This window comes from Camellia sinensis, chromosome 1 (genome assembly GCF_055761805.1).
Source record: "Camellia sinensis isolate YWXY chromosome 1, ASM5576180v1, whole genome shotgun sequence".
NCBI lineage: Eukaryota > Viridiplantae > Streptophyta > Magnoliopsida > Ericales > Theaceae > Camellia > Camellia sinensis.
In genome coordinates, this window is record NC_138961.1 from 244,573,720 (window position 1) to 244,645,808 (window position 72,089).

General features: G+C 36.5%; 2 protein-coding genes and 1 pseudogene across 4 annotated transcripts; 1 reads left to right on the forward strand and 2 right to left on the reverse strand.

Annotated features, from left to right (window-relative positions):
* Positions 1-21,619: 21,619 nt before the first annotated feature.
* Positions 21,620-23,018, reverse strand: LOC114287997 (fasciclin-like arabinogalactan protein 8 pseudogene; annotated as a pseudogene). Its single transcript, XR_014347820.1, has one exon. The product of XR_014347820.1 is annotated as a fasciclin-like arabinogalactan protein 8 pseudogene (transcript).
* A 6,133-nt stretch (positions 23,019-29,151) lies between these two features.
* On the forward strand, positions 29,152-34,459 carry LOC114264186 (protein KINESIN LIGHT CHAIN-RELATED 2). 2 transcript variants are annotated; one of them, XM_028204779.2, is made up of 3 exons: positions 29,152-30,354; positions 31,089-33,091; positions 33,651-34,459. In XM_028204779.2, the coding sequence occupies exons 2-3, from the start codon at positions 31,089-31,091 to the stop codon at positions 33,868-33,870; spliced, it is 2,223 nt and encodes a 740-aa protein (XP_028060580.2). In that variant the 5' UTR covers positions 29,152-30,354; the 3' UTR covers positions 33,871-34,459. The 2 variants fall into 2 exon arrangements, with proteins under 2 accessions (XP_028060580.2, XP_028060581.2); XM_028204780.2 differs by having other exon boundaries at positions 30,181-30,354; positions 31,059-33,091.
* Positions 34,460-46,215: 11,756 nt separating this feature from the next.
* On the reverse strand, positions 46,216-52,239 carry LOC114299115 (L-aspartate oxidase 2-a, chloroplastic). The gene is given in 8 exon segments (XM_082900279.1): positions 46,216-47,604; positions 48,024-48,085; positions 49,253-49,333; positions 49,481-49,537; positions 49,802-50,044; positions 50,274-50,628; positions 51,260-51,403; positions 52,082-52,239. Coding segments are annotated over 7 exon segments (1,950 nt in total). The 5' UTR covers positions 51,394-51,403; positions 52,082-52,239; the 3' UTR covers positions 46,216-46,586.
* Positions 52,240-72,089: the final 19,850 nt, after the last annotated feature.

A 72,089-nucleotide genomic window follows, 5' to 3' on the forward strand; every position in this document is an offset into this window, starting at 1 on the left:
AGGACCCCAAATATCTGTATGGACAAGACCAAAAGACTCAGACACACGACTAACACTACGACGAGGAAAAGAACTACGATGATGCTTCCCAAATTGGCAGGCTTCACACTCAATTTGAGAAACATGACTCAAACCCGGAACAACTAACTTGAGCTTGGCCAATGAGGGATGACCCAAGTGAAAATGCCACTGAAGAGGAGATACACTAGCACTCAACACAGCAGATGGAGGAGGAGGAGGGAGTTCACTAATAAAGTGGGACTTCTTCTTACCTCGCAAGAAAATTTTGACAGCGTGGGCCCAAGCCAAATAATTAGCACCATTCAATTTCTTTGTAGCAATAGGTTTAGGCATGTCATCATCCTTACCCATAGTTATAGCCTTAGCCTCAATCTCAACCATAATGATCAACCACACAAAATTCTCAACACGAGCACGAAAGGGCAAAATACTTGCAAACAACCAATACCCACACCAACAATCACCAATATAGACACAGAACTAGCTCAAAAACCAAAAATCCATAAAAAAAACAGGCAAAAGAGAGGAGAATACAGGTCTGCCAACCAATTTTGGACCCAAATTAGACCAACACATCAACTCAACAGCAGCAATCAATAAAGAGAGGACAAATATCCCTTGCTAGAAGGATTTTAGCCCTTATATAGGAACCTTCAATAGATAGAACTGAAGAAAACAGGGTTACTGGTCCAGAAATAGGCAATAATTGAACAAAATATCAATCCAACAGTAGTAAAACTACAAATTAAGATCAAGGACCCTTAGAGTGATGATTTTCGGCTCATAGGGAAGTGAGCCTAGTAAGAAAAACAAAAAAAAAATAGTCCCAAAGGCAGATTCAAAAAAATAGTCCCAAAAACATGAAATACTTTTAAAAATCGAAAACTCACATCAGGGATGATCAAAAAATTCCACAAAAATCACCATAAATCTCAGGAGGCAATTTCGAGTCTAGGGGTGAAGGACCCATCCATACAGTGCTTACGTCATGCTGATGTCATCGTACGGCTGATGACATCAGCACGTCTCGGTCACCTCAGATCGATCTCTAGAATCTGTAGAAACCTTTCTGATGAAGAAGAGATTGCTCTGATACCAAGTTAGAATGTAAAAGAAAGAAATTAGGGTTGAAAGTTAGGAGGAAGAAGAAGAAGAGAGAGAACTTTTCGTATATATTGAAAAAATTATTCTGCCTCAACTTTACATCAGTCAAATATATATAAAAATCCTAAAGTAGCAATATGACCATCGTACCCTCAACTTAAGTAAATATTAACAAGAGAACAAAAGAACAAAAATAACTAAAACAACTATTCTAACACACCCGATAATGGTTTTGAGCAACCAAACATACGATGTGAATCACAACGCGGTATGGAACGCGTTACCACTTAGACCCGCCGACTTTGGCGCATGGGCCAAACCTAAAAAATAGACCAAAGTTGAAGAAAAATCTGTTTTTTCCAAAATTTCTAAAACCCATTTCTAACAATTGTTTGACTATGCCATGGGTTCTTCCTGTGTGTCTCACAGGTTGCTAATCTTGAGGATAATTCATTTTAGTTACAGACTTAGGGCTTTAGGGTTTTGCATCTTAAAATTATTTCTCGTTATGATAACTGAGGTGTTAAGGTTCAAGTTGTGTGTATGTTCCAATCTGCATTGCCATGTACTTTTTAGGGATATGATATTTGTTAGGACTTTGTTTTGACAATCTTGTTTAATAATGCTTTCAATTTTAAATGATCTTTGTGATGTCACAAATCCAACCCAATTTGACTTAAAGAAGGATCTGTGTGTAAGAACTTTGAAAGAGTGGCCCGCAGTTGATTGATTAGATCTTGTGTAATTGCTTGTGAATTAACTTAGATCTAACCATGAATGTGGAAATTGGTTGATTGTGTGGGAGTTTGATAGAATTAGTTCATAAGTACCAATCAACAGTGTATTGAAAAAAAAATGTAACCAAACCAAATCAAGCCTTAAGTCCCATCAAATGTGGTCAGCTACATGAATCATTTTTCTCCACGCGGCCCTATCAAAGGCCATTTCATTAGTCAAATTAAGTAGATTCATATCTCTATTTATAACGCTAGTCAATGTTAATCTAGGCCTACCCCGTCCCCTAACATTTCCATCTACCGTTATAGCATCGCATCTCTTCACTACTGCCTCTGTTGAAAAAAAAATGTACCGCCAAAAAATAAAAAAAAAAGCGCAATGTGCAGACTTAGAGCATAAAAGGTGTATAGAAATTGTATTATGTAGTTGAGATTTATTTTTAAGTGTGGCCCACACCAAAGTCAAGATGAATCTAAGTCACAAAGTGTATTTGTGGACTTTTTCTTTATTCTAATTATGTTTACCTAGCAGTTTTGATCTTCTCATCACATTTATTTCAATGTGTTGTTTCATGTTTTATATGTATCCATATAACAAATTTTCTGTGTATATATAGAGCCCATCAAATTTTCTAATAAAATCTATTGGTGATGTACAATAGTCTTCGGGTTGTTATTTAGCTAATGCATGCTCCATTGATCATTTATTTTTGGTTTTCTGTACATTTCAATATTCGAAAGATGGTAATGGTCTAAAGAATAAATGGAAAGTATTGCAAGATGAAATTGCATGACCGATCAATTTGTTGGAAATGGTAGAAAAATTCTGGGTAAAATCGGAATTTTTTCTCAAGTTTGATCCATTTTGTAAGTGGGCCCCGAGTGTCGATTTACTCGGGTCAAAGTGGTAACGCGTTCTATGCCGTGTTGTGATTCACGTGGTATATTTGGTTGCTCAAAACCATTACCGAGTGAATGGAAAATTGAAGCCAAAGTGTGCTCCATGGAAATGGAGTTTTGGTGAAAATTCCTTAAGGTTGTAAATTGGCTTGTCCCACATTGATTTGGTGGGAAGTTTTGAAAGGGTTTATAAGGCTTGGGTTAGATACTTGGGGTGTGCCCCAAGGGGTACCCAAGTGTTTTAGAGGGAGAGGTTATGGGAAAAATGGGCTAGACCCATTGGACCCAAAATCACCACACGTGTGCGCCGCCGCCACCCGTCCGGCCAGGCGGGCGGGCTGGGCTTGGGCGCAGGTGTGTGGTTGGGCTTGTTCGGCCCAATACTAATCTTTTTGGGCCAAAAACATTTGAAATTTTATTTTATTTTTGTTAAAATAAAATCCAGAATTCAAATTAAACTGGTTTGGATTTACTGTTCATCCAAACAGGGCCCTTCCCGTTTTCAAACAGAATTAAACTGGTTTGGATTTACTGTTCATCCAAACAGAGCCCTTCCCGTTTTTTATCTGTTTGAATTATTAACCCAACAGATTCAAATCTGTTTAAATTTGAAACTAACAGGTTTCATACCTGTTCAATTCAAAACCAAGAGCCACCTTTACATCTATAAATAGACTAGCCTCCCATTTGGATTTAATTCAGAAATTTCGTATTTCACATCTGTTTATTCTATTCTTCATTTTGTTGCATTTTATTTCTGAAAGAAAGAGTGTAAACACTTAGTGTGTTCGTAAGGCAAACAATTTGTAGTGCTGCTATTGTTTGTGGTAGATCATTTTACCTTGGGAGATAGACGTCCAAATTCTGATAGCACCGTAGAGAGGACGAATCTGTCTTAAGGACACAGTGTCAAACACTGGACTTGATCAGAAAATAATTCGGAAAAATTAAATCAAGTAAGTTATTTAATTCATTTTCAGTATTGTTTTTATTTATTAAAATCAGATTTAAATTTTGTTTTTGTAACAAAATAAAATTTGTTATTTATTTATTTATTTATTTATTATTTCGAGTTTGATTTTTGTAATCAAACAAATTCTCTCATTTTCTTTATATTCTTGTTGTTGTTTTGTACACAACAGAATTTAATCTATTTAAATATAGTGAAGATTGTCCAACAATCTTAAGACAGAATCCTTTTTGGGTATCTTCATTGTATTTAATTTTCTGTGTTTTCAAATTAATATTCTAGTTGGAAAAACAAATAGTGATTTATGCTATTTGACAGATAGTAGTAATATACTGTCTCTTTTCTTTGACAACTAGTAGTAATATACTGGTGTCATTAACAATTACAGAATATTATTTGGTGTTACTGAAAATTATTTTGGTATTTTATTTTTCTAGTTTTAGTAACAAGGAAAATAAAATTATATTATTTTCTAGTTTTAGTAACAAAGAAAATAAAATTATTTTGTGTTTTAATTTATTTTCTGATTTTGGTAACTAGAAAATTATTTTGTGTTTGTTCTGATTTTTATAATCAGATAGTTTTGTGGTATTTTATTTTCTAGTTTCAGTAACAAGGAAAATAAAATTACAGTATTTTCTAGTTTTAGTAACAAGAAAAATAAAATGATTTTGTGTTATAATTTATTTTCTAGTTTAAGTAACTAGAAAATTAATTTGTGGTTTGGTTTTCTGATTTTTGTAATCAGATATTATTTCGGTATTTTATTTTACTAGTTTTAGTAATAAGGAAAATAAAATTATTTTGTATTGTAATTTATTTTCTGGTTTTAGTAACTAGAAAATTAATTTTGTTAATCAATCATGTAACTTTGTGACTCGGTCACAATCTGTTAATTTTGTAAGTAACTTAGTTTTACAAACTAATTTTATTTTTATTACAATGTGGATTCATAGTCTTGAATTGTTTCTGCACATGAGTCGGAATATATATATATATATATATCACAAGAACATTCTAATGCATATTTAATTTATTTATTTATGTACAAATCAAACTTATTAAATGTAGGTATGTTTTGTCATTTTAAAATTTAAAGTTTAAATGCGTTGGATTTTATTTATGAGTTGAGAATCCTTTTATTTCATAATTTCAAGTGATTTGGAATGATAAATTGTTATGTCGACTTTGGACATAAGCAGGTTAATTTGAATATTTCTAATCAATTTTGAATGGGTGTTTAAACACTAGAGAAATTTAAACATGAAGATGTATGTAATTATATCGGTCCGTTTAATTGGGAAGTAATTTAAGAAATCTTTTATGTTGATTATTGAATTATGTGACATGAGATGTCATTAATAATTATTTTACTTGCGTAGTAGAATTTGTTAAACCATGAACCATTTTGTTAATATGGGGGTGTATCTTTTGCATTAGTTGAGATAATTTAATTTTCTTCTGTCACAAATATTTTTATGACAGTGACATTTATTTGTTATTGAGTTGCAAGAATGTATACAATCAAATGGGTTTTTGAATTGTTTGATTCTTAGGCAAATTTTTTATGAGGATATGATTTTGTCAAAACATTAATTCTGACTTGAGTAGTCATAATTATTTTGGTTTTTTCTTAAATTTATTTTAAAATTCATTGATTTATATTAGAAGTGATAGGGGTGGTGAATATGATGCACTATTAAATGAATTTTGTGCACAACATGGCATTATTCACCAAACTACAGCCCCTTATTCTCCACAACAAAATGGAATTGCTGAAAGGAAGAATAGAACCCTCAAAGAAAGGATGAATGTCATGTTACTAAGTTCAGGCTTACCACAGAACTTGTGGGGAGAAGCAATATTGTCTGCAAATTATGTTCTTAATAGAATACCCCACAAGAAAACCAAAAACATTCCTTATGAATTGTGGAAAGGTCGACCACCTTCCTACAAATACTTAAAAGTGTGGGGGTGTTTTGGCAAAAGTTGAAGTTCCTGTTCCTAAAAGATTAAGATTGGACCAAAAACAGTAGATTGCGTGTTTATTGGTTATGCTCAGAATAGTAGTGCATATCGGTTTCTGACTTATAAATCAGAAATACCTGATATAAATGTGAACACTATTATAGAGTCAAGGAATGCTGTGATTTTTGAACATGTCTTTCCTTACAAGAAAGGACAGGAATTAAATTCACAGAAAAGAACTTATGATTGTAAACAAAGTCAAGAGACTAATGACAATCAAACACAAGAGGCTAGTAATAGTCTCGACCAACAGGATTTAACTGATGATGAACCAAGACGAAGTAAGAGAGCGAGAACATCAAAATCCTTTGGTCTAGATTTTCTGACATACTTGTTAGAAAATGAACCTCAAAACTTTAAGGCAGCAATGACAGGTCCTGAAGCACCTTTGTGGAAAGAGGCTGTTAATAATGAAATTGAATCCATTATGCAAAATCATACTTGGGAATTGGTGGATCTTCCACCAGGTTTTAAACCTCTTGGATATAAATGGATATTCAAGAGAAAAATGAAAGTAGATGGTTCAATTGACAAGTATAAAGCAAGAATTGTTGTTAAAGGTTACAGACAAAAGGAAGGTCTAGACTATTTTGACACATATTCCCCTGTGACAAGAATAACATCCATTCGCATGCTTATTTCTATAGCAGTGCTGTTTAATTTAGAAATACATCAAATGGATGTTAAGACAGCTTTCTTAAACGGTGATCTAAATGAAGAGATCTATATGGAGCAACCCGAAGAGTTTGTAATATCAGGACAAGAAAAGAAAGTTTGTCGACTTGTAAAATCCCTTTATGGATTAAAACAAGCATCTAAGCAATGACATGAAAAATTTGATCATGCAATGCTTACTAATGGGTTTAAGATAAACGAATGTGACAAATGGGCCTATGTTAAAAACATTGACCAAGGATATGTCATAGTTTGTCTTTATGTGGATGACATGCTTATCATTGGAAGCAGTCAAAACATGATCAAATCAACTAAGCAGATGCTTAACAAAAGATTTGATATGAAAGATATGGAGGTCGCAGATGTTATATTAGGAATGAAAATTACTAAAACATCTGACGGATATGCATTATCTCAATCTCATTATATTGAGAAAATTCTTGATAAATTTATCAAGGATGATTTGAATTTAGCTAGAACACCTGTAGACATCAGTCTTTATTTATCGAAAAATAAAGGTGATGCAGTGTTTCAGTTAAAATACTCCCAAAGCATTGGAAGGCTAATGTACCTAATGAATTGTACTCGTCCTAATATAGCTTATGCTATCAGTAAATTGAGTAGGTACACTAGTAACCCTAGAGAAGACCATTGGAAAGCAATCATTCGGGTTCTTAGATATCTAAGATTTACTCGTGATCAAGGTTTGAACTTTACTCGATATCCAGCAGTACTCGAAGGTTATTGTGATGCCAATTGGATATCGGATACTAAAGATTCAAAATCCACTAGTGGATATGTCTTTACTCCAGGAGGCGCTGCTGTTTCTTGGAAGTCAACGAAACAAACTTGCATCGCACGATCCACAATGGAATCTGAGTTCATTGCTTTAGACAAAGCAGGTGAAGAAGCAGAATGGCTTCGTCACTTCTTAGAAGACATTCCAATGTGGCCAAAACCTATGCCAGCTATTTGCATTCATTGTGATAGTCAATCTGCAATAGGCAGGGCACAGAATTATATGTATAATGGTAAGTCACGACATATTCGTCGTCGACATAATACCGTGAGGCAATTGTTGTCAAACGGAATAATCTCAATAGATTATATAAAATCTAAAGAGAATATTGCGGATCCGTTAACAAAAGGTTTGACAAAAGAGCTAGTGTATAGTTCATCAAAGGGAATGGGATTAAAGCCTATTACATAAGAGTCGTCATAATGGTAACCCTACTTATATGACTGGAGATCCCAAGAACTAAGTTCAAAGGGACAACTAAGTTATGTATGGCTCGCCAGAAATCACCAAGGGATTAAAATTCCTACCCATTCCTATGGTGAGAGTGATATCTGCAACATATGTTGTCTGTAGAGGTATAAGGATAAGCTTTGCTTTTAATGATTACTTATATCTTGGTTAAGGCATAAAATCAAGATGAGTATAAGGAGATACTCATAATAAGAATCACCTATATGAGTGTTGAACTGGGGTCGGTTCTATGAGAATGAAGAGGCTAAATTCTCTAGAAACACTTATGAAAACCAGGCGCGTTCAAGGCCAAAATGAACACAACAGTGAGAACCACGATGTGTCAAAAGATATTTTGTGTGAAATCTATTGTCTTGGCTTACACAAACGGCTGAACAATTCAAGGCATCGCGTCCATTGGTTAGCCAGTAAGTCCGATAGGTTATCACTAGGGAAGGTTCAATGCCGAAAACTACCTATCATGATGCAAGATATTTTCGACTTATACTCTTTCGATAAATCTGCATATTGTTGTCATCAAATTCCATTCATGTGGGGGATTGTTGGAAATGGTAGAAAAATTCTGGGTAAAACCAGAATTTTTTCTCAAGTTTGGTCTATTTTGTAGGTGGGCCCCAAGTGTCGATTTACTCGGGTCAAAGTGGTAACGCGTTCTATGCTGCGTTGTGATTCACGTGGTATATTTGGTTGCTCAAAACCATTACCGAGTGAATAGGAAATTGAAGCCAAAGTGTGCTCCATGGAAATGGAGTTTTGGTGAAAATTCCTTAAGGTTGTAAATTGGCTTGTCCCACATTGATTTGGTGGGAAGTTTTGAAAGGGTTTATAAGGCTTGGGTTAGATACTTGGGGTGTGCCCCAAGTGGTACCCAAGTGTTTTAGAGGGAGAGGTTATGGGCAAAATGGGCTAGACCTATTGGACCCAAAATCACCACACGCGCGCGCGTGCCGCCACCGCCGTCCGTCCGGTCGGGCGGGCTGGGCTGGGCCTGGGCTTGGGCGCAGGTGCGTGGTGTGTGGTTGGGTTGGGCTTGTTCGGCCCAATACTAATCTTTTTGGGCCAAAAACATTTGAATTTAATTTTATTTTTGTTAAAATAAAATTCAGAATTCAAATTAAACTGGTTTGGATTTACTGTTCATCCAAACATGGCCCTTCCCGTTTTCAAACAGAATTAAACTGGTTTGGATTTACTGTTCATCCAAACAGAGCCCTTCCCATTTTTTATCTGTTTGAATTATTAACCCAACAGATTCAAATCTGTTTAAATTTGAAACTAACAGGTTTCATACCTGTTCAATTCAAAACCAAGAGCCACCTTTACATCTATAAATAGACTAGCCTCCCATTTGGATTTAATTCAGAAATTTCATATTTCACATCTGCTTATTCTATTCTTTATTTTGTTGCATTTTATTTCTGAAAGAAAGAGTGTAAACACTTAGTGTGTTCGTAAGGTAAACAATTTGTAGTGCTGCTATTGTTTGTGGTAGATCATTTTATCCTGGGAGATAGACGTCCAAATTCTGATAGCACCGTGGAGAGGACGAATCTGTCTTAAGGACACAGTGTCAAACACTGGATTTGATCAGAAAATAATTCGGAAAAATTAAATCAAGTAAGTTATTTAATTCATTTTCAGTGTTGTTTTTATTTATTAAAATCAGATTTAAATTTTATTTTTGTAACAAAATAAAATCTGTTATTTATTTATTTATTTATTATTTCGAGTTTGATTTTTATAATCAAACAAATTCTCTCATTTTCTTTAGTTCTTTATATTCTTGTTGTTATTTTGTACATAATAGAATTTAATCTATTTAAATACAGTGAAGATTGCCCAACACAATTATGGTGCATAGTATACAAGCATCCATGTATGAAATGTGGCTCTTGAGATCTATTTTGTTTTTTCCGGTTGTCCAATTTTTATTTTTTGTAATATGACATCATAGTGTACTTTTCCTTTCTTTAACATACATGTGGAAATTACAGTAGGTGAAGATGTATGTTGTTAGGGTAGGCGCAATTTTATTCGCAAGGGCAGCGCAGAGTCTCACACTAAGCGGCAGCAAGACATGAGATGGTTCGTAATGCTGCCTATACAACACCGATGGGTGAAAAGTGGTTAGTCCTCCTAATGTCCTGCCCATAGAGGTGACATCTCGAGTATAAGGAGATTGTTGAACCCATAAACGTTACATGACGAAGAAATGAATAAATTATCATAATATATCTGTTACACAAAACACTATATGCTGCTGCCAATTACAGATGGACAACTCTGGTGACATAACTATTGAAACGGGGGGGTCCATATTCTAATTGCCTTTGTCAAACGATTGCTTCTCCTTTCCAGCTATAACATTTTTACAAAGTTTACAGAAAGTGCGAAAAAGAAATAACCTATGCTTTGACTCCTTTCAAAAAAATTGGTTATGCTGCATGGCCAGACCTATCATGAGGCTATGATGATCACACTTTCAAATTTGAAAAATGTTTGGGACCCTTTTGGGAGACTCCCACCACCCTACAGTGATGTGGACCAATGATGTGTTTGTATTTTTTTTTTCTTTCTCTTTTTTACTTGGACCAATCACAAGTGAGTGGAGGTTATGGGGGTGATATTTTGTAGGAGTTTGAATAATTACTGTTCAAACTTTGACTATGTTCCCCCTTATGAAAAAATTATTAGATGTTTGAGGGGCACTACGTGCTCCTATCATCAATCAATCACAAATTGTCATGCCTTTATGTTTTTTTTCCATGCAGCAATAAAAAATAGTGAGTCCCACTCACTTCGCCAATTACAATTTTTTTGAGATGTCATCTAACCATGTTCTAGGATCACGGAATCATCTCTCCCACATGATTTTTCAAACTAAAGGTGGGGGACCTTTTCCAACATAAAAGATGCTCAAGCATCACGCTCCTGACCAGTTCATAAAAAATCAGTGAACTAGTTTTTGTTGGCCAAGGATTTCTACCCTTTATTTAGAAGGGATTTTTTTTTTAATAAAAAAAATTAATTGGTAAGAGATTTTTGTAAATATAAAGAAAATTACATCAAATTGGACCATCATAGTACAACACATCGAAGCCCTACAATAAATATGAATAATTAATGCAGCAAAGAATTCATAATAAAAGAAAATAAATTCAATAAAACAGAGTTCTTATGACAGAAAAGAATATAATGGCAAAGATTAACTGTGGACGTCCTAAGAGTTAGCCTAGGTGGTTAGGTTCTCAATTATCATAGGATAAATTATAAATACACCTCCTGAGATTTATTTAAAATATAGATTGTCCTTTATGGTTTGAAAAATTATAAATATCCCTTTATTAGAATTTTTTATTTAACAAAATTAACTAAAAAAATGAAATTCATAATTGTTCTCTTATAGAACAATAATATTACTTAAATTATTAATTGAAACATATTTTTAACATCATTAAAAACTGTTAATTGACTTAGTGATTTATTAATAAAATGGGTGATTTGTCATGAAATTAGATACCTCAAGGGGTAAAATGTAATTTTCAAAACTATAGGAGCGATTCATATTTTAATTAAATCTCAGGATTATCATAAATTCATAATATTTATAATTTATTTTCTGTTAAGGAAAAAAAAAATCAATTGATGAAATTTTTGGGTACAGTAGCTCTTTGCTAGTACATGATTGATGTATTAGATCAAAAAAATAATTATCGGATATGGAGCCGTTACAACTTACTAATTCAAGTCTAACATCAGTTTGATTAACAGTTTTTTTGTCTCCAATAATCTACCCCAATCAGGACTCTAATTTAAGTCTAACATTAATCTCCCTAATTAAAGGTGCCAGTTACAATGTGTAGCCACGTATATGCCCATCACTGTTGTACATCACAAAAAAAACACTCAAATAGATCACCAATGAAGGGATTTATTATATATATATAAATATATTACAAGGTGGAGTCAGAAAAAATCATTCTAAAAGATCCATGCTTCGTAATTTATGAGGTTGTAAGTAGCCAATCTCCGTCTTTAGCCTTTCCTTATTCTTTCTGTCATCTTCTTAAGAATCTAACCACAGGGTGTTTGGTAGGGTTTTTTTTAGCCAATTTATGGCTTCTGATTTTTGAAAAGTTATTTTGGACGGTTTGGTTAAACTTATTTCAAACCGTTTTTGATTCTAACAACTTATTTTAAGTGAAAAAAGCTGATTCTGAGAAGCTGCTCACCCCTTACTTCTGATTATCAGCTTCTGCTGTGGACATATTAATTCACAATTATACTCTTAGATTTTTTTATTTTTTACTTTTTTAAAAATAGAAAAAGACACAAATGGACTATAAAATATTATTATTATTTTTTATGAGAAATGTAGACAAATAGTGAATAATAAAAAATAAAAGTTAATTAAAAAAGCTACTTCATAGCTTATTTAATAAACACTACCAGCAACTTAAATCTATAATCCAACAGCTATACCAAACAGATTAACAGTTTCTGATTAAAGTCATAATCTATAATCTGTTAGGTTATAATCTATAATCTATTTTAACAGTTACACCAAAGAGCATGATAGTTGATGGTATCATAAAAAAGATTATGGATAAATTACAGCAAAGCCCTTCAATTATGACATGTTTATGAGTTATACCCTTACCATTTAAAACTCAATACTTAAACCCCTTCAAGTACATGAATTATAAAAGTCATAACCTAACAGATTCCAGGCATAGCCATGGTTTGTAGGCTGCATACTTAAAAATTGTTTGGGTTTGGAATGTAATATATTATTTATAGGCATATTTTTATTCTTCTATCTATACATTGTAGATTTTTCATTATAAAAATTGGGTGGGCAGTGTCATTGTTGTTGCTGTTGAGGATGAGACAAATCTGCTAACAGGGTTGTGAAATTTATAATATATATATTTGAAAATAGAAGTTGTTAGTAGTACTTATAGTTGGTGTTGTATATATATCACTCAGTGATTATATTTTCATAGGATTGGGGTTGGCCACCTACTTCAATTATGATAGAGGACCATTTCATATCATTACCATAGAGCTGACTTATTAATATTGGCTTCAAAATTATTTTGTTCACCCATTTAATATATGTGTGTGTGTGTGAGAATTATATTCTTTGTTTCAGGTTTCCATCAAGAACTACATCATGATAAATAATTCTTGTGGTTTCAACATTGAAGGAAAGAAGTTTTCTTCCAGTTCACTAATTGGATTAGAGGGTCTAGTTCATGGGCTGTAGATTGACTTTGGTGATCCAAACGCTTATGTTTTAGTGTCCACCAAGTAGATACTCGTATAAAAAAATCAAATTAATTGAATATTAATAGTCACATAATTAGATTTATTATGAAATCATACATAGTGCCTTTTATTTTATTTTATTTTATTTTTTATTTTAAAAAAAGAAAGATAAGTGTGATTTGCTTATATGATTATTGATGTTCCATCAACATAATTTATAGCATGAATACTGAACATTAAAGACGAATAATTGAAATTATCGAGGTGAATCTGGAATAGACTTGTAAGAGGGGCTAATTTGAGCCCACTAAATTATTTAAGCCCAATAGCCCAAGATTAGTGGGCCCGAATTTATCGCAAGTCCAAGAATCGGTGGGCCCAGATTTATCGCCATCAAACGGATTGAATCGCTCTAAGCCTCGAAAGGGTTCGGATCCACGAACCTAGAGACTTACTCGGGCCCGGACTCGAAAGGGTATTAAGCAAGCCTAGAGATCCGAGGCACTCGGACTCGAAAGGATTCGGATCCACGAATCTAGAGATCCGAAGTACTTGGCTTCGAACGGATTCAGACGCAATCTAGAAGTCGCTCCGTTAATGAGTCCCAGAACACTTGCGGGCTCGGAGCTTTCCGGGGTCTACGTACCAGAACCATGGGCGTAATGGAGTCCGAACAAAGGACCCGATCCCGAAGACGGTGAGTGGAGATAAATTCACTCTTCGGTTAAACTAGCCTATACCCGGGTCGAGGTGGCACGACCCCGGGGGGTCCATGAGACTCGGCAATATTTTGCGGCAGGACGTCCTCTGGGACTACCCCTGACCCTTTGGGATGATTGGGGATCATTGGTTAGGTGTGGCTAAGAAGAAGGGTTCGCCGAGGGAGTGATCTCCTCTTCGGGGTTTTCTCATCCTCGGAGAAGTCACCTCCTCGGAGAGGTCACCTCCTCGGAGAAGTCACCTCCTCGGAGAGGTCACCCCCTCGGACAAGGTGGTTAGAGAGAATATCCCCCATGTGCCTTGCACATGGGCTCCATCCTACATCATGAGGTGCCTATAAATAGCACCCACCCATAGCTTTACAAGGGATGGATTTTGGAGATTTTTAACTCTTGGGAAAGAACTAATTTCCCTTTTCCATTATCAACCTTGAAAGTGAAAGTGGGAGATCAATGGGAGAGCCTTGCCATTATTCTATTCTTTAGCCATTTTGCCTTCTTCTTCACCCAATCTCTTGTCTCCATCATCTCCTTTGTTGTTGTGTTTCTAAGTTGAGATTATTGAAGAATCTAAGCCTCTCATCATATTCTAGAGAATTTGAAGTTGTTCTTCAAGGATCTTCGAAGATCTTCGAATTTTTCAACTCCTTTCTTGAACCCTCTCCTACATTTTTGGCGACTCCGCTGGGGAGGCGGATTGGTTAATGGTCTCAACGAGATCTGGAATTCACACAACTCCAACAAGGATGGCGGGAGAAGATGAAGTTCACCAACAAGGATCCTCTAATGGTGGTGATGACAGAACCATGACTCCAGATCAACCACTTTTGCTTGAAGCCATTCAAGGACTTCAGAATACTCAGCAAGAGATTTTTACCACTCTTCAGAATCTCACTCACACCATGTTGGTGATGAGTTCTAACTTTGCACCGGCGCCAAACGGGAATCAAACTGGTGGTGGAGTTATTCTCGCCGGAGCGCAAAATCAAATCCAAGGAGAAGTAGGCCCCAATCAGCCTATGGCTCATGGCAACACGGCCACAGTAACACATGCTCAAACCACAGTAGGCGGCGGCAGTTTGCCCATACCCGGGCTCCATGGCGTGCCAAGCCAAGATCCAATGGTGACTAGGGGAGTTTCTAGTGTAATGAATGGTGCTCCGGCGACTGTTGGTGTCCAAGAAAACATAAGGAGCATGATGGCGCAAAAGGGAGCTCTGCCCGTACCTAATATTGTCACGCCACCAGTAAATGTTACCCAAGCACCAAGCGGGCCTCCTTTGGTGCCGACAATAAATTTGCAAGCACAACCCGGTATAGCGGCGCCGTACGGTGGACTTTACGGGCCTCAATTCAATACCCCATCACCAACTGGCTTGTCTATAGGCGCTGATGGCCAGTATCGTCAAATGTCCTCACCAATGATGAATTCGCAGCATCAGAATGGCCAAGACGCCCCTAGCTCAGTCTTCGGGTACATAAGCCAAGTCCCGGGAATACCGCCATCAAACTCTCTCCCTCAACAGTTTCTCACTCTCGCCGATGTGCAGGCCATGTTCGATCTCGAACGGGGCAAGAGGACCTTACCCTCTTTGCCTGATCCAGACGTCAAGCCGCCTTACCCCATTGAGATGCTGAGCTATCCATACCCTGAGGGGTATACAGTGCCGAAGTTCATCAAGTTCGACGGCAAACAAGGAAATGCCCGAGAACATGTTGTGCGATTCATCGAGACTCTAAGTATTCATGGTTCAAACCACGTCCTCCGACTGAGAGAATTCTCGAAGTCCCTCACCGACCGAGCATATAGTTGGTATGTTAATTTGGCCCCAAACTCTGTTCGAAGTTGGGAGGAAATGGTTAACAAATTCCACTCCAAGTTCTTTCAAGTGGCGGAGAAGGTGACCACACTTACATTGTGTAAAGAGAAGCAACAAGAAAGTGAAGACATCCTTGACTACGTCAAAAGGTTTCAGGACAAGGCCGTGGATTGTCATGAAGCAGTTGAGGAAAGTTATCTGGTCCAAATTTGTCTAGAAGGGGCATTGAGCAGGTACAAAATGTTTCTAGTTAACCACAAACTACCCACCTTCTCGGCATTAATAGAAGCAGCTCGGAACATTAGCATTCCTCAGGCTCAGGAGTCCGGATTTAAAGCCAGTTACAAGACTAGTTTCAAGTCATCTCGTGGACCTATCGTTGCTGCTGCCTCTGCCCCGGATACCCGAAATTCACAAGGGGGAGGTCATAGGGGCCAGAAAAGAAAGCAATATAATGGTGAAAAGGGGAATGTTTCTTATCCATGTGGAATCGAGGAAGTGAAAGCTCTAGTTAAGGAATGGGTGGCTGACGGAGAGCTAAAATTGCCCTATGTTGAAGAAATGCCATCAAAAAAGGACCGTGAGAGCCCTGAATTTTGTGTCTACCATCGTACATTGAAACATCCGACAGAGAAGTGTTGGACTCTCAGGAAAATCTTCAGAGATAAAGTCGAGGCAGACGAATTGAGGTTCAAAAAGCGAGGGACTCAAGACATCCGAGAACAACCGTATCCTCAACACCGAGACAAGGGCAAGAATGTTGCTATGATAGCTTATGAAGGCCCAATGATCGAGGCTATCGCTAATCTCGATGACGATGACTGTTATCTGGACGACATCCTCGAGCCAGAGGGTGAGCAAGTTTACTATGGAAGTGCTCTCGATCCAGAGGGCAGAACATTTATGACTCATGGCGAAGATCCCTTTGATCCAAAAGGAGGAGAAAAATACTATGGAAGAGGAGGACACCATGTTTATGTGGCATCTTATTTTGAGGAGACCGAGGAGATGGTTAACTACGAGCCTCCAAGAGTGGAAAAAGATCCGGATCACTATGCCAAAACCCTGTAAGACTGTGTAAAGTTCAAGCAGTTCTTTGACCAGCTTGGACTTTCCAGGGAGGCAAGAACGGAAATCACCAAGTCTATCATTAATATAGCCGAGGCACACCATGAGGAATGCATGTCGACTGAGGGGTCTATCCCGAGGAAGGCAAAAGAGCAATCTAGTGCCATTACTTTCTCCGAGGCTGATCGGAAGTATCCTTTTTCTCACAATCGCCCGCTTTATGTGACTGCTTTTATTAACGGGGTTGAGTTCAAAAGGGCCTTTCTAGATAGTGGAGCCTCTATCAACATTATGACTCGCGCTACTCTAGAAAAGGCCGAAATCTCTGAAGAACGCATTGTGAAGCAGCCGATAGTCATCACTGGCTTCGATGGAGAAAGGAGAGTTACTATCGGATGCGTAATAGTTGATTTAGCCGTTGGAGAGATTCGCTCGGCCACCAAGTTCCATATTATCGATTCTGAGGCAAATTATCACATCATTCTAGGGAGGACCTGGATGCATAGATATGGGGCTGTACCATCGAGTTATCATCAGTGTGTTAAGGCTAAATGGGGAAAGAAGACGGTGACAATTCAGGCTACAGAAAGGCCTTTCGAGATCCATGAAGCTCATTATTCTGATGCCATCTACTTCACCGAACTGGCTGTCGAAGAAGTTCCCACCACCTCTAAGCCTCGAGGGGTCAAAATTCCTCGTTGGGAGGATATCAAAGATGACAAGGAGCTGATGGCAGAGTCGAGTAAGCGGGCAATGTCTAGACCAGAAAGTCCGCCTATTCCTCGGAAGGTGATGAAAGTTCGAGAAGGAGGCAAGATGGTGTACTATTTATGAAGGTGCGGGGAGTCGGTTTCTTCAGTCACCGACTCCGAGCCAAAAGAAGAGCCTCCTGACAATGATATAGTAATAAAGCCTGAAGTGGCTCCAGAATGTATGCAAGATGGGCCGAAGCCTCAGCCCGAACAACTTATTGAAATAGATCTGAGTGATGGACAAGATGCACCGAGGCCGGTATTCGTAAGTTCGAGCCTTAGCCCAGAGAAGCGGGAACAGTTGTTAAAGTTGATAAACCGATACTCAGATGTGTTTGCTTGGTCATATAAGGAAATGCCCGGACTAGATCCTGACCTAGTCTCCCACTATCTTGATGTGTTCCCAAACTCCAAGCCAATTAAGCAAGCTGCTCGAAAATATCATCCAGATCTCGAAGAGAAGATTAAGGAGGAGATTGAAAAACTTCAACAGGCTGGTTTCATTCGGCCAATACAGTACCCCACGTGGTTAGCAAACATCGTGCCAGTAAAGAAGAAGAATGGTCAAATCAGAGTATGTATAGACTTTCGAGATTTGAACAAATCTTGCCCGAAGGATGAATTCCCTCTTCCTCACATCGACACCCTCGTGGATACTACCTCGGGACACCAGATGTTCTCATTCATGGATGGATTCAGTGGATACAATCAGATTAAGATGGCTGAAGAGGACGCAGAAAAGACTGCTTTTAGAACACCTCTCGGAAACTTCTTCCATACAGTCATGCCTTTCGGACTCAAGAATGCCGGTGCAACTTACCAAAGGGCTATGACTGCAATCTTTCATGACATGATCCATCATGAGGTGGAAGATTATGTCGATGATCTAGTGGTGAAACCCAAGAAAGAAGATGACCATCTCCGAGACCTTGAGAAGGTATTCAAGAGGTGCCAGAAATTCAAAATGAGGATGAATCTTCTCAAATGTGCTTTCGGGGTGACGGCCGGAAAGTTCCTCGGGTTTCTTGTATATAGGCATGGTATCGAGGCAGATGAAGACAATGTCAAGTCTATCAAAGCAATGCCTCCCCCAAATTCTCAGAAGGAGTTAAAGAAGTTCCTCGGGAAGGTGTCTTATATTCGGAGGTTTATCCCAGCACTGGCAGAGATCTCTGCGCCTTTCGGCTCTTTATTAAAAGGAGATGCCAAGTTCGAGTGGAACCAAGAGCACCAAAAGGCCTTCGAGAGAATCAAGGCGGCCTTGACCTCGCCTCAGACCATGATAGCCCCGCAGCCCGGGGTACCTTTAATGTTATACCTAACCTCAACCCCCAAGTCCATAGGGGCATTATTGGTCCAAGATGTAGACGGAGCAGAACGCCCGGTGTATTACATCATCCAGAAGATTCGAGGAACAGAAGTCCGAAATACTCCGATAGAGAGACATTGCCTAGCTTTGGTATTCACCGCCCAAAAGCTCAGACATTACTTCTTAGCACATCAAATTCATATTGTTACTAGGAGTGATCCAATCCGATACCTCATCAGCAGGCCTGCTATAACCGGGAAGGTGGCAAGATGGTTACTAGCACTGGGTGAATTCGAGATCACATGTGTAGCCCCCAAGGCGATTAAAAAACAAGCCTTAGCTGACCTCCTTGCTCAAATTCCAAGTGGTGACTATGAACCAGTGAATGATGAAGTAAGAGGAGAGGTGTATGCAGCTATGGCTTCCGAGGAAAGCTTTTGGACATTGAGCTTTGACGGAGCAGCAGCCGGAGGTAAAGGAGAAACCGGGATAGTCCTTACAAGCAAAAGTGGGAAAAAGTTATATTTGTCTTATAAACTGGATTTCCATTGTTTGAATAACGAAGCCGAGTATGAGGCTCTTATGTTAGGCTTGATAGCAGCTGAGAAGCACAGTATCAAGAAGATTCGAATTCGGGGGGACTCGAAGTTGATAGTGAAGCAAGTTTCAGGACAGTTCGTCTTAAAGGAGCCTGCCTTGGCCACATACCGAACAACAGTCCGAAGGCTTCTTGACAAATTTCAGAAGGTCGAAATAGAGCATATGCCTCGTTCCGACAACAAGTTTTCAGATGCCCTCGCTACATTAGAGGCAGGAGTTGATATCCCTGAGGAGGAGGCGACAATTATTATCAAGAAGAGAATAGAGCCTTCGATAATACCTGAAGACAAAGGCCTTCCGGAGAACTGGATAGGAGAAGTCCTCGAACAACTCAGAAGCAAAGTTGGAAAATTGACTATGGCTAAGCTTGCCCAATTCATAATTATTCAAGGTGAACTTTACTTCCGAGGAGGTACTGGATTCCTAGCCCGGTGTGTTGGCAAACAAGAAGTAAGTTTCCGACTACAACAGACCCATGAAAAGTCTTGCGGGGATGATGATATCAGTCTGTACAAAAAGATCCAAAGACATGGCTATGAGGGTGTATGATGGCCACAACCCGAGCAGCTGGTGAAAGCTTGCCAAATGATCTTGCAACTCTAGGGGCAAATTTCAACATTCCGTGGAAGAAGTCTATCTATGACATTTACAGTTTGCATTTACTACATTGTCCAAGAAGTTCTATCTTTCTTATGTTATGAAGAAATTTACTTCCTCCATATTATGTATCTCCATTAAAAGTTATTTTTCTCTACATTGTATATCTTCATTGTGTTATGTTGCTTGAAACAGTTTTCAATTTTTGTTGCCCCTCAAAGAAGAAAAAGGAACGGTAGACTCAGTTACCAACCTGAAGGGAGTTTTCTTGACACAGTAGAAGTATACTTCCACTCGGACCTCCGAAGAGCAGCCATGGCTTCCATCAATGCAGGCTTTGAGGGTCTTTCTTGCTGAAGTAGAGTGTGTGCTCCCACTCGGACTTCCGAAGAATAGCCCTTACTTCCATCAATACGAGCTCCGAGGATCTTTCTTTTCAAAGTAGAGTGGACTCTTACTCGAACTCCCGAGGGATAGCTTTTGCTTCCATTAGCTGCCGAAGTAGAAGTGCGCATCCACTCGGACTTCCGAGAGACAGCCTTGTTTCTGCTCGGACTTCTGAGGGAGAGCCTTCCAAGGGACAACTCTTGCTCTCATTAGTGCGGGTCCGAAGAACAGCCCTTGATTTCATCAATACGAGCTCCGAGGGTCTTTCTTTTCAAAGTAGAGTGGACTCTTACTCGAACTCCCGAGGGATGGCCTTTGCTTCCATTAGCTGCCGAAGTAGAAGTGCACATCCACTTGGACTTCCGAGGGACAGCCTCGTTTCTGCTCGAACTTCTGAGGGACAGCCTTGCTTCTGCTCGGACTTCTGAGAGACAGTCTTTACTTCTGTTGGTGCAAGCTTGGTAGACTCGGTTATCTTCCAGAGGAATCTTTCTTGCCAAAGTAGGGTGTGTCCTACCGTCGGACTCCTGAGGGATAGTCTTGCTTTTGTTCGGACTTCCGAGGAACAGCCCTTACTCTCATTAGTGTGGGTTCCAAGGGCCCCGAGGACGTGGATTTCAATCAAGAATTTATTTGTCTGAAATAGTAAAACCAACAAATGAGACAAACAATATCAATTTCAGATCATGATTCAGGCATTATCAGAATGGGGCAACATCAACAAATAATAATTATCTATTTAAGCTACAACAATTTTATTACTCTGAGCAAGTTCATGAAAATGCAACTATCAAGTTTTTGTCTCTCCGGGCTGGTTCCTCTCAAGCCGACGTAAAACTACAACGGTCACACAAAAATTTTGGCATCAGCTATGTATTTCCCAAGCATCCACAAGTTAAACAAACAACAATATATCATCTTTATTATTCAACGAGAGGAAGAGGGAGCCGAATTTCATACTCACAAATTTGGGACTGTTAGAGAGGTGAAGTCCGAAGCCGATGTTGGAAATATAAGCTGAAATCAGAGAGGCTTTACAGATTGTAATCAACAAGACTGGGCTAGGCTTGGCAGGACCACACACGTTGCGTTGAGTGGGCGAACGTGCGTGGTCGGCGTCGGACAAGTTGAAGCCGGAAGCAACGCTGGTACCACAGAAGAGTCAGCAACCACACACGTTGCGTTGAGAGGGCGAACGTGTGTGGTGTGCGTTGGAACCGTCGAAGTCAACAATGATTGGGGCTGGAACCAGTGAGTGTAAAGCAAGGCCAAGATCTATGTATTCAGAGCTTTGAAAAATGTTGCTAAGCCAGGAGGGCACACCAACGATGAGCTAAACAGCGTCAGGCAAGGCCACACACGACGCGTTGAATGGGCGACGTGTGTGGTTTGCATTGGACCGTCAAAGCCGAAGGAAGAGTTTCAGCAAAGAGAGGCCGATGGTAGGCTGGTTCGGTCTTGGCGCAAGGTATCAAGCGTGACATCATTCCTATCACATCTCCACCATTGACATCAATATTTCAATGCAAGCATCAAGTATTCTATTAATATTAGAATGGCCAACACAAGTGCCTGAAAAAAAAAAAAAAAATGAAGCTCAATATTCAACATAATCCCATCGTGCCTTCTCTCAAATGATAAAAGCCAACAAGCCATATTCAAGTCAAGTTCATCAATAGAATTTCGTAGCTCAGACATGGATTTGAAATCTGTTTTCTTCAAGTTATATAAATCGGGGCAGGTTCAATAGTGTATTACCCATCTCAGGCCAAAATTGCAAAATTCAATATCTGGGCATTTTACTTCTCTCAGTGACCAAGCAATTAATATGGGTTTAACAGAGTCTTATTCTCTTTCTCAAAGAAAAAAAAAAAAAACAATGAGCAGCAATCAACAAATCAAAATCAGCACCAAGGATAGTCGGAATAGTTCGGCGATGGCACAGACAGTGAATAAGAATGGACATGGACAGACCGACGATCACCTCAGCATTCGTGAGCTTGCTCAGATCTGGCAAATTCGAAGCCTTAAACGCTTCATTAGACGGTGCAAAAATCGTCAATCCAGTATTCACAACCTTCCGATACACATTCAACACACCAGTCTCCACAATCAACGACGCAAAAGTTATACACCCAGCCTTCACAATCACATCAGTGATATTCACATCGGAAGCCGACCCAGCCGACGAATTCAAAATCCCCGGCGCAATGATCAGCTCGCTGATCTCCAAAACCGCAATACTATACGGTACTTTCTTCACCTCTTTAATGTAAGTAGAGTCGAGAGCTGATCCCGGAGCCGCCGATCGGAATCCGACCTTGCCGCCTTGTAAGTCGGTGATGTTGACGAAGCCGACTCCGTTTTCAGCTTCGCCGGTGGTCTGGTAGAGAGTGGTGACGGTGGCGGTGGCGAGGTCGTGGAGCTTGGCAGCGTCGAAGTAGTCGAGGAGGATGTGGATGCTGAGTTCGGCTTTGACGATTGAGAGGGGGTGTTTGGATGCGAGGATAGACATGGACGTTTCGTTGAGAACCAGGACTGTGATGGTCTCGCGACTGTTGATTTCGTCACAGAGCCTTGTTTGGGTGAGGTAGCTGTTGAAGAGAGTGTAGTCTGGGAAGGAAGAAAGGATCTCTGTGATGTTGTGAGCTTTCATGGTGGGAATGGTGATGATGAGAGAGAGTGTGAGGATGAGGATGGCAGAGACGGAGACTGGAGATGCAATGGAGGTCAGTGAGCAGATTGTTCCTGAAGAAAAAGCTGGGTTGGTCTTGTTCAAGAAGAAGAAAAGCTGGGTTAAAGAAAAAAAGAAAAAGAAAGGGAGCATTATCTTTGAATATTCTATTAGTATATTCTAATAATGTATATATAGGTAATTGATCTGCTGTATGCCAAACGAAAAAAAAAAAATGCTTCTTTATTCTTTGGTTAAAAAATATATACATCTAAAAAAAAAAAAAAAAAAAAAAAAAAAAAAAAAAAAAAAACTACATCATGATAGTTGGTGTTGTATATATATCACTCAGTGATTATATTTTCATAGGATTGGGGTTGGCCACCTACTTCAATTATGATAGAGGACCATTTCATATCATTACCATAGAGCTGACTTATTAATATTGGCTTCAAAATTATTTTGTTCACCCATTTAATATATGTGTGTGTGTGTGAGAATTATATTCTTTGTTTCAGGTTTCCATCAAGAACTACATCATGATAAATAATTCTTGTGGTTTCAACATTGAAGGAAAGAAGTTTTCTTCCAGTTCACTAATTGGATTAGAGGGTCTAGTTCATGGGCTGTAGATTGACTTTGGTGATCCAAACGCTTATGTTTTAGTGTCCACCAAGTAGATACTCGTATAAAAAAATCAAATTAATTGAATATTAATAGTCACATAATTAGATTTATTATGAAATCATACATAGTGCCTTTTATTTTATTTTATTTTATTTTTTATTTTAAAAAAAGAAAGATAAGTGTGATTTGCTTATATGATTATTGATGTTCCATCAACATAATTTATAGCATGAATACTGAACATTAAAGACGAATAATTGAAATTATCGAGGTGAATCTGGAATAGACTTGTAAGAGGGGCTAATTTGAGCCCACTAAATTATTTAAGCCCAATAGCCCAAGATTAGTGGGCCCGAATTTATCGCAAGTCCAAGAATCGGTGGGCCCAGATTTATCGCCATCAAACGGATTGAATCGCTCTAAGCCTCGAAAGGGTTCGGATCCACGAACCTAGAGACTTACTCGGGCCCGGACTCGAAAGGGTATTAAGCAAGCCTAGAGATCCGAGGCACTCGGACTCGAAAGGATTCGGATCCACGAATCTAGAGATCCGAAGTACTTGGCTTCGAACGGATTCAGACGCAATCTAGAAGTCGCTCCGTTAATGAGTCCCAGAACACTTGCGGGCTCGGAGCTTTCCGGGGTCTACGTACCAGAACCATGGGCGTAATGGAGTCCGAACAAAGGACCCGATCCCGAAGACGGTGAGTGGAGATAAATTCACTCTTCGGTTAAACTAGCCTATACCCGGGTCGAGGTGGCACGACCCCGGGGGGTCCATGAGACTCGGCAATATTTTGCGGCAGGACGTCCTCTGGGACTACCCCTGACCCTTTGGGATGATTGGGGATCATTGGTTAGGTGTGGCTAAGAAGAAGGGTTCGCCGAGGGAGTGATCTCCTCTTCGGGGTTTTCTCATCCTCGGAGAAGTCACCTCCTCGGAGAGGTCACCTCCTCGGAGAAGTCACCTCCTCGGAGAGGTCACCCCCTCGGACAAGGTGGTTAGAGAGAATATCCCCCATGTGCCTTGCACATGGGCTCCATCCTACATCATGAGGTGCCTATAAATAGCACCCACCCATAGCTTTACAAGGGATGGATTTTGGAGATTTTTAACTCTTGGGAAAGAACTAATTTCCCTTTTCCATTATCAACCTTGAAAGTGAAAGTGGGAGATCAATGGGAGAGCCTTGCCATTATTCTATTCTTTAGCCATTTTGCCTTCTTCTTCACCCAATCTCTTGTCTCCATCATCTCCTTTGTTGTTGTGTTTCTAAGTTGAGATTATTGAAGAATCTAAGCCTCTCATCATATTCTAGAGAATTTGAAGTTGTTCTTCAAGGATCTTCGAAGATCTTCGAATTTTTCAACTCCTTTCTTGAACCCTCTCCTACAAGACTCACAGCCTGTGAATTGGTGATGATGAACATTAATAAATTTCTCATTAGACGATGTCTTTTTCGACACTTATTAGACCTAATTGTGCGACTAGTAATTGCTTGGATTGCAGGCCTTAAATCTTTCATTACTAAATTTTTAAATGAATAAAAATGGGAAAAAGAAGATGTAACCAAACAGGACCTTGATTCAATCAAACCCAGTTCAGGTGCCTCTTGTTAGGAAGGTCTGGGTCCAATGGCTAACCAACCAAATTTAAACATAAATGCTAGAGGCAGACCTGTGCCTCTTGAGTTGTAAATTTTTTAAGTTTTATAAAGGGTCTGGCTTTCTTCACGGAGTGAAGGATACTGTTGGATCCGTAAGGGTTTATTATGGGTTCCGTTTCGATAATTTAAGCAGCTTAATGTGTAAAACTTGTTGAGTACTATATTTATCAAAAAAAAAACTTGTCGAGTACTATATATCTGTAAAAAATCACGTTGATTGGATATCAATAATTAAGTGATCAAATCAATTTTGTATAAAAAAATGGACGGTGAAAAAATAAACGGTTGACAGAAATCTGATCCGATGATATAGTTATCGATATTTGATCAACGTGATTTTTTACAGGCATATAGTACTCGACGAGTTCTATACATTGAACGGTTTGAATTATTGAAACATGACTCGTGGTGGGCCTTCACGGGCTCAACTGTATCCTCCAGTCTGATCATGGACTAGAGGGAAGCTCAACCCTTTTATAAATGTGTTTAATATTGATTTGTTTATCTTTTGCCGATTTTAAATGTTTAATCAAGTTGATCAAGAGCCAAGTTCAAAAATTTAACAATCATCAGGATGTGTTTAAGATTGACTTAATTACATCGCGGACTGATAACATAAGTTAAATTTGAGTCATGGGAACCTAACCACTGGGTAGGGGGTTGCACCAAAAGAATCTACTGCGGTTATGATAAGATTATTATATATACAACAGTTAATTAGGGATATGAATTATTGTTTCTAAGTTCATGTTGTAAGGTTGATGTCCCTACTAACCAATTTAATTATTTGATTTTGTTTAAATTTATTATACTGCCTTATACACATACAGAATCTTCTGTACTGTTATGCTTTAATTTGTTAGATTATGATTACACAATTAATATGCATCTAGAACTTGCCAGGTTTCTTCTATTTTTGGAACTTTACGATCATTATTATTATTATTATTATTAATGATGATTTGATTTCAAATAATTCATACATCACTTATCCATCTAATTGAAGTTAGGCACCCATGGTTTAATTATTATTATTATATAAAAAGAAAATAAAGATATATGGGTAGATGAGAATGGTTAATATCTTCAAACATTTTTTATATATAGAATACTAATACTATGAAAATTAATTAAAAATAAGAACTGGTTTGGTTGGAAATGGGGTCACTTTTAGCACAACAGTGACTGTTGTGCTTCAATTTAAGGTGTATTATGGACTTATTTTTATGATCCGAACCGTCATTTTGTAGGGTTTGCTAAATATTTCGTGCCTACCAAAAATCATATTAATCGGATATCAATAACTATATGATCAATAACCAAAAAAATAAGCAATAAGTTTTCTTTTGAAAAATAGCAAAAAAAAATATGAAATTCGATCATATAGTTATTGATATCCGATTTATATGATTTTTGGTAGGAATAAATTATTCAACAAATCTTACAAAATGAACAGTTCGAATCATAAAAATAAACTCATAATACACCTCAAATTGAAATACAATAGTCACTACTGTGCCTTCAGCACAGCAGGAACCCATCTCTGGGTTTTTTGTGGTTAGGTTCTATTTGGTACTTTTGCGCTTCAATTCGTGGTCAACAATTATTGATTTCTTAAAAGCCAAACCAAACCGTTTCCTAAAATAATTAGATCAAACTATGCGGTTTGGATCGGCTCAAATCAATTTATCGATCTTTTTGTACACTCTTATTTAATGAGTATTTTCACATAATTGAATTAGAAATTAAAAAATATATATATATATATATATATGGGAATGAATTTTACATGTGAACCCAAGTTTTTATCGAGGAGATGTTTTGAATCTCCAACGTTTCTCAACACATTCAACATTTATCACGATTTTGTTGTTCATGTTGACTATGGGAGAGAGAGAGAGAGGTTGTTTCCAAAGTTTATGTTCTCTTTTTTCAAATTTTGTTTCCCAAACGTGGAAGAAAGGGTGAGAAAATTTTGCTAACAACTCAAAATACTCAATGGTTGTCCGTAAAATCTGATGCTTTATGGATAAGCCGCATAAAATTTAGTATAGAGCTGGTTTGATAATTATTTTTTTAGTAAATTTCTTTTTAAAAAAAATTTAAGGTAAAATTGTTAAAAAAACTATGCATTTGTAATTAGTTAAAAATTTGTCTATTTGTGTTCAATTTTATTTTATTTTGCAATTGTTAGTGTGTGCGTCAATTTTCGACCACACTGTCAACTTAGTACTTAACTGGAGAACATCGACAGAATAGATTAAGGCCGAACGACCTACAACAGAAAGAAGAGTTTCCAGCGGTGGCTCGTCCACCCGGGGGCACTCCGACGATTAAGTCAGTACTCAATATCTCTCAAAGATAGCCAATAGTGCTTAACTCACTAGACAGAATATCAAAAGCATAAAAGACATATCTTAGACCCATGGGGGTGCCTCTCTTTTATAGCCAACATAATCCTAGTCCCAATAGAAGCCTAGCACTAATGGACTTAGGATTACTGCTAATCTTGGACTCCCAGTAAGATTAGGATAAACTCTCTAAGAGTCTCATCTTTACCCAAATTGAGTCTTCTCTCATTCTAGGACTCTTGTCCCTTATCTGCTTATCTCGGATTCCAGTATTCTCGCAGATAACCTCGGTCTAGCTGAGATTACCTCGGCGTCATGACCAGGATACGTGGCACCTCGGCTGGCACTTTGGTGACACTTCGGCCACGTGTTGTCATTCAAAAATTATGTCCCTACAACTGCCCCTAGGTTCTATTACCTCGGCATCTTGAGGTGATGGAACCTATATCATTCATTCCTTTAATCATGACCCCGGTTTAACTTCAACTTGTAAACTTTTCTCAAGTTTCAACAAGCGTTAAACATAATCTCGGTTTAATTTCAACTTGTAAACTTTTCTCAAATTTCAACAAGTGTTAAACATCATCTTGGTTTATTCTTCTCTTCTCGGACTTAATCATCTCAGGCCGAGATCTTGTCTTCTGGGATCTGGGATCCGAGATCTGGAATCCGGGATCGGCTTACTTGGGCTGAGCTCTTGTCTTCTCATATCCAGTGTTATCTCCGCTTGATAGGTAAGGTCACCTCGGCATCTTGTCGCTTTCTCTGGAGGTAATCCCTCAGATCCTTCTTGGTTCGTCCAGGAGCTCGGCTATCTCCGGCTTTCAGCCTCTTTGGTGCACTACTTCTTGTGTCATTGCGAGTCTTTTTGGACCTCTCTCCATTGGTCGCGTTGAAACAGAGGTCCTTTCCCTAAACATGCCGATGTTCTTTGGAGTCAACTTCCTTGGTACGATGTGTCCTCTGTGAATCTCCCCTTCTTGATTCTCCTTGTCCGACCTCCCTTGAAGGTCGGTGAGAATGTTCCTTGGTCCTATTGTGCTGAGGAGTCGTAGGAGTTGTCTTCTGCCCCCCTGCCTGGGCATCTTTCTTGGCTGCTGGAATCGGCGTATCTTGTGACGGGAACGGTGGCTGGAGGTTGTCCTTGTTATAATACTTGCTTCGGTTTGATTTCTTCGGCACGTCGCCCTCATGGCCGACGTCCTCTTCTCCGTGATTCTTATCACGAGTTTCTTCGTTGTAGTTGTCTTCTTTGACGCCAAGGTCAATATGTTTCCCACTCTCAGTAGGGTTGTCGTCCCCAACCTTCGCTTTTGGTCTGTTGTTGGTCATCTATTCTCCTTTTGTTCCCACAGATGGCGCCAAATTGTGTGTGTCAATTTTCGACCACACTACCAACTTAGTACTCAACTGGAGAACACCGGCAGAATAGATTAAGCCCGAATGACCTGCAACAGAAAGAAGAGTTTCCAGCGGTGGCTCGTCCACCCGGGGGCACTCCGACGATCAAGTCAGTACTCAATATCTCTCAAAGATAGCCAACAGTGCTTAACTCACTAGACAGAATATCAAAAGCATAAAAGACATACCTTAGACCCATGGGGTGCCTCTCTTTTATAGCCACATAATCCTAGTCCCAATAGAAGCCTAACTCTAATGGACTTAGGATTACTGCTAATCTTGGATTCCTAGTAGGATTAGGATAAACTCTCTAAGAGTCTCATCTTTACCCAAACTGAGACTCTTGTCCCTTATCCACTTATCTCGGATTCCGGTATTCTCGCAGATAACCTCGGCCTATCCGAGATTACCTCGGCGTCATGACCAGGACATGTGGCGCCTTGGCTGGCACTTCGGTGACACCTCAGCCACGTGTTGTCATTCAAAAATTATGTCCTTTTTTTAGTAAAAAGAAAAGAAAAACTATTTAAAAAAATTAAATAGCCAAAAAATATAGTCGAAATCAAACCGACTCAAAATTATATCTAAATTTTCTTCCCTTTTGGCCTCCACAAACCAAAAAAAAAAAAATTATTTTTATTTTTTTATAGGGAAAAAAGGAAAGAAAAGAAAAGAAACTAATTTTGTGATGTTGAAGAATGGTAAAAAAAGGGGACGTAAACAGTTAATTTTGTCTAGATGTGGAGCCCTACTTGGTCTTAATCATCACCTAGATCCAGTTCAAAATGTCGATTTGTCTTTCGAGGCCACAATCACCTAAACACCTCCAACCTAATCCAAATTCCACAAACTCCTATCAGAAGCTGCCACGTATAAGTAAAACCCCTCAACTTCCCAACACCTACCACATGGCAACAATTTATGGACCCGTCAGAATTGCACAATGACAGTCCCGTCACACAAACTCACAGAGTCCTTTGGCGTTGAAAAGCCGTTAATCGCGCCAAATAATCGCTAAGTCACAGAACAGCATAACAACAAACAATAACAACGACAGACAACAAAATAAGCGAAACTCAACGGCGGTTGTAGGCGGTGGTGTTGGGTGGTGGGAGAGAGGTCACCCTCATTTTTGCTTCCACATCCCACCTCTCTCTCTCTCTCTCTCTCTCTCTTACCCCACACCCATTATATCTATATCTTTATATATAGAATTTTCAATCCTTTTTGTTCTTTATTCCCCATTTTGTCCCCCTTTAACCTCCTAATCAATTCTTTTTCAAAATTCACCTATAAACTTAACCATTTCTCTCTCTCTCTCTCTCTCTCTCTCTCTCTCTCTATGCATATTACCAAGCAAGCATAAGACTTTGGTTCTCTCTCTTTTGCCGCGGATTATTATTAAGGTATGCTTCTTCGTGTTCTTTATTCATATGAATTTAGTTTCTTTGTAATCCATTCAAGACATTTTCGTGACTTCATATTGAATTTCTATCTGTAATTGTATTGATTTTGTTTACTTGTATGCTTATTGTTGTATTGTTGTCATAGAATGTGAAATTTCATGTTACAAACTTGTTGGAATTCTGCTCTGCTCTGCTCTGATCTTTTTTTTTTTTTTTTTTTTTCTTTCTATGAATTCTTGCGTATACAAAATCAGAATTCTTATGAGGAAATGAAATTATGAATTGAAGACCAGATGTTCTTGTTTCATGGATATGTCAGTATTACATCTCAAATGTAACTTTTTTGGCCACTATTCATAAAATTCACAACAATGCTACGTACTCAGAAAAGTTTCAAGAATTTAGAAAGTCTGGATCAAATTCATTCTCGATATATTCAAATTCTGAACATGTTTCCGAATCTTATTTTTTTTCATTTTTTTCTGAATACACAGCAATTTTTAGAAAAATATGCTCCCTTTGGCAAATATTTTTCCCCTTGTGAATTAGCTCTAGTTAACCAATTGATGTTTATGATAGTTATATTATGTAATTTCAATTTTTAAGGACAATATTGATCTCCATATGATCTTTTATAGGAAAATAAAATAAAAGTGTGTTTTTTGTTTTCTTTAATTGTAAAAACTTATCTGGAGCAATTACAGAGTCATTGTTAATTCAAACTCGATTCCCAGATGTCTGAATTGGCCATGGATGAATTAAATGGAGAAGATAACCTATCAAGAGAAGCCGGTGAACACTACATGCCTTACAACAAAGAGATTTTCACAGAGAGGTCTCCTAGAAGTCCATTGAGCACTCACAGTCCTGAGAGTGAGTCCATTGATCTTGACATAGATGGAGGGGTTGATAACTCTATTGATCAGCTATATTACAATGTCTGTGAGATGCAGAGCTCCGATCCATCCCCGTCAAGGCGTTCTTTTTTATCTTACGGTGAGGAGTCAAGGATTGATTCTGAATTACGATTCTATGCCGGTGGCAGTTTTGGGGAGATGGAGACCACAAAAGATGTTGCAACGGAGAAAAAAGAAGTGGGAAATTTCTCTGAGACACCAAATGGGTCAAAAAATGGAAAATTTGGAAAGACAAACAAGGCCCATCTTGCAAGTGCTAGGACTTTTTCTTCTTCTGCACATTCCAAGAACAAGAGTCTCTCTCAATTGCCAGCATTGGAGTCTGAATCAACTGCAAAATTAAGTTCAAGGATCAAATCTTTCAATGAGAGACCTCCAACCGGTAAGCGAAATGGGAAAGTTTCAAGAAAGCCGAATCCAATTTTCCCAACGAAAAATGACAGAAATTCACCTTTAGGAGGGGAAAAGTTGCAGGATGGAAATGAGGAACCTGCTGAGTCTGGTTTTCTTGGTTCGTATTTACTTAAACAAACAAGGGACGTGATTTCATCAGGGGAAAATCCTCGGAAAGCCCTTGAATTGGCGCTTCGAGCGATGAAATCGTTTGAAAAATGTGATACTGAGAAACCAAATTTGGAGCTAGTCATGTGTTTGCACGTCATAGCAGCAATTTATTGCAGCCTAGGCCGATACAGTGAGGCAATTCCTATCCTCGAGCGATCAATAGAAATTCCCGTGATCGATGAAGGCCCAAAGCATGCGCTCGCTAAATTTGCAGGATGTATGCAGTTGGGAGATACATTTGCGATGCTCGGGCAGATTGAAAATACTATACTATGCTACACCGCGGGTTTGGAGATCCAAAGACAGGTTCTTGGAGAAAAAGACCCACGATTTGGTGAGACTTGTCGGTATGTAGCTGAAGCCCATGTCCAAGTATTCCAATTTGATGAGGCTGAGAAGCTTTGCCAGTTGGCTCTTGACATCCACAAAGAAAATGCCTCCTCTGCTTCTCCCCAAGAAGCCGCGGATAGGAGACTTATGGGACTTATTTGTGACGCAAAGGGAGATTATGAAACCGCTCTCGAGCACTATGTTCTAGCAAGCATGGCCATGTCATCGAATGGGCAAGAAGTAGATGTTGCTTCCATTGATTGCAGCATTGGTGATGCGTATTTGTCTTTGGCGCGCTACGATGAGGCTATTTTCGCTTATCAAAAAGCGCTCACCGTGTTTAAATCAACCAAAGGAGAAAACCACCCATCGGTTGCTTCAGTTTTTGTTCGTTTGGCAGATTTATACAACAAGATTGGAAAATTCAGGGAATCCAAGTCATACTGTGAAAATTCACTACGGATTTATTCAAAGCCGATTCCTGGAAGCCCCGCGGAGGAGATTGCGAGTGGGCTCATTGATGTTTCTGCTATCTATCAATCAATGGATGAACTTGATCAGGCTTTGAAATTGCTTCAAAAGGCTTTGAAAATCTATGAGGATGGACCGGGGCAGCAAAGCACGATTGCAGGAATTGAAGCCCAGATGGGGGTTTTGTACTATATGATGGGGAATTACACTGATTCTTACAATTCCTTCAAAAATGCAGTTTCAAAGTTCCGGGATATAGGAGAGAAGAAGTCTGCTCTCTTTGGTGTTGCTCTGAACCAAATGGGTCTCGCTTGTGTGCAACTTTATGCTATAAATGAGGCTGCTGATTTGTTTGAAGAAGCAAGGTGTATTTTGGAGAGTGAATATGGGCCATATCACCCTGACACACTAGGGGTCTATAGCAATCTCGCGGGCACATATGATGCAATGGGCAGGTAACTATTCGAACCTCACCGCCATCCTGATAGTTTCAAGTATTTTTATCTATTGTTCTTCATTTTTATCTTTATTTTAAAAAAAAAAACTTGTTTCCACATTAGCAAGGCACGGATCATATGTAGTGAAATGGTGCATGTGAATGACCTTATGTTTTCCTTTCTCTGGAGCAAAAATGGACGGTTGGTGCAACCGTCACTCAAAGTTTAAGTGGGAAAAAAAAAAAACTGTGCTAGTTAAGAATATTTTCAAATTATATAGATTTGCTCCCTAATTTTTTTTTTAAAATTAAATACTCGTTCTCTGAATTTCCTTTTGGAAAAATATTTGTGTTAGAATCCGATGTCTGTTCTTGTTCTAGCTGCTTCATGATTTTGAGAAGACGAAGAGTTGGATTTTGAAATACTTCGATTAACATCAACTAGGCTGAGTCTCACTCCAATGGTTAAAATGCAGAGAATGAGAAAACAGGATTCGATTGGAAGAAACTAAGAAAACATATACATGAAACTAATAGTTTGTACACTTCTGATTATGTAAGCTTTTTATGATATGCAGGCCAGGAGATGCGATTGAAATCTTGGAATATGTTGTTGGGATGAGAGAGGAAAAGCTGGGCACTGCAAATCCTGATGTGGATGATGAGAAGCGCAGGTTAGCCGAGTTGTTGAGAGAAGCAGGGAGGGTGAGAAACAGGGAATCTAGGTCTCTTGAAAACCTCCTAGACACCAACTCACACACTTTTACAAAAGATATCTCTAGGTTATTATCATTTTGATGCTTTTGAAAGACTTGAAGTATATATGTTTGCTTGAATGTAAAATTTGTGTTTAGAGAAAGAAACCGACTTCTCTCCCGTTGGAGACAGAAGTCCAGTTCAGTCCAGTTGAGTCCCTGTGTGCAGATCATCTATGAAAGAAATCAAATTATTTCAATAATTGTAGTGACATGATTTCATCAGTTTTGAAAATGGATATCCTTTTTTTTTTTATTAAAAAAAAGACAAATTCGATGAAATCGCATGGATATAATCAATAAGACCTGTGGTGAGACCCATGGGCCTAATGGGACTGAATTAGACTTCTTTGCAACTAGAGAGAAGCCGGATGCTTATAGAAAACACTTTAGATTATGGGTTGATTGGTTAGATACTTAAAACCAAGATAAATAATGATGATTGGAAGGTGTGATTGTTATGGTTCAAATTTTGAATTAGTTTATTACGTTGGGGATGAGGGAGGAAAATGTTGCATCTTTCATTGTTTGAGGAGTTGGTGAAATTTCATTTTGTCATTTTTCATCTTTTTTGTATATCTATCTTGTATTTTAATAAAGTAATGGTGGAATTTCAGTTTCCATTGTTGTTATACCAAACTGTCTATTTAGAAACCTTCAAGTGCAACCTCCATTTGCAAGAGTAAGAGATGCTGACTTCTGATCTTTTCTGTCTTTTCATTTGATATGAGGATGTCTATATCTCTCAATAGCATGTTGCATACTATTACTACCTAACATGTGTCATATATACATATAATAATCTGCGTTTAATAAGAAAATTGAATCTTGTAAAATTAACAATTTAAATTATATCACACACTTCTAATGACAGAAATATATATATATATATATATAAATGATTACTTTTCTGTTAACTTTATGAAATTATTTTTAATTTTCAACAGAACTTAACCAGTATGTAGTTAGTGATACTCAACATTAATTATCTTCGTTGGTTATGTCAATGACTCTGATATAGAAAGTCATAAATTCAAACTTCAAAAGTGGATCAACAATCTAAAATTTCATTTTTCACTCTCTGGAAGTCACTGTCAAGAATTGGGTACATAAATTGAAGATGATTTGAAGCAAAACCCCACTACCTCAGAATGGTTACAAATTTACTATTCAATGCAAAACATCCACTATCACGCCCTAGCCAAAAATCAATAGTTAATTGTTAATCTAAAGTCAATAATTAATTGTTAGATTAACATTTGGGAGAGTTTAACCACCAACCTCTCCTTGCAATCACTTATGTCTTGCTCATTATTAAATATTGTTTATTTCTTCTCCTTTAAGAGGTTCTTTCTTAAGTTGGTTGTTGGGTTGATCCTCACCACAGGTCATTTATAGTAATTTCCTACTGATTGGGAAAAAAAAAAAAGAAAAACAAAAAAAAAAGAAGCACAAACAATAGCAAATAGTGAAATTTTTTGTAATATGTTATGGAGACACCATGAACAACAATATGTATGGCTTGAGTAAAAGAGCACCAATGATGTATCTCTTGCAAGTATATGAAATCAATCAATGAGTCATAGATAAGTGAATCTGAATAGAGAGAGACTCTGTTTTTTTTTGTTTTTTTTTTTTAAGCCTTGTGACAAGCCTCAGAAAGAGGTAGGGGGGGATCAGAAAAGGAGCCATTCATAATGAGGTTTGCAACAAATCGATTACCAGCTTGGGTGTAGTGAACACCATCCCAAACAATGTACTTTGAAGGATCACTACATGCAGTCCCAAGGAGTTTATTATCAGTTTCATTTCTTGTTCCACAATAAATTTTTGGTGTTCCACAGCAGAAACTGAATGGATCAGTAAAACCTGCACCATGAACACAATCACATTCACTTTCATAAGCACCCAATTACATAATTAAATACTAACACACACTACTAATACTATCATGTCATGTGAGATTTATAACTAGCATTATTATTCTATTCTATACAAAAAAAGAGTAATTTACATACCAATAAAGAAGAAGAAGAAGAAGAAGAAGAAGAAGAAGAAGAAGAAGAAGAAGAAGAAGAAGAAGAAGAAGAAGAAGAAGAAGCAATAATGCAATAATGCAATGTGCACCCCCCCAAAAAAAAATTTATTCCAGAAAAAAATAAATATTAATACCACATATTGAGTTTTGTGTGTATAACCTAAATATAGAATAGAACACATAATAGACATAAATGGATAAGATTTTACAGAATTTGAGATTTTACAGAATTTGTTAGGACTCAACTTCTTTAAAATCTTGTTCATTTATATACATTTTGTATTCCATTCTCAAACTTTAATTTTTTTTTTAATTTTATTTTGTGCATTTAGAATTAATATTGAAAAAAAAAAAACAGAGAGAGTATAACATGAAGAAGATAAAAATAGATAAAGGTGAGGTCCACTATTTGACGTCTTTTCTGGAAAATTTTATAGGGATGAAAAATTACACATACAAATATATTTTGATTGCGCTTTTATTTTTTTATTTTAAAAAAAAAAATTGTTTTCCAAACGGTTTAAATTATTTCTATTTTTAAATCAAGTCAATTTTTAGTAAACCTCAAAAAGATTTTTCGAATTTTGAAAAAAGTGTTTTCAAACAAAAAATGATAACATTGTGCATATTTCCGGTGGTTTATATTTTTGAAAACATCAAAATTTAAAATGAAAAACAAAAACACTACACGTATCTTTGAGTAAAGTTTACCAAGCTTCTTGGCATTGAATACGAGATAGTTTTTGGAGGAGTGAACATCGACATAAGTAATAGCAGCATGAGGGTACTTAGCCCTGAGCTTGTAAACAGCCTCCTTCAATAGTTTATTGAACTCCACAGCTTGTTTGTTATTCCTCTTGACACAACCATTCTCATCTAACTCACATTTTTCTTTAAAGAACATTTTGCAGCCGTTGATGCTGCCAGGTAAGCAACCGTGTGGCCCCGTATTATGTATCCAAAAATTCTTTGCTCCGCTCTCAAGTAGCCGCTGTACCATTGATAAGCATGCACCACCACCACATGTTATTAGTATTTGATCCGGTCTGATTATGTAGCATTACTCATTACAAATAGTGTCCTTGGTTATAATTCATCATTATAACAAGTTCCTCCATTTCCCAATAAATACCGGGGGCAATGAGAATTTAAGAGATGGAAATTACTGGACCTTACTTGTCTTGGACAAACAAAACAATTTTCTAAATGACTGTGTAGTCAGACATTTTGTTGTAACAAGGATGAAGAAATTTTTATTAAATCTTTCCTTGTTGAACTGTTTTATTTTTTGTTGTAATATAAAAATATAGTTATATCAGTCGATATCTAACAGTATGATCTGAACGGAGTAGCTGACCTGTACAGAATTGGATAAGTCGTTGACAACGGTAGGGACCGAAGAATTGTAGAAAATGTAAGAAATGTCATTGTGACCAATGTCGATGGTGTACAAAGCTTTTGAGAAAACCTCCGGCTCTGGGTAGTTGCTTTCAAATCGTGGGTTGTTTGCTGATCAGCATTAACAACAAAACCAACCTTAAAATTAGCATTTTTGTATACAATTTCTACAATTCCCATAGAGCATGCTTTTATAGTATTAGTTAACATTTAAATGAATCAATAAAAAATGAATAATTCTATATACATAATTAAATCACAAAAAAACGAATGTACATAATTGTATTATGAATATACATTCTTAATAGTTTTTGTTAATGTATAATGTATATATTAATGTATAATATATTAATGCAATCACTACAGCCATACAGCTAGCTATAGGACAGAGCATATGATTCTTCTTTCGGCTGCTTTCGGCCCCTTTCTCTTTTATATGTTTTACTCTCATGATGATGTTGTATAGCAGCTCCTATATAATGGAGTCTCTTCTTACAGTTTCTATATATTGAATCACAGAGCTTACTTACTCTTTCAATATCACTCTCTCAATATATTTTACATGGTATCAGAGCACAGGTGTTTTTCCTAGTCTCTTCTTGGCAGATTGCTGTGTATCTCGTCTGCATCACATTTTCTGTTTGGCAGATTGTTGCATATCTCGTCCTTATCTAAATTACAGATTGGACAACACAGAACCTTCGTCTCTTCACTACGAATCCAACGCCACCAGATTCATCAACATCCGCCGTCTCACGTGCCCTCACGCGCCATATTTGTCGCCGGTGCGTCACTCGCTTCCGCCTTCAACGTCCCACGCGCTCCACGCGTCCCCTAGTCGCTTGAGCCACCTCTCTCCACGTCTCACACGCTACACGCGTCCGCAAGCCGCTTAAGCTGTTTGCTTGAGCCGTCTCTCCCACACTTATCACTCGCTCGCGCCGCACATGCCTCGTGCCGCTTTCGTCTTCGGCTGCGCCACTTGAGCACGCCTTTGCCTTTGGCTCCAGCCGGTCCAGCTCAAACCGGCTCAGCCCCTTTCCCAGGCCGGTTCACCCCTATTTTTGGACTTTTTTGGCCAGTTCAGCCCGGTTCCTCACTAATTTGGACCTTCTGCATTCACTGGTGCCCTCGGATTTTTCAGATTCTACCTCGATAGTACTGCTTTTCCCTTATGGATCGCCCGGACTCCTCTAAGCACCCTATTTTCGTTGTTCTTGATGGGACTAACTATGTCTTATGGGCACAAGCTATGTCTGGTTTCCTCAAAGGAAAGAAACTTTGGCGCACCATCACTAAGGATGTGTGCAAACCCATCCAAGCAACCATGGAATCCGCTGCCACCACAGAATCCGCTGCCACATTTGTCGACCGTTTGGAGGATTGGGATAGTAAAAACTATCAGATCATCACTTGGCTTCGTAATACTTCTATGACATCTATCAGCCTTCAGTTTGGTCGGTTCCAACTTGACTCTGCTTCCTCTTCAGCCAAGGCCATCTGGGATTTTTTACAAGAACGCTATCAGACTACTGGCCTTGCTCACCAATATCAGCTTCTGAGTCATCTTCACCGTATGCGCCAAGATACAACTCAGAACATTAATGATTTCCTCTCCCAAATGTATTATGTTTGGGATCAGCTCGCTCTTTCTGAACCTCCATGGGATTGTACTAAGGATGCTGCCTTGTTTACTACTTACCGTGACCAACAGCGCTTGGTTCAGTTTCTCATGGCTCTCACTCCCCGTTTTGAGCCCGTACGCGCATCTTTCCTTCATCGCACTCCTTTGCCCACTCTTGAGCAAGCAATTTCTGAACTACTGTCAGAGGAAACCAGGTTTGGTACTCTCCATCCGCACCCTGTGGACTCTGTTCTTGCTACTCCCCAGATTTGGAGTTCTCCTTCACCACAGAGGTCAACTATCTACAACTACTGTCAAAACCGCAGTCTTCCGTCGACTTATCTTCTGGTTAATTATCCAGTTCGTCTTTATCAGTTTTGCAACAAGACTGGTCCTGGTCATCTCCAGTAAGATTGCTTCCGCAATCCCGCCCGTGCCTCTCGCAATGGTCCTTCCACCGAGAATTTTTCCCGCAGCAACTCTCACCGTTCTGGGACTTCGTTTAAATCCATGCCTGCTCAACACACTGCTGCTGCTGCCTCAGAGGATTTACCTTCCTCTGTCCCTATAGATCCTTCCAGTCCAGTCTTCTCTCACACAGATGTCGAAGTCATGTTTCAACATTTTTGGCAGCATTCTGGTACTCCTCCATTTATTACTTTGTCTGTCACCGCAGGTAACACTTTCTGGTACTTTGACTCCGCTTGTTGTAATCACATGACCTTTGACCCTACTATTTTTACTCATCTCTCTTCTACTCCTCATGTTCCTTTTATCCATACTACTGATGGGTCTCTTCTGTCTGTAAGTCATGTTGGTTCTGTTTCCACCTCTCACTTATTTTTATCCCATGTATATCTTATGTCTGCTCTTACTTTAAATCTTATCTCCATTAGTCAATTATGTGAGCATGGTCTAACTGTTACCTTTTCCCATACTAGTTGTTTGGTGTAGGACCCTCGGACGGGGCAAACTCTTGGGATAGGCCGTAAGCATGGACATCTCTACGAACTTATCCATCTTCATATTCCGGATTCCTCTCAGATCACAGCTCCTACCACTGCTACCACTGCTCCTCCTTTATCTCCTTTTCAGCTTTGGCACTGTCGTTTAGGCCATCTTTCTGTTGGTCGTTTAAAATCTTTAATTTATAGTGGTCATTTAGGTCCTGTAAGTTCTGATGCTTTAGATTGTGTGTCCTGTCAACTTGCCAAACAACCTGCTTTGTCGTTTAATAAAAGTGACTCTGTTTCTTTTGCACCATTTGATCTTATCCATTCTGATATTTGGGGACCCTCTTCTACTCCCACTATGAGCGGCGCACACTATTTTGTTGTTTTTATAGTTGATTTTTCCCGTTTTACATGGTTGTTTCTTATGAAAATCGCTCTGAACTCAAACAACTTTATTACAATTTTGCTGCAATGGTTCAAACACAATTTTCTAAAAATATTAAGCTTTTTCGCTCTGACAATGCCATGGAATATAAAGATTTTAACTTTCTTTCCTTCCTTTAGAGTCATGGTACTTAACCTCATTGTTCCTGTCCCGGTACGTCTCAACAAAATGGACGTGCTGAACGGAAACATCGGCATATTCTCGACACTACTCACGCTCTCCTTTTGTCTTCCTCTTGTCCGGAACATTTTTTGGGAGAGGCAGCTCTCACTGCTGCTTACACTATCAATTGTATCCCTACACCTGTCATTCATAATCACACTCCTTATGAGCGTCTGCATGGCACCCGACCCCCTTACACCAACCTTAGGGTCTTTGGCTCTGCCTATTTTGTTCTTCTCCAATCTCATGAACGTACCAAACTTGAGCCCCGTTCCCGCCTTTATTGCTTCTTGGGGTATGGTATTGAACATAAGGGGTATCGTTGTTGGGATCCTCTCTCCCAACGACGTCGTATCTCTCGTCATGTGGTCTTTTGGGAACACAAAATGTTTTCCACTCTCTCTCTCTCTTTCTTCCGTTTGTCCGTTCCCTCACCCTTTCTGTTTTTTACTGACCCTTCCACAGATCTGTTTTCTGATGAACTTACTCCTCCGCCCCTGCCAGCCTCTCTCGAGTTTTTTGATACGCTTACTCCACTGCCCCTGCCAGCCTCTCTCGAGATCGCCTTGCCTACTGGTCTGTCCCATGCACCTGCTCGCTCTGATGGCCCTGCTCTTGCTCCCTCGGGATCCTCCCTTCCTGCTGAGTCTCTTCATCTGGCTCCTCCTCCCTCTGCTCGACCACACCGGGTAACCCAACCTTCTACTCGTCTTCGTGACTTTATTGTTGGTTCTATTGCTTTTTCTACCTATGAACCGACCTCCTATCGTGAGGCTCGCTCTAATCCTCTTTGGCAGCATGCTATGACTGATGAATTGCAGGCTTTAGAAAAAACTCATACTTGGGACATTGTTGATCTTCTTCCTGGAAAGGCTGCCATTGGCTGCAAATGGGTATACAAAATCAAGACCTGTTCTGATGGATCTATTGAGCGCTACAAAGCCCGCATTGTTGCAAAAGGCTTCAACCAAGAATATGGTATTGACTATGAGGAGACCTTTGCTCCTGTTGCTCGTCTCACCTCTGTTCGCAGCTTGATTGTTGTTGCTACCACCCGACAATGGGATCTTTATCAACTGGATATGAAAAATGCTTTCTTTAATGGTGTTCTTCTCGAGGAGGTCTACATGCAACCTTCCCGTGGGTCTACTTATCCACCTCATAAAGTCTGCAAACTTCAGCGTGCTTTATATGGTTTAAAACAAGCTCCACACGCTTGGTTTGCCAAGTTCATCTCTACTATTCATGAATGTGGTTTCACCTCCAGCTCTTATGATACTGCTCTTTTTATCCGGAAAATAGCTCAAGGGACCACCCTGCTTTTGCTTTATATGGATGGCATGATTATCACAGGTGATGATATCGATGGTATTCTTCACCTTAAACAGTTTCTTAGCCATCATTTCGAGATGAAAGACCTTGGTCCTCTCAGCTATATCTTGTGTCTTGAAATCTTTCATGATTCTAGGGGTTCTTTTCTCTCTCAGGTTAAGTATACCTCTGATCTTCTCACACGTGCTGGTCTTACGGATTGCAAGACTGCCTCCACTCCCCTAGAGCCTCAGAGTCGTCTTACACCTCTTAATGGCACTGTTCTCTCTGATGCTACCCTACATCATCAACTGGTTGGCAGTCTTGTCTATCTCACTGTTACTCGTCCTGATATTGCCTATGTCGCTCATATTGTCAGCCAGTTTATGTCGGCTCCTCGTACCCCTCATTATGCTGCTTTGGTTCGTATCCTTCGGTATCGCAAAGGCACTATGTTTCATGGTCTTCATTATTCCGCCCACTCATCTCTCCAGCTTCGTGCTTTTTTCGATGTTGATTGGGCTGGAGATCCTACCGACCGCCACTATACTACTGGGTTCTGCTTTTTTCTGGGTGATTCTCTTATTTCTTGGCGCAGCAAGAAACAATCTCTTACTGCTCGTTCCAGTACCGAGGCCGAATACCGTGCTCTTGCTGATACTACTCAGGAGCTTCTCTGACTTCGTTGGCTTCTTGCTGACATGAGTGTTACCCCCTCTGGTGCTACTGACCTCTTTTGTGACAATCACAGTGCTCTTCAAGTTGCTCACAATGATGTTTTTCATGATCGCACCAAGCACATTGAGATTGACTGCCATTTTATTCGTCAACACGTCACTCGTGGTACTGTCTATCTCCATCCGATCTCTTCTGTTGATCAACTTGCAGATCTCTTCACCAAAGCTCATTCTCCTGGCCGCTTCGTTGACCTTGTCTCCAAACTTCAGTTGGTTGATGTTTGTCCTTCTTGAGTTTGAGGGGGGCTATTAATGTATAATGTATATATTAATGTATAATATATTAATGCAATCACTACAGCTATACAGCTAGCCATAGGACAGAGCATAGGATTCTTCTTTCGATTGTTTTCGGCCCCTTTCTCTTTTATATGTTTTACTCTCATGATGATGTTGTATAACAGCTCCTATATAATAAAGCCTCTTCTTACAGTTTCTATGTATTGAATCACAGAGCTTACTTACTCTTTCAATATCACTCTCTCAATATATTTTACAACTCTCTCAATATATTTTACAGTTTTATCAGGCTCGGCCCTGAGATTTTCGGGGCCCAAAGTCAATAATGAATTAATAAATATCACTAGATCATTTGAGACCCTTCACATTTTTTTTATTCAACCAAATTTTTTTTTGAAGATAAAAGACAAAAGATTTGTATCAAAAGAGTTAGGGTTAGAAATTAGACAATGAGAGAGAGTGGGTCCTTTTAATTTTGAATGGGCCTTTTAATTTTTCAATTGATCAATTTTTTTTAAAGTTAGTTTGAGCCTTCTTTAATTTTTTTTTTTGAGTAAAAACATGCCTAATATATTATACTAAACTATAATAAGAGGAGGTCCCTTTTTAAGTGTATTTTGAGGGGCCCTAAGCTATAGCCTGGTGGGCCTATGCCCAGGGCCGGCCCTTGAGTTTTATGTGAAAAGTTATTAGAAGTAAAAACGACCAAGCATTTTGTCTCCAATTTTTTTTGTCATATTTCAATACACTATCAAAGATTGGATCATGATTCATGTAAGAGAATACCAAGAATATAAATCTGTTCATATGAGAATATAAAAATTAATCACAATCCTGTTATACAAGTGTGAGACCTACAAAAAGTAAAATCCATTTTATGAAAAAAGATTGTGTCCGATTTATGTATTTGGGATTGAATTGAAACATCGAGTGAGTGGAACGGACAAAAAGAAAAGAAAGGAGAAGGATAGAGAAAAACTAACTAGTGTTGGAGGGGTGGTGGTGAGAGAGGGCAATGGTGCGTGACTTGAATTGTAAGAACTCAGAGACTTGGGCACCGAGGTGAAGAGGGATCATGCTACCCACAAGGACGATTGGACTAATCTTGGATCCCCCTACTGCAAAATTAGCTCCATGCTTAAAACTTGTACCAATTGTGTCCAGTGGTGCATCCAAATATGGCAATCCCAATTTCTCAGCTGCCACCAAATCCAAATCCAAAACAAACAAACATTATTCACCAAATTTTTTAAAAAAATTAGTAACCTGAAATAGATATGTACCTTGAAAAATATTTCGAAAATGAAATAAGTAGTGTATATTCAATTATTGTGTGGTTGAGATTACACTTAAAATAAATTTGATCCACATGTTTTACATTTTAGATTTTTTTTTTTTTTCTGGGGGGGGGGGTGAGTAGTATTTTTGTTACCTACTGTCAAATGTTAAAAAAAAAAAAAAAAAAAAAAAAAAAACCAAACAAACAAACAGACAGAAAGTGGCTTAAAATGAAGGCAAAGTGTTAACAAGTGTCTATAGGTAATGTTGGAAAATGTATAAAAAAATGTCTTAAAAATATGTAGAAATATTAACAAATGTATTGATTTCAATAAAAGTAAATTGAATTTAATAAAGAATATATTATATTCTTTAATTTTTTTTGTCTTTTACTTATGCATTAGGACACTTGCTAATATGAACTTAAAATAAAATAGTGTTACTAACTATTCATTTCGTAAGGCATTCGTACCTATCATTTGAGAAAAAAAATAGGCCGATCTCATAGTTTTACCCTTTTCATTCTATCATGATTTTCTTGAAATAAAAAAAAAAAAAGGCGAGTATATTTTTAAGGAAGAATAACCCATCAGTGGGGTAGCAAAAATTATCTACAAACAAATGAAAAAATTTATAATTTTAATTATTAATATTTATAATATTTTTTACTTATTTGTAAATAAATTTTACTGACGTAATGTCAGTATAAAACCGCATTGTCCTCTATTTTTTTGACCAGTCTTTTTTCAAAAACACACGTACCTCTTTTTTTTTTTTAATAAACAAATGCAATAAAATGAATGGACTACTACTATTTGATCGACCCTATTTTTTATATAATTTCACAAAATAAATAATTTGAATTATCAACATTAATTTGTCATTGATAAAAATAAATATGATAAAAAAAATAAATTGAATAGTGATATTATGTGACGGTATTACATCTAGTGAATAATCTCAATTTATATTAAAAACTAAAACATTATTGATTAGGGAGAAATAAAAAATTTCACTTAATTCATTTATAATTTTTTTATTTGGCAGTAAAGTATCACTGTTACCATTAATATTTTCTAAAGTGAGATCTCGTTTGAAAATAGATTATTTTAATATTTTTTTACTTTTTATAAAAAAAAATTGACAATTTATAATATTTTTTTGACTAAAATATTTAGATACAGGGTGGCCGGAGTAGGAAGTTTAATTACCGAAGAAATCAATAATGAGACGACCGTCGCTGGATCTTTTACGAAGGTGAAAATTCATTCCGTTCGGTTCATCAATTTCACCGAAAGCCGCTGATCCAGCTCCGGTGTCGGAATTGGAGTCTCCGAAGTTAAATATTGCCGGAAATTCACATTTCCCTCTCTTTGAAGAACCACCGCCACCACCAACGCCGCCGCTTTCTCCGACCACCATTAATGAGAAAAACAACATACCCACACCCCAAATTGCCACCCTAGAGTCCATGGTTGCCACCCAATTCCGGCAACCCTTCTCTCTCAGAATTTATACATAAACAAAAGCATTTATGTATGCAGGGTTGCGAATTTTTAGGTTGTTTGATCCATAAATTAAGACGCCACATGTTTATCAATGTTGTTGCTATAGCCAAAAATTAGAAGAAAGTGTAACAGAATTTATACACAAACAAAAAGAATTCATACAAACAATGACTTGGTTATTTATCTACGTGTAATTGTTGAAATTCACAAAGTTAATTACTATGAATCATAATTGTGGAAATTTTGTTGTCACGTTATTTTGAATCCTTGACTCACTTGAGTATGGAAGTTAATGTGAATAGTTTGATATTGTGGTTAAATTAAATTCTATTCAAAATCGTGAATCGTGTAACATGTGTGAGCACTGTAGTACTAGGATGGGCAATGATACAAATGGGTGGGTGAGTAGAGAAGTTTTGATTTTTAAGAATTTTTTTTTTTTTTTTTTTTTTGGGAGTCTGTACACAATTTTGTTATAGAATAGAATTGTAATAATAAAAAACAAAAATAAAAATTGACTGTAATGGGATTGAAAATACAAGCTCCCCAACTATTTATGTTTCATATGTAGGTAAATTACAAACAGCAGTGATTTAGGCCCCCTCAAACTTTAACCCTCACCACCCTCACATACACGTGACGGGTGGTGATTGGAGGAGGAGAAAAAAAAAAGTGACCAATTAAAAAAGAAAGGGGGTCAAAAGAGGGTAAGGAAAAGAGAGTCCCAATCTTTATTCAATTACAAAAATACTCTCTTAGCAAAAAATACTACAAACTAACTAGAGTACAGTTTTTCCCAATGCAACTTTAATCAATTACACGCAATATTGTTGCCTCAGCAAATAAAGATGCAAAACATATACAAATCAGGCACTTTTACAATCTAATCATTCTAAATTTAAACTGGAAAAACAAAAACAAAAAAAGAAGGGTGTTTATATGATCAATCTCAATATATGGAAGGCATTTTTTTTTGTAGCAAAGAATCATCGGGAGGGGGGGAAGTAAAATTGAAAAATCAAATTACATGCTGAGTTAAATCCTGTGTATACACACTGGCAAAGACTATAATAATGTGTGTTGTTTGTGAAGTTGCCGTGAACTCCATGTGCTATTCAAAGGCGAACAAGGGAAGATGATAGTCGGCAACCTCATGCTTTCCTCAACATTGGGGAAATCAATCGTGTAATGAAGCCCACGACTTTCATGCCTGGCTAGGGCACTACTAACCACAAGCTTTGCACAACAAAACAGATTTCTCATTTCACAAGCCTCAATTCCTACCATAGTCGGTTCCCAACCTCGCTGAAACATGTACGCCTCCCAACTCAACTCCAACTCCCCAATCTTCTGCTCTGCAGTTTTTAGCCTTGTCGTTGATCGAACAATGCCAACGTATTCCCACATAATTGATTGCAATTCCTTCCTCACCTGCCTCGTTCTCCTCACAATTTTACCCAATATATCTCTTCCAAGTGACATGGGCACAACTGGTCGACCCCACCAATCTGAAGCACTACTATGGTCAATTTTAGAGCTCTTCATGTGATCTATTGAAGGCTGCACAGATCTTCAAGCAAAAACTAGTGCCTCAAGCAATGAGTTGCTAGCAAGTCGGTTAGCTCCATGCAAACCTGTGCAAGCAACCTCACCAGCCACGTATAAACCGTGAACATTTGTCTCACCTTGTAGCCCTGCACGAACTCCTCCACACATGTAATGAGCAGCAGGAACCACTGGAATTGGTTGACGGGTTATATCTAGGCCACATTTTAGGCACTCAGAAGCTATGTTGGGGAAGTGAGAGAGAACTTTTTCTCTAGGTTTGTGGCTTATATCAAGTAGCACATATTTCTCGTTGCGTTTCTTGAGTTGATCATCAATACTTCTAGCTACCACATCCCTAGGAGCAAGCTCTGCCCTCTCATCGTAGAGCGGCATGAATCTTTCCATGCCTAGATTGTAGAGTAATCCTCCATCACCTCTGACAGCTTCAGTGATCAAAAAAGCATTTTCCCGGGTCTTGGTTGGTGTGATGGGAAGGCGTTCATCGGCCAAGGCAGTTGGGTGGAACTGAACAAATCTGGCAACAAAATAATCCAACAGACCTCAGTCACTAATCTAATGGTTTGCCTGAAATTAATATGTATCATACAAAATGGGATGAAGTCTATATCCAGGTTACTAGATGATAACAAGAAAAAATTGAAAATATAATAGCATATATGTTTTCACACACGTCATGATAATAAAAAATAAAAATTTTACGAAACAACATGATCACTGTTCTTGACCAAATCATTGCAATTACACCATGCAGATAAACAGGAAAGTCCGGTTTCATTTCATGGCATCTTTGCACTTTGAACCCCTGTACATAATATTAAGACAGTAATCCATTTGGTAAAACATAATTGTCCTTTTTAAAAAAAATAAAAATAAAGTTTGACACAACAATATAAGGAATTAATTCTTCTTTGGCATGCATCAATGATTACGTACTCCATGTTGGAAATCACAGCTTGGGCTCGATGGGCCATTGCCATTCCATCACCAGTGGCTACCTATAAGAATATATCAAAAAAGAATCAAAATATGGTTCATTAGGCAAAACCAACAGGTATAATTCTTCTAACGTTTTACACATACAAAATTATGTAAAAACAGGGCTGAAAATGCAACTTTTTCTTCCAGAACCAAATCAAAAAACAAATTCTTTCAAGTAGAGCTGGTTATAACTTATTGTTAAAATACAATGTATAAAGAGAAATAGAGAATTGTATATATATGGATTGTATTATTGATTGATGTATGTTGAGCTCTCTCCTTTATAGAGGAGAGGGAGAACAATTACAAACCGAAAGTAGAAACACAAACCAAACAACATCATTAAAGGTATATTATTAATGGTTTGACAGCTAATATATATACTAATATATACTAACACTTATAACCAATTTAAAAGCCTACAATAAAATGAAACATGGATGCAATACTTGTAAAAAGGAAGGGGATATAAGGATGGAAATGGTGGGAAACATGACAGCCAGACCATCTCAATTTCCCAATCTGTATAACTTTGAATTGATGATGTCATTAGAAAACAAGTTCAATTTGATAGTTAAGGATATTTTTAAAGAAAGTACGATCACAAATGGTCAACCTCAATTGTCAAATATAGGATGGTTTCTAGACTTTAAGTATATTGTGTCATGCACGATAAAGGTGCTTTCAAGCAACCCATGAGAGGGATGTCATACCTAGCATTGTGACTGTAATTTTGCTTTTTGAATTAAATGAGCTCTTATGAATGTGGATCATCCAAGAGTTCAAGTGATGACATCACGTACACTACACCTAAATGTTGTTTTCTGTGGCAACCACAAGTTTTTGACAATGGATCAGTTTTTTATTAATAATGAGCAGTGGTCCGGCCTGAAAAGTAAAAATTCCCCTCATACCTATGGAAATCATATCAGATCAATTTTCATCCTTGGGCCTTCCAACAAGTTAGTAATAACATCATCACCTTATAATCATTTTAATACCTCTAACAAACTAGTTATAACAAGGTTTATTAGATGGGTTACCACTCTAGATTCTAAAGCTAATATTTTTCAAAAAATTAGCAAATGCTTCAGCCTTTAGTAGAAAGCTTCACTTACCGAAAATACCCAAAATATAAAAGGCAACAACAGTCAGTTGAAATACTTTGAAAATCACAAAAGTACCGGAGGATTTGTAGTTGTTGGATAGATATGTCCAGCCCCACCTGATGCAAGCAAAATCACCTTTGAAATAAACCGTACGATCTACAAGTTCAGAAAAGCAAAATAATAATTGTAAGCGGTGAGAATAAAGATATGAAGTTTCCTGGAAAAAAAGAAAGAAAAGAAAGGCACACACACTTGCAGTTAATAAGGAAAAGAAACTACGAGATCAAGAATCACAATTCTCACCTCCTGTGTTTCAGAATTCAAAGTGTCAACACCATGACAAAATGTGTCAGAACCATCCTGCAAGCCCAGCAATACTTATTCAAGTTAGTCAAAACCTGTGGAGTATTTCAGTCCTTGAGAGTCCTCTTAACACCATCAAATAAACACTAATAGAACTTTCACAAATCACACTTGTCCTCGCATGGTGATACTGCAGCTTAACTCAACACATGATATGTACATTTACTCATGCCAAGTTGCCAACAAAAAAATGAGACCAGTTACAGTTTAGGGTAAAATAAATATTTGAGCAAACAAGAGGAAGCACATTACAAAGCAAACCTCAGAAGTCAGCAAGTCTATTGCAAAATGGTGTTGAAACATAAATATATTAGGATCATCGACAACTGCTTCCAAAAGTGCCCTCTCAATTTCCCTCCCTGTCATATCGGCAGCGTGAACTATTCTGTGATGTGAGTGACCCCCTTCCCTTGCAAGATGCAAGTTTCCATCCTCCCCGTGATCGAATGATGCACCCATAGCAATCAATTCTTGAATTCTATCAGGTCCTTCAGTACGCACGACCTGGATAATGTAACTAAATCAAATAAAGCTCAACAGTAAGCAAGGGAGGCCTCAATAATCTATTTAGACGAGCATAAATGCTTCATTAACATATTTTCAGATTCAACAGAACCGAAAGTGATTCAAGAACAAATTGGCTTTAGAGCCTTCAAAATATATAAAGATTTCATCCAAGAGATAAGAGGCACTAAATTGTAATTTAGGGAGAAAATATTAGTTTCAAACTTACTCTAACAGTCTCCTCATCGCATAGATAAGCCCCAGCTACAATTGTATCCTGCATGTGATTCTCCACTGAATCTGAAGGGCACAACACAGCACTTACACCACCCTGGGCATAGTTTGTGTTGCTTTCATGAGGCTCAGCCTTGGTAATCACTGCAACAGTTCCATATTTTGCAACTTCAAGAGCATAGCGAAGGCCAGCAACTCCGCTACCAATGACAGAAAAATCAAAATACTTTGTGGAACCATCTCTCAGGTAAGATGCAGTGACTGTTCTAAGGGACTTTGAATTTGCATTAATTGGAGAAGAGGATGGGTTACATCTCTGGACTTGCAAGAGCTTGTACACCCTACTTGACCTAAATGTACAAAACACCATACCTCTGCACTTAGAAGTACATATATGCTGAAAATTTGATTCTCTGCTTTTGTGATAAAAAATTTAATCTAGGAAAAGGACTACAAATGTTTCCATGAGGTGGGTATGCTACAAAGTCTACTTCACATAAGCTGTACGATAAAACTACAGTATCTGTAAAGGATTTTTCACAATTAATTGCCACTCTTCATCTGTTCTAAGATTGTACAAAATTCTTAACAGCAAACCTTTTTCTATAATTCTTACCAAAAAAACTTATTCATACCCAGAAAAAAACATTTTTATCTGCAGTAATCTTTGTATGCCAACACATCCGAAATTGAAAGCAAGAAGCATTTCATAAACTGTAGGATTTGCCAAAGCATCGTTCGTATCTTGTGCACAAATAAAATTTAAATTAATTTGGCATTGATATAAGCTGGTGGAGCATCAAATCAATAATGGTTTCAGATAAAATTAATTAAAACTCAAGAAAAAGCACATTCTGGGCAAGAAGGACATATGCTATCTCAGAATTGAAATTGGGAGACATAACTGCTGTACACACAATTAAAGCAAATTCTAGATCATTAGACAAGATAAATGCTATAACCATGTTCCGTATGACTTACCATGAAAGCTCCTTCAGTTCAAATCTCTGAAAGGCCACACCAGAGACCCAAGAAGTTTGTCTGCAACCTTGTCCCCAGCAGACCCTCTCTTTAAAATTCAGTTTGCCACTTCCAGCGGCTATACTAGTAGCCATTGGAATTATACTGCAAGATAATAACAATTAATATACAAATACTAGAAGGAAGTTTCCCCATTTAAGCTGTGACTAAGGAAAAAGTGTCATTCTTAGTTCATGTTAAGTGACTGTAACTATACACACATCAAAAGCTTCCTCATTGAAATTTTCCATTTTACACCTGGTTGCTGAGAAAAGTCAAGAAACAAAAAAAAAAAAAAAAAAAAAAAAAAAAAAAAAAAACAAAACAAAACAAAAAAAAAAAAGGAAGAAGAAGAAGAAGGAGAAGAGGAAGAGAGAGAGAGAAAAAGAAAATTGTGTTATAACCAAGGAATTAAGCTCTTATTAGTGGATTTTTTCTGAGAGAATATAGAAAATTACAAATTTTATCAGTTTAATTATCTTTCTTACCTTTTTCCAGCAAACAAAAATTAGAGCCAAAACAAATAAAAAAGAGCCAAACAGCTCTGATGAAAGTAAGACATAAAAACAAAGAAAAATAAATCAGAAAAATAAAAACTCCATCAAGATCGAATAAAAAAAAAAAAATTAAAAAATCATTTCAAAAGCACCAAACAACTACCTACTCACAATCAAAACAGAAAATTTGCAATGAATGAACCTCGAGAGTTTTACACATTCAGAAAATTTGGACGAGGCATTAAATCAAACAGCAATTGTGTACATCAAATACATCAAATCTTACACTTTAATCTATTCCGGTTAAAATCCTGTTCGGTTCGTAGCGATTTGTCGTAGCAAAAATGTCAAGTGTGCGGAACCCACATTGCCGAGGCGCCACAGCTGAGTTTTGCTCGAGAAGCATCGTTAAAGTTCGCGCCATACCCTTTCTTCTTTATAATCCTTATTGGCGCCGTACGTTTTTATATTCTATTATCCTTTTTTGGGTTTTTTATTTTATAAAAAAAATTCAATAAATGTGAAAAGAAAAATTAATCAGCTTGTTTTAATTTGATTTTTCAGAATTTATTTTCAAAAATATGAAAATTCAGTATATTTTCATATTCATGTATATTTATTAATTTTTTTAAATATTTGTTTTACAAATATTTTACTTTTTAATACATCGAAGTAAGGTGCATCAAATAAAATAAAAAAAGTTATTAAAATTTTAAAAATATTCGCTAAAAGCAAAAATATGAAAAATAAAAAAATTCAATTTTTAAAAAATTGAAACTAAATATAGTGAATTAAATTTTTGTCTAGTACAAAAAATAATATATTTCGTATCGAAAATTTGTTAATTTGTACTTTCGTTTCAAAAATTTTAATTTGATTTTCACAAATTGAAAGTACTTAAAGAGATCATTAGTAAAAAGTAAAATAAAAATTTCATTACGAAAATACATTAATTTTAACTTATCATTTTATATGATGTTATGACTGAAGTTATTCTGCCACATAACCTTTGTAATTGGTAGAGGAGATGTGGTCCCGATTTTGACTTGGTGATGATAGCCTCTTTTGAAAAGGTTAAAAAAAGTTAATTTATTAGTTTATTTAGGTCATATCATCTCTCTATTTTTATTTTTATTTTTGCACATTTTTTTATAATAAGTTAATAAATCAACCAAAAAAAAAAAAAGACCGGAATATAACAAGGATATAATAATTTATGATTGGTATGTGACATGAATATCATATAATTTTCCATCGAGTGGCATAATTCTTACCTATATTGAGACAAAAATAATAAATACCTATACATGTAGCAATGTCTAAAAAGATTTTAAAAATTAAACTTGATTTCAAATTAAAATGAAATTGTATTCTCTTTTATAAAAGAAGGAAGTGTTGTTGTAATAGTTTATTTAAAATTAAAAGCAAAGCGACAGCAATCAAATTATTGCCAAGTTTGGTTTAAGAAAAAAAAACCCGTAACTATCCAAAAATAAATAAATAAATAAAAATAAAAAGAAGTTGAAAACAAAGAGAACAAATATTTTGGTTAAGAGGGAATTGGAGCCTCAAATTCAAAACAGCTTTGCTTGCTTGTGTACAAAACAATAACTAAACCAAACGTAGGTTAAAGGATGTTTTGAGAATGGAAAATGACTCAGAGCTCGAAACTGAGAGGCTCGAAACGACTCGAATTTTTTTTTCCTTTTCAAGCAAAGGAGCTCTGCACAAACAGAGGAAAGAGGAGAGGAGAAAGAGGGAGAGAAGAGAGGAGAAGAGAAAGAGGAGGAGGCAGCACCACCGCCGTCGATCGTCGCAGCACCACCTCCTCGCCGATCGTCGCAGTTGCAGCACCACCGCCTCGCCGATCACAACTCGTCGCAGCACCACCGCCTCCGCCGCGCCTCCGTCGCTCCTCCGCCACTGGTTGAGGCCCCCTCCTGTCCAGTTCTCCCTTCTCCCTTCTCCCTTCCCTTCTTCTTCTTCTTCTTCTTCTTCTTCTTCTTCTCCTCCCCCCCTCTTCTTCTTTTCCCCTCTTCGTTTCTGATTGAACAAAAACACAGGAAAAAGAAAAAAAAAAAAAGAGACACCAAAACGACGTCGTTTTGGTGTCGAGCCAAATTCGAGCCAAAGAATTTCGAGCTACGTAGCACTGCCGTTTGAGAATATGGTTAAAAATTAATTTTTTGATATTTTTAGTTTTTTAGCCTTTTTTTTTGTGAGAGAAAAAGTGGGTTAAAAGTTAGAAAGTGACTTTTAACTCACTTCCCAAAATTGTTATTTGACAAAAAAAAAAAATTAATAAACTTTTTGAAGTTACGACTTTTTTAGTTTGGGATTAAAAAATTTGAGACAAAAATAATAAATAAATAAATAACTATACCTTTAACAATGTCTAAAAAGATTTTATAAATTAAACTTGATTTCAAATTAAAATGAAATTGTATTCTCTTCTGATAAAAGGAGGAAGTGTTGTTGTCAGTGGCGGAGCCATAGCAGGGCTAGGGGGGTCACGTGTCTCTCTCAGTTTTTATTTTATTTTATTTTTTGGTTGCATTGTTCACACACAATATGTAATTTATTTAGTACTCTTAGAACGCTATATGGTGTTATTTATGTGGTGGTCTAAATCAATATTATAATATCAAATTTTATGAATGGAACACAGTAACTCATTATTGTTAGATAATTAGAAGATAATAGGTGAATCACTTAGTGTGAGTTGCGATTTTTTATATCTAAAGTACCACGTTATCAACACCACATAATATTCTGAGATTATCTAATAATTTCTATTCAAAACACATTTTTATAGTCAATACTATCTCTCTAATATTTTTCTATCAAATAAAAATTATAGAAATTTTGTAATAATTTGTGCTATAAATGATTTGCTTCTATTTTCTAAAATTAAGAATTTTAATTTGTAATTTTTTGTGCTAAAATTACATACTTACATTACTATTGTGTTCGAGTTATTCCACATTATTATAGAATTTTGATTAGTTACTATTAATAATAAATAATTAAATTTGTATACTTAAATTTAGCCCATAAAATTATTATTATTTTATTATGATCACTAAAAAAAAATTAAAATTATAAAATATCCTCCCTACCTTAATTTCTTGGCTAGCTACTGGTTGTCGTGATAGTTTGTTTAAAATTAAAAGCAAAGTGACAGCAATCAAATTATTGCCAAGTTGACAACAACCAGAAATTTGATTTAAGAAAAAAACATATATCTACCCAAAAATAAATAAATAAATAAATAAGGGTAAAAGTAGTTGAAAATAAAGAGGTCAAATATTTCGGTTAAGAGGGCCGGTAGAGAATTAGAGCCTCAATACAAAATACCTTTGCTTGCTTGTGTACGAAACCATAACTAAACCAAACGCAAGTTATGGAGTGTTTTGAGGAAATGATTAAAAATTAATTTTTTAATATTTTTTATTTTTTTAGAGAGAAGTGAGTTAAAAGTTAGAAAGTAATTTTTAATTTACTTTCCAAAGTTGTTGTTTGACAAAAAAAAAATAGTTAACCTTTTGAAGTTATGACTTTTTTAGTTTGGGATTAAAAAATTTAAGGCAAAAATAATAAATATATAAATCTATATAATATGGTAAGACGGTTTTTGAAAATGTCTCAAAATGTATCTAACGGTTCATATTATTTCATCTAACAATTTAAGAGTCAAGATGATTTATTTACTTTTGTCTTTCCCCTCAAAATATATATCTCTCAGTTTCTCTCATTTTTTGAGTCTTTTCACCTATTTACCCACCCACCCACCCAATCTCTTTTTTTTAGTTTTTTTCCTAAATTTCAAGTATAGTGCACTACTTTCTCCAATGCAATTGTCTTTTTCAGAAATAAGTCTTTCGTTTGTTTTTAATTTTTTTTTTTTTATGTGTGTGTGTGTATATAAAATGGTATTGGCCTTTTAAAAGTATCTCTTAGAACAAAGTTTGGCTGTAGTTTTTAAAAAAAAAAAAAAAATTGGACAAATCACAACAAAAAAAAGTCTCACAGTTTAACCATGGTAATAAAATAAATCTTGTGGTTTTAACTTTTTTAATTTAAACCCTTATTTTTTTTAATCTAAATTATTTGATTATTTTTATTAAATAAAACCAATATAAAAAGTGTATTTTAGCCATTAAACTGAATGTAGGTATATATAAAATGTTTAAAATACCATTTTTTTTATTGAATTTAATGGCTAAAATATCATTTTTTTTGTTAGTTTTACTTAATATAAATAAATAAATAGTTTAAATTGAAAACAAATCAAAATATTAGGGTTTTGTTATAAAGGTCAAATCCTTGGAGTTTCTTTTTTATAATTTTCCCTAAAAACTTTAACCAAATTATTATTGATTTTCTTATTGGTTGTATTTAAAAAAAACTAGGCTACAAATTGTTAAAATTAAATAATGTTTAAAAATTAAAATTTTAATACACATTTTACATATTCCTTCACACTTTTATATTTTTATATACATGTTTACATTTTTAATATAATTTTTATATATTTTTAAATATGTATTAAAAATTTAAAATTTTCTAACATATTTGATTTTGAACAAATACTCAAAATGTGTTGCAAGTATAATACTTTTTAATAACCAATATGAAAATCAATAATATTTTGGTCAAAGGTTTTTTCTTTAAATAAATGAAACCAATAAGAAAATTAATGAAACATTTTGTCACAAGGAATATTTTTAAAAGCCACAAAACGGCACCGTACCATGTGCAGCAGTTACTGATGTGCTTTATGCACAGTAGTATCTTCACATCTAACATCACCGTCTAAAACTTTGCACCCACCCACGCTCCCTCTTTCTATTTCACCTCTCACCTCATTCTCTCTCTACACTCTCCTATCTCTCTTTCTCTCAGCCTCACTTTCCAGATTTTACATTTCAAAATACATATTCACTCACTCATGCGCTTCTCTCTCTCTCTCTCTCTCTAAACTCTTCTATCTCTCTTAATGCTCTCAGCCTCACTTTTCAATTTCCAGCCTCACTAAACACTTTCTCTTTTGTCTCTCAGCCTCACATCTCCCGACCCAAACCGAACAACTAGGCGACATCGACGAACAAGCCGTCGTTGTCGTGACCGCATCTGAGAGCAATGTTGGGGACTCTAGTCTTCCAAAACGTCAACATTTTGGTTAAGAAATTGCCCACTGTGAACGAATTGTCGCCGTACAATACTTGGTAAAGACAAATCTAATGGTTATTGTAGCTCGGCGAGTCAATTTCGTTAAATCGAAGATCAGGTCGGTCTGAGTGTAGCATTTTCAGCACGGGGAGCACTGGATCCAAACAAACTATCGTCGTACGATACATGCTGAAGTCGTGGCTGGTGGAAGTGTTGTTGTAAATAACCGCGGATAAGGTTTTGGCCCTACGACGTTGTGTTGGAGGCGGCATGGAAGAGGTGTTCTGGGGTGGCAGTGAGGTGGTTTCAGAAAGGGTTGTTGTCAATGAGGGTGGTGTAACTATACGAAGAGGGTGATTTCGGATTTTGATCAGCAGTGATGGTTTTTGAATCTTGGGTTATTGTTTATGAGAGGTACTGTGGTTTTGGAAGAAATTGTAGGAGGAGAGTTTGGAATTGAGGGGTTGGGAGAGAGAGGTAGAGAGAGAAATGAAGAGGCGTGAGAAACCAAATATTATATATATATATATATATATATATTTTTTTTTTCTATAACCCGGACATGCCCTAGATTTATGGGTTTATGTGTTTTGTGCTCTAAAAAGTGAAGAGTATGCCCTAGATTTATGGGTTTTTGTAGTTATTAAAAAAATAAAAAATAAAAAATAGGGAAGAGGGATTTTGAGGAGAAGGACATGTGAAATTGGTCCCTTTTTTTTTTTTTTTTGCATTTGCTTTGTGTGCTGGGTGGTGCTACTAGGTTTAATTATAGTCATGCTAAAAAATGTTTGTGGAAATTTATTTTAGTTTACAAAGTTGAATTCAAAATTTAAATAAATAAATAAAATGAAGTTGGTTGGTTATTAAGAGACGAAACATCATTAGAGATATTTATGTTTAATGATGACATCAAAATATAATTAGAAGATGTTTTTTTGGAAAACGTTTTTTTCTTTGGTGAACAAATTTAAATTGGGTTTAAATTGGATTCTGTTAACAAAAAACATGGTTTAGTTTTACTATTAAAATGTAATATTTTCACAAAGAGAGATAAGAGAGATAATGAGGATGATGTGATTTGTTTAAACACTAAAAAAGCCCACTTCAGTGACAAAGATAACATATTTTTATTTCTGGATAAAAAATCGGATTTGTATTTATATTTTCACCTTAAATTTTTAGCAACAAATTTGATAAGTTACTGTGACAACCCCGACTCATGATTAACGCTAATTCATGATTAAGCATGCTAAGTAAACGATTAAGACGAAATCCTAAATTAATTATACGAGTGTGTTGCTTTAAATGTATTTTTATTTGTTTGATGTAGAAAGATCTATTCACGTTCTGGTTTTGATTTGCGAATTGAAGGTCTTATCGGCATCCGATTCAGAAATTGACTTGATTTATATGTTAATTAGGATTTATAGAATTTTATGGTAGGTTTAATTAAAATTCAGTTTGGAGCAATTAAATTAGGTTAATTTAATGCCATTTAAGTAACTTTGTTTATCTACCACTTAGTGAGCCATTTTATTGACCCCACTAGTTCAACTTTATACCTCTTTTCTCCTTAATTTGATGCTCAAACGTGAGAGAGGAAGAGAGTAGGAAGATTTGGGTCCTAGACTTGAGAATTGAACTCAAACAAGAGGAATTGCTAGGAGAAAAGAAGAAACTTTGGAGATTTGATCATCTAGCTCAAGAATTTAGCACCTAAGGCCCAATTGAACATTTAAGGTAAGAAGTCAAGTCTCTAGTCTTGAAATTAAGTTGATTCATCTATGAATTCCAATGAATTGAGCTATGAAATGTAAGAATTAAGCTTAAGAAGTAGGAAGGAAGATTAATCCATGCATGTTCATTTCATTACATTTGGAGCATGTTTGTTAAGAATTCTCTCATGCATGTCATAGATTGAACTTAATTTGTGACACCCAAATTTTCTTTTTAAATTTAAAATTGCAATAAATAGAACTCAAAAATATATATATATAATAATAATAATAATAATAATAATAAATAATAGTAATAAACAGATAAATGCATAGTTTAGGAAAATAGGAATTAATTGATTAAATTGTTAAGGAAATAAGTTGTGAGACACCACACGTTAAATATTTTAGTAAGTGTTAAGTGATGTTTTATAGTTTGGTGGTGAGATTTTTAGCTATGAACCTAACTTATAGTCATATATAATTTTAGGAATCATCGTGGATTACCAAAGAAGGTAATAGCCTTTAGAATAGTAAAAGGCCAAAGTGACTCCTTGTAAATTCTAAGAGATAAACTCAACAGGGTTAATAAATGATAAATAAGAAAAAAAGATAAGATTGAATCTGCCAAGATTTACACGCATCAACACTCGGAAACTTTCCGTAACTTATTACCCACGGTTACCTCCCTATAAATAGGGAGGATTGGCTCATGTTAAGGGCAACAGAAAAGAAAAAGAAAGTAGAAAGTGAGGGAAGACAGCACGGGTGAGGAACCCTTGAGTGGTGGAAAGAAAGAATAAGAAATTAATTTAAGGTGAGTTTTATTATATCTTGAGTTACTATAATATGCTTTCTACATGTCTTCACTTACCATAATATATTTTACGAATGTTTTGAGTTACCACAATTCATTTTATATAATTTATGTTTTATGGTTAGGTTAATGTTTCAATTACGTGGATTATTTTCAGAACTCTATTTGCGTAAATTAAAACCCATGGATATGTTTGTTTAAATTTTAGAAATTATTTGGCAATGATCTTGTAAACAATTATTTTCTGTAAGTACCACCACGGGAGTCTCATGCCTTGGGGGACTTAAATAACCATTGGTCTCTGTTTGATCACTTTATGGTCCCTTTTTTGTCATGGATCCATTGACCCCTGTTCTGATTGTCACTCTAGTGACCCATGTTCTATTCTGTTTTGTTCCGTGGTTATAGTTATTTATTTCAGTTTCTGCCACTTAATTAATTTGTTATTTAACTCAATTATGTTAATGTTTTAGCTTAAATAACTATCCATAGCTATTTTGTACCCCTATACTCACAGTATAATATTTCTCACTCTGCTATGTGCTTATAGTTGTTACTCCTTTCAGGTAACGAGGTTTAGCGGGATTAAGATGGAAAATGAATCGATGTGTTATTTTTTTAAAGATTTCTTTTATCGGACTCTTGTAATACAATAAAGCCCAAATGACTATGTTGTTTCCTTTTAATAAACTTTTGGTACCCAATTATATTATTTTAATTTACTCGATTTATCCGTTGCGTTACAACTACAGAAAATTTCAGAATCACTTTATTGTCATCTTGTTGTGACGCCGAACCTTTGGGTACCGGGTTTGGGTCGTGATATAATTGTAGGAAATCATCATGTTTTCTATCAATTTGCCAAGTTTGATCATGTTTTGAAGAGGTTGAGTTCAAGAGAATTTATGCATGTTACATTCTTGAAACATTTATAAAGTTTAAGTTGAATTTGTGTACAATTGGCATGCTCTTGAGCTTTGATTTTATGTAATGATCTTTAAGTCATGATGTGTTGTGAGTTTCCAAGTGTTTTCCAGAATTTTGGCCCAAAAGGATGAGTTTTGGAGTGTTGAACTCATGTTTTGAACTTTGGGAGCAAATCTGGAAAACTCAGAATTTTGCTTCCGCGCTCGAGCGACCAACTTTATTTTCACACTTCCGCTTGAGCGACAAAAGGTTGGCTCGAGCGTAAATTGCATGCTCTCAAAAGTTTGCGTGTTTGGAAGCACGCTCGAGCGACAAGACTTGTACTTGAGCGAGGACCTGTGTCTCACGTTCGAGCAACCGTCGAGCGAACCAGAACTTTTTCACATTTTGCAGACCACTTCAGCGAAGGAGTATGCGCTCGAGTAACCACTCACATTCGGTATGTTCGCTCGAGCGAAGAAAGCTACGCTCGAGCTAGACCCCTGTTTTCAGCAAGTTTTGAAAAATATTTTCAAGTACATTTTTGCATCATCTTTCCATCCTAGGCATCCCTAGGCCATGATTAAGACATCATAATGAGGATAAAGAAGTAGAACCACACCAAAACAAGTAGAAAGGACTAAGTTATCAATTCCGAGGGTGTAATTTAGTATACGTTCGTTCTGTAACTGTGTAGGTTACACACCTTAAGGAAGCTGAATAGCCTGCTTGCAGCCCTGTTATCTATGAGTAACAATGTTGTAAAGCTATGTTCAATTATAATTATTTTCTGAACGATTGACTGTACTGTTTACTAAAATGACATTGTTTACCGAATGAATGTTTGTCCTATTTTATGAACTGTACTCGTGGCATCCATAGCAACTGACTGTTACTGCTACTGTTACAGAGATCTCTGTCAGTTCCAATGTTTGGAACTACTACTGTTTACTATTTTGATGGCCATCAACTGACTGTTCAGTCTATTAAGACCTACTGTACTATTCTGCTATTAGATGTACCACGTATGACTGCTATGATTTCTAAATGACTGATATGACATGAAATATGAGACATTGAATGAATAACTGATCTACTGATGCAATTGACTGTTTTAACTACTGAAAGGACATTCATTCTTAACCCCTTTACACATTCATTATTCACTGGGCTTTAGCTCACAGTTTATTGTATATATGTAGGTGGCCAAGCACCGGATCAAAGCTAGAGGTGTCAACCCGAGTTCACATTTTTTCAAGCCAGTCGTTGAGCCTCGTAACGAGGTTCCGAACTTGCACGAGTCAAGGCTTTTTGGGTGGTTCAAATTCACTCTGTTGTCTTTGCTAATGTAAAGAATGTGTGTGTGTCAATTTCTGACCACACTGCTAATCAAGCACTCAGCTGGAGAACACTGGCAGAATAGATTAAGCCTGAATGACCTATCACAAAAAAATGAGATTCCGGTGGTGGTTCGTCCATCCGGGGGCACTCTGACGATCAAGTCAGTTATATCTCAAAGATAGCAAAAGAGCTTAACTCACTATTCAGAACATAAAAAGCATACCTTAAACCCATGATAGTGCCTCTCTTTTATAGCCAATACAAACCTAGTCCCAATAGAAGCCTAACTTTAATGGACTTAGGATTACTGCTAATCTTGGATTCCCAGTAGGATTGGGATAAACTCTCTAAGAGTCTTATCTTCATCCAAACTGAAGTCATCTCCCATTCTAGGACTCTTGTCCCTTATCCGCTTATCCCGGATTCCGGTATCTTCGCAGATAATCTTGGCCTAGCCGAGATGATCTCGGCGTCAAGACCAGGACACGTGGCACCCCGGCTGGCACTTCGGTGACACCTCGGCCACGTGTTGTCATTCAAAATTTATGTCCCCACAACTGCCCCCTAGGTTCTATTACCTCGACATCCTAAGGTGATGGAACCTATATCATTCCTTCCTTTAATCATGACCCCGGTTTAACTTCAACTTGTAAATTTTTCATAAATTTCAACAAGTGTTAAACATGACCTCGGTTTAACTTCAACTTGTAAATTTTTAAAATTTCAACAAGTGTTAAACCAACCATAGCTTGTAAATTCCAACTCCCAAGCATTATTCTCCTGCCCTCTTTGGTGCATTACTTCCAGTGTCATTGTGAGTCCTTTTGGACCTCCCTTCATTGGTCGTGTCGAAACAGAGTTCCTTCCCTTGAACATCCCGATGTTCTTTGGTGCAGTCTTCTTTGGTTCGACGTGTCTTCTGGGATTCTCCCATCCTTGATTCTCCATGCCCGACCTCCCGTGAAGGCCGGTGAGAATGCCCCTTTGCCCTGTCGTGCTGAGGGACTGCAGGAACTGTGTTCTGCCCTCATTTCTAGGCATCTTTCTTGGCCACTGGAATCGGCGTATCTTGTAGCGGGAATGGTGGTTGCATGACGTTGTTCTGCATCATGAAATTGACGACCGTTTGCAGGTCCGCCAATTTGTCCGTCATTCCCTTCATCTCGTCGTCCCTCCACAAGCATCTATCTTTTCATACCTGGACGTCGTTCTCGTTATAATACCCGCTTCGGTCTGATTTCTTCGGTACGCCGCCCTCCTAGTCAACGTCTTTATCCCCGTGATTCTTATCACGAGTCTCTTCGTTGCAGTTGTCTTCTTCGACGTCAAGGTCAATATGTTTCCCACTCTTAGTAGCGTGTGTCGTCCCCAACCTTCTCTTTCTGTCCGTCGTTGGCCATCTATTCTTCTTTCTTTCCCACAGACGGCGCCAAATTATGTGTGTCAATTTCCGACCACACTGCTAATCAAGCACTCAGCTGGAGAACACTGGCAGAATAAATTAAGCCTGAATGACCTGTCACAAAAAGAAGAGATTCTGGCGGTGGTTCGTCCACCCGGGGGCACTCCGACGATCAAGTCAGTTATCTCTCAAAGATAGCAAAAGAGCTTAACTCACTATTCGGAACATAAAAAGCATACCTTAGACCTATGAGGGTGCCTCTCTTTTATAGCCAACACAAACCTAGTCCCAATAGAAGCCTAACTTCAATGGACTTAGGATTACTACTAATCTTGGACTCCCAGTAGGATTGAGATAAACTTTCTAAAAGTCTTATCTTTATCCAAACTGAAATCCTCTCCCATTCTAGGACTCTTGTCCCTTATCCGTTTATCCCGGATTCCGGTATCTTCGCAGATAACCTCGGCCTAGCTGAGATGATCTCGGCGTCAAGACCAGGACACGTGGCACCTCGGCTGGCACTTCGGTGACACCGCAGCCACATGTTGTCATTCAAAATTTATGTCCCCACAGAATGTTTAAGACTTTTGTTTATATAGTTAATGATGATGGGATTACGTCCCTAACTTGGATATTGTCTTGTATATGTATTTTTGGTATAAGTGGTTATGAATAGGGTTGTGTACATGAAAGTTTATTTCCAATCAGGTCCTCACAGCTCTTTGGACATTGTCTTATTATTGATTGACTTCCGTCATCCCTTTTTATTGCATTATTATTATTACTGTTAAGTAGGTCTTTGGTAACATGGATTACTGGCCAGTTACGAGCCTAAACCTTTAGGAGCGGGATTGGGTCGTGACAGTTATATTTTAAGTTAATAATTTTATACTCAATTATATTTTGATCTCATTATTAATTATATTGTGCCTTTAGGTACGGACATATACTAGTAACTATACATTTAACAATGTCTAAAAATATTTTAGAAATTAAACTTGATTTCAAATTAAAATGAAATTGTATTCTCCTTTGAAAAAAAAGAAGGAAGTGTTATTGTGATAGTTTATTTAAAATTAAAAGCAAAGCGACAGCTATCAAATTATTGCCAAGTTGACCGACAACTAGAAATTTGGTTTAATAAAAAAAACCCATAACTACCCAAAAATAAATAAATCAATAAGGATGAAAAGAAGTTGAAAACAAAGAGGACAAATATTTCGGTTAAGAGGCCCGTAGAGAATTGGAGCCTCAATTCAAAACAACTTTGCTTGCTTGTGTATGAAACAATAACTAAACCAAACGTAAACTAAACGTAGATTAAAGGCTGTTTTGGGAAGATGGTTAAAAGTTAATTTTTTGATATTTTTATTATTTTAGTTTTTTTTTTTTGTGAAAGAGAAATGGATTAAAACTTGGGATGTGACTTTTAACTTACTTTCTAAAGTTGTTATTTGACAACAAAAAAATAAATTAGTTAACTTTTTGAAATTATGACATTTTTAGTTTGAGATTAAAAAATTTGTTTGATTTAATTTTTTTAATTTTTGTCAAAAAGAAAATAAAATGATTATAATTTAAATGTGACATTTTATTTTATTTATTTATTAATAATTAATTTAATTCCAACCCACTCTAATCCAACATAATCCACATAGCCAAACAAAACCTAAAATAGAGCCCTTGCTAGATTAGATTCTTAGAGGTCCACCAGGCAAAAGCTGGCTCCACCTCCATAAAAAAAAAATATGATTATTATTCACTTTGTATTCTATTTTCATAACTCATTTTTTAAAAAAATTTATTTTTTTAATTTTTTGTAATTTTTTTGGTTTTCATTAAATTTTTTTAATATTTTAAGTAATTTTTTTTTTAATTTTTAAAACATATCTACCACAAATATACTTAAAAAATATAATATTTGTGAAAAAAATCTTTAAAAAATTTACTAAATATCAAAAATACAAAAATTTAGTATATTTATAAATTTTTTTAAATATTTTTTCACAAATATTTTACTATTTAGATACATCTAAGTAAGGGAAAATTTTTTTTAAGGTCCCTAATAACAGTAATTTAGATGTTAAAGGACATCAAAACAAAAAGATGATGCATCAGGTCCCTCAACTAGAACGCGCACATTTTTAATTCTTTCTTGAACCAGAATACCCTTCACAAATCAACTGACAACACTCAACTGGATTCTGACGACTGAGTTCCATTCCAAACATTCAACCATCTTCACGAGCAAGAGAACAAGAAAATTAAGGTTTCATAATAATTTTCACTATCAATATTAGGGTTTCATTAGCTTCTGCGAAAATCTTTTCCATTTCTACCTCACAAATTTCTCTGACTCCATTTTCACTATTCATCATCATCTCAGTTCATCTTCATCTCATTGCATCTTCATCTCAGGGCATATTAGTTCGTAATTAGGATTTCATCCTCACTCTAGTAAGTTTTCTACAATCCCACGAGTTTTTCTCTGGAAATACAGTTAATTGCATATTATATTAGCCATCTATTAATTAGGGTTTCAATTTCATAATAAAAAGTTACATTAATTTGAAAAATGTTATTTCTCTGAGTTTTGAACTTATTCTTGCAGATGTTTGTGTGATTTTGCCTGTAAATTTCTCTGGCATTTGAATTTCTCTGGTATTTGCTTGATATATGTTTTTTTTTTAATTTTCTCTAGCATGTTTATTCCATATTTGTTTTTGTTTATTTCCCTATTTTCTCTAGCATGGTTAATTTCATTCAAATTTCTCTGCTCTGTAAATTTCTCTGACATTTTCATTTTCTCTGGAATGTGAAATTTACTCAGGCATTTTCATTTTTTGTGCTTGCTAAATTTATATTTCTTTTTTGAATTTTTTCTGACTATATTTTACATCTAGATGTAATATTACTCTCTTGTTTATGTCTAAATTTCTATGGCATTTATAATTTTCTCTGGCCACATTACTTTTCTTACTTGTGTCTCTGTCATGTTTAAATTTCTCTGGTTATGTATGTAAATTTCTTTGGCATTTTAATATTATGAAATGAAAAGTTTCTCTGGCTGTATTTTACATCTATATGTAATATTACTCTCTTGTTTGTGTCTAAGTTTCTCTAGCATTTATAATTTTCTCTGGCCACATCACGTTTATCCCTTGTGTGTCTCTGTCATGTTTAAATTTCTCTGCTTGTGTATGTAAATTTCTCTAGCATTTTAATATTATGGAATGGTAATTTTCTCTGGAATGTGTAATTTTCTCTGGCATTTTCATTTTTTGTCTTTGCTAGATTTATGTTTCTTTCTTGAAATTTCTCTGGCTATATTTTACATATATATGTAATTTTTATCAATTTTTGAAAATTTTTCTATCATGTTTATGTTGCTTTGTTTATTTTCTCTAGGAATGGAAATTAGTTGTGGCAACATGTATTCCACACAAAAACACTTAGTATTCTCTTGTCTACGTTTAAGTTTCTCTGGAATTTATAATTTTCTCTAACCACATTACTTTTCTCCCTTGTTGATTTCTCTAGCATGCTTATGTTGCTTTGTTGATTTTCTCTAGGAATGGAAATTTTCTGTGGCTAGATGTGTTCCACAGGAAAACAATTAGTACTCTGACATTTAATTTTCAGTGTATAATTTTCTCTAACATTTATAATTTTCTTTGACTACTTTAGTTTTCTCCTTTATGTGTAATTTTATCTGACATGTTCAATTTTCTGTATCATGTTTAATTTTCTCTGGGATTTAATGTTAACATCTTTATGTTTTCATTATCTAGAAATGACGAAACACAAAAGCAGCAAAACACCAAAAACACCACGAAAGAAACAGAAACTCTCTAAGGTTTCTTATAATCTTAGATAAAAAAGCAGCAAAACACCATAGACTCCTCACCAAAAAACACAAGTCCAAGGTGATGAAGCAACTAGCATTAAGATGAATACCCCAACTTCAAAAGACTCAAACTCAAGGGGGAAAAAACTTGTTAAATTCCAAAGAAAGAGAGCTTATTACAACATTCAATACCGATCCAACCTCTCATCTGTTGTCTCATTTTTTCAAACCCTTAAACTCAATTCAAACCAACTTGAAGAGCTTCAAAAGACTCCATTCTGGTATTTGATCCAAACTCTAACCACTGGAAGGTTGAATCCAAGGAAGCCTAGGAAATCTGATGATGATGTAGTTGCAATAATCCAATGTTACAATGAAAAAATGAAAGCATTCACAGTTGGTAAAAAGAACTTGACCTTTACAACCAATAGCATGACCTTGATTTTTGGTTTGGAAGGTTGTAAATGAGCTATGTCATTGAGATACTCAAAAAAGCCAAACACTGTATTCCTAAGGCTCAGATTCCCAAAGGACACAAGGTTCACTGGTCCTGTTCTTAAGAATGTCTTGGTCAAAGCAATGAAAGGCAAGTAATCAATTGACTTTAAAGATGTAGCAATCATTGTTATCTTGTACTTGTGTCTCACCCTATTTTTTGCAACAAGTGGGAATTCAATAGGGTGGGTTTTTATCAAGTACATAGAATCTCTTGAATAAATAAAGCAAATGATTGGCTAGAGGCAATCACAACAACATTGATCGATTCTATCACAGCATTGCATAAAACTCTAGAAAAAGTTACGGGGTGTGTCATTGCATTGCTTCCATTCAAATTTACAATTATGATACTTACAAATTTGTGTTTTTAGCAAAATTTAATTACTTCAATTTTCATCACACTATTGGCTATGTGAACATGCGAATATCATTGACTGAGAAGACAGTAACACAACTGAATTCCCAAGATGTGCCAAGTGAAACCTGCAAAGCTTGACCAAACAGCTACAGAAGACACCAGTCTACTCTCTTGCACCTCGACAGGTTAGATTTATATAGCCACTGAAATCTCAGTGAAATTTCAAAATTTCTCTAACCACTGGTTTTCTTCCCTCCTTGTGCCTTGCTTGATATGATCAATTTTCTCTGCGATGCAATATCTTATATGGAATAACTTATGTGTCTTGACTGATTGAGATCAATTTTCTCTAAAATTTCAATTTGTGTTACTTTTTTTTATTGCCACTAGTTTATTTATGCCCTTATAATGAATTCTCTCTAGAATCCAAATTTCTCTGACCACAATTATAGTAACATTAACTTATATATCTTGATTAATTTTCTCTGATATCTAAATTATGTTGCTTGTTTCATAATTTTCTCTGGCCCATAAAATTATTTCTCTTTGTGTGTAATTTTCTCTGGCCCATAACTTATGTGCCTTGACTGATTGAGATCAATTTTCTCTGAAATTTGAATTTATGTTTCTTCTTTGATTAACACTATTTATTCCTGCCCTTGTAATGAATTTTCTCTAGAATCCAAATTTCTTTGACTACAATTATAGTAACATTAACTTGTATGCCCTGCTTGATTTTCTCTGATATCTAAATTATGTTATTTGTTTCATAATTTTCTCTGACCCATAAAATTATGTCTCCTTGTGTGTAATTTTTTCTGACCTATACAATTTTCTCTGTAGTTTGTTTCCCATTAGTATGATATAGATGAATTTTATCTAGCTTCTTTGAATTTTTCTCTCAGTGAATTTTAAATATTTCTCTAATAAAAGAGCCTCCTATTACAGATAGATAACAACGAGCTAGTTAAAAACCCATCAGAGGAGTTTTCTCTTGGTAAAAAGAAGAAGAAAGAATCAAAAAATGCATTAGCCAAATTCAATGAGACATTAGAAGAGTCATATGAAGAAGAATGAAAGAATGAAGCAGGAGAAAGAAACACAGAAGAACAAGAAGCAAGCAATGGAGAAGAAGATCAAGCAAGCAATACAGAAGAGGAAGCTAAAGAAGAAAATTAAGAAGTAGAAAACAAAGAAGAAAATGAACAGAAAGAAGACGAAGACAATGAAAAAGAAAATGAAGGCACTGAATCGAAAGAAGAAAAAGAAAACAATGAGGAAAGGGGTGATGAAAAACATAATGAGCCGATGGACTGAAATTATGATAGCATTTGTGGCTCGACAATGCATCAGCCTCAAGAATCTGAGGAATCAAAGGATGCTCAAATTCCTAATCTACATCAAAGAATAAAGCACTTTCTAAATCCAAAATAGAAGAAGAGAAGAATTAGAATCAATTACTTTAAGAAAAAGACATTGCAATAAGAACCTTGAGATCAAATAACTCGAAACTTCAAGAAAGAGACAGCACAAACTAAATGAAACTAAGGATGTTGGAAATTCAAAAAGAAGATGATAAAAAAAAACAATTCAACAGTTGAGATGTTCAATTTTAGAGCTTAAAACTGAAAATGCTAGATTGCATAAACAAATTCAAGAACTATCTATCCAACTAGCAACATAACATTACTGAACACCAACACAAGTTCAACCCCAAGGTAAGTGAAAATCTTGAACCACATAACTCAGAGAAATTTCTATTTATTATAATTTTCTCTATCGATGGTAATTTTCTCTATAAGTTAAATTTCTCTGACCACATTAGTTTGGCCAGTTTGATTTCCGCTGCTTATTTGATTTTCCCTGACTATTTGGTTCCATATGTGTGTAATTTTCTCTAGATTTTGTAACTTCTCTGACCACGTTGATTTTTGGGGTTTGTTTGATTGTCACTGTGTATAGTTGGAATAGAAGTGGAACAACAACTAATAACCCAGCAAAAACAAGTGACACACAAACAACAACCAAAACAAAAGACAAAAGTCTATGGTAACTAGAAAATATTTAATCAAATAAATTTACATATTGAAATGTGATCTATTACTTCAAAGAAATTTAACTTTTACTGATATTTTCACTGTCTATAGTGAAAAAAGATCCTACATCAATGATAAAGAATTTAAAAGCAAAAAAAATGAAAGAAAAATAAGATCCAAACTTTCAATATCCCAAAGTTGTGAAGATTAAAGGTTCAAAGCAACTGCAAAGCCAATAGAGCAAACCACCAAAGACAAAGAAGTACTTGATGCCGATGACTATGTCTTGCCTCCACCAACAAGCATCAGGAAATCTTGGATTTTTCCACAAAGTCTACTAGTTGCAAAATTGGTAAAAAAACATGTCAAAGATATCTTGCAGCACATATCAAATGTGTCTTGTAATGCCCCAAATTTCTAGCCCAAATGATAATGCAACAATCATGGCTCTTCCAAAGAAAACCGAATATAAATCTCCAAACTTACATTATATAATACAATAGTTCTTCATGCAACAATACATTAATCCAACAACAAGTAAATAAACAAATAAATACCCCCGAGGGTTTACAAGTTTTCAAGGCTTGAGCCAAGTTACATAAAACGGTTATTCAAACTCACATACATACAGCCCTTGGCTTACACACAGAATCACAGTAAAATGAGAGTCCCGTACTCTCGACACATATTTCCTCGCCTTTAGTTAAAAACCTGTAGGATGAGCATAAAGCCCAGTAGGAAATCCTTAACAAAGTATATACATTTTATACAAGTCTCAAGAGATGAAATGCACATGCTATGCTATGTCCTTTTGAAACAAAATCACATATTCATCTTTGAAAACCATCATGCTCAATGATGTCATGCAATTTCAATTCTTTAAAACTTAACAATTCATTTCAAGAGCGGTAAATACAAATCTGGTAATCTTTAAGTCGGTGTCAGGTTTTCGGTCTTTCACCCCAGACTCTTAGGCCAACTTATACAATATCATCTACACCACCTATCAAGACTTACCAACGTATTTATCCCAAAACCATTCCATAAAAACTTGTTTCTCAACATTCTTTTCTCAATGCAAGTTTTCACATCAACTTTCAAAATTTAATGTAATCAAATGGATTGATATGCCAATAACACAAGATGAATATAAATACTTTTATTCCAATTCATCATCCAAGGAATAACACAATTCCCTCTTCTCAAGTATCCTCAACAATTAGTCATTTCAAGATTATTTTAACGTTTTGAATAATAATTTCCAAAATGAACAACAATTCTCATATTCCCTGAAATTCATCATTTATATAAATATAAATAAGAAAATTTTCAAACATCTATATATTTGGACACATAAAATAAATACAACAATATCATTTATGGATTTTCAGTCTCTTTTAAAAAAAATTTCCCAAATTCTAAGTTTTCTCACAAAAACTATACAACTCAAATCCTTTGAAAGAAAATTTTTCAAAATCATCTTTTCTTCAATCAACGAAGATCAAAACCCATAAGATCATTTTAAAAGAACAAGAGACAAACCCACTTTCAAAATCGCTCAACTTCTTAAATCAACAATAAATTTTCAAAGCTATTGAAAGATGATTTCGAAAATCATGTAGATCTTGCAAAAACATATATATAACTCTAAGAAAATCCCTACCTCAAGTTTCGAAGAAGAAATGAGATGAAACTCCCAAAATCAACAGTGTCGAAACTCGATCTTCACCACACACAACAAAGCCCTCGAGATGATAACCAACTTTGGTGAAGAACTTAGTTCTAAATCCCAATGGATTTAGAGAAATCAAAGAGAAAAGACGACTTCTAGATAGAGAAGCTCCCGATCTGGAATTCTGGAGAGTTTTAGAGAGAGAGAGGACTGAAAAAGTGATCTGAAATATCAGATTCACGAACTGATATAACATGGTCCGCTCGAGCGTAGAAAGCCCCGCTTGAGCGTCAAATACACTTTTCCAGTACTTTTGTAGACAGGTCAAACTTTTAAAACCAAACAATCTCTGCTCGAGCGCATAAACGGATGTTCGAATGGACAAGCAACTTTGAATGCATTTTGCATTTTTGCTTTGGGGGCGCTGCCTCTTGACCCCGCCAGGGTGCTGCCCTCGGACCCGCCAGGGGCTCTGCCCCCTAGACCCTCGCGAGTTGACCGGATAGCTCGATCCCAGACCGGCCTAGTCG

Bases quoted from the DNA above. Each gene is read 5' to 3' on its own strand.
- LOC114264186 (XM_028204779.2), top strand. From the start codon at position 31,089: ATGTCTGAATTGGCCATGGATGAATTAAATGGAGAAGATAACCTATCA. The intron at 33,092-33,650 runs GTAACTATTCGA...TATGATATGCAG, and splicing joins ACATATGATGCAATGGGCAG to GCCAGGAGATGCGATTGAAA.